The 72,089-nt window shown below is 34.8% G+C and overlaps 3 protein-coding genes, 3 long non-coding RNA genes and 2 pseudogenes across 32 annotated transcripts; 3 read left to right on the top strand and 5 right to left on the bottom strand.

The window, feature by feature from the left end:
• The first annotated feature begins 15,413 nt into the window (after positions 1-15,413).
• LOC131632711 (uncharacterized) lies at positions 15,414-16,423 on the top strand. The gene is made up of 2 exons (XM_058903441.1): positions 15,414-15,983; positions 16,112-16,423. The coding sequence occupies exons 1-2, from the start codon at positions 15,414-15,416 to the stop codon at positions 16,421-16,423; spliced, it is 882 nt and encodes a 293-aa protein (XP_058759424.1).
• A 6,760-nt stretch (positions 16,424-23,183) lies between these two features.
• On the bottom strand, positions 23,184-29,587 carry LOC131632699 (uncharacterized). 27 transcript variants are annotated; one of them, XR_009293101.1, is made up of 11 exons: positions 29,123-29,585; positions 28,745-28,841; positions 28,579-28,677; positions 27,874-28,204; positions 27,575-27,709; positions 26,753-27,476; positions 26,480-26,671; positions 24,548-26,384; positions 24,403-24,464; positions 23,846-23,965; positions 23,184-23,526 (listed from the first exon to the last, which is right to left on the bottom strand). It is a non-coding gene; the product is annotated as an uncharacterized LOC131632699 (long non-coding RNA). The 27 variants fall into 27 exon arrangements; XR_009293088.1 differs by having other exon boundaries at positions 24,309-24,464; positions 29,123-29,584; XR_009293103.1 differs by lacking the exon at positions 23,184-23,526 and adding an exon at positions 23,552-23,702 and having other exon boundaries at positions 24,309-24,464; positions 29,123-29,586.
• Positions 29,588-40,834: 11,247 nt separating this feature from the next.
• LOC131632697 (1-aminocyclopropane-1-carboxylate oxidase homolog 12-like) lies at positions 40,835-42,694 on the bottom strand. The gene is made up of 3 exons (XM_058903433.1): positions 42,062-42,694; positions 41,591-41,912; positions 40,835-41,202 (listed from the first exon to the last, which is right to left on the bottom strand). The coding sequence occupies exons 1-3, from the start codon at positions 42,598-42,600 to the stop codon at positions 40,942-40,944; spliced, it is 1,122 nt and encodes a 373-aa protein (XP_058759416.1). The 5' UTR covers positions 42,601-42,694; the 3' UTR covers positions 40,835-40,941.
• A 3,493-nt stretch (positions 42,695-46,187) lies between these two features.
• On the top strand, positions 46,188-48,023 carry LOC131632710 (1-aminocyclopropane-1-carboxylate oxidase homolog 11-like). Its single transcript, XM_058903440.1, has 4 exons — positions 46,188-46,234; positions 46,324-46,467; positions 47,137-47,338; positions 47,609-48,023. The coding sequence occupies exons 1-4, from the start codon at positions 46,188-46,190 to the stop codon at positions 47,864-47,866; spliced, it is 651 nt and encodes a 216-aa protein (XP_058759423.1). The 3' UTR covers positions 47,867-48,023.
• Positions 48,024-52,062: 4,039 nt separating this feature from the next.
• Positions 52,063-53,957, bottom strand: LOC131632702 (1-aminocyclopropane-1-carboxylate oxidase homolog 12-like; annotated as a pseudogene).
• A 2,325-nt stretch (positions 53,958-56,282) lies between these two features.
• On the bottom strand, positions 56,283-60,693 carry LOC131632706 (uncharacterized). The gene is made up of 2 exons (XR_009293111.1): positions 60,579-60,693; positions 56,283-59,713 (listed from the first exon to the last, which is right to left on the bottom strand). It is a non-coding gene; the product is annotated as an uncharacterized LOC131632706 (long non-coding RNA).
• LOC131632704 (uncharacterized) lies at positions 60,519-62,413 on the top strand. Its single transcript, XR_009293110.1, has 3 exons — positions 60,519-60,938; positions 61,032-61,859; positions 62,084-62,413. It is a non-coding gene; the product is annotated as an uncharacterized LOC131632704 (long non-coding RNA).
• Positions 62,414-63,545: 1,132 nt separating this feature from the next.
• LOC131632703 (1-aminocyclopropane-1-carboxylate oxidase homolog 12-like) lies at positions 63,546-65,437 on the bottom strand (annotated as a pseudogene).
• Positions 65,438-72,089: the final 6,652 nt, after the last annotated feature.

Raw genomic sequence — 72,089 nt, 5'->3', positions numbered from 1 at the left:
TAGCTTAACTTCCAAGCATGACTCACCCCTAAGGAATCTTCATCTTCTGCAGAGAATTGAAGGGCAAGGCAGGTGCATTGAAGGAGGGCAAGACTTGGTCAAGTTTTCAAAGGTTTTTAATATTAAAAAACCAAAGTTTCAACAAAGGCAACTAGCTGCAAGTTAGCTTCAATTCTAAGCACACATAGCTTATAAATAAGCTATCTTAGTTCAGTAACACAAGAGACACGAATTCAGAGCTATGCTTATGCTTGTACCATGCTTGTAACACTTTAAAAATTTCAAGGAAATTCAAAATTCGAATTCTGAGTTTAATCCATTTTCAATACAAACTAAACACTTAAACACTTTCCTCAAGCATTACTGAACATATCTCAATCATTTCCAAGTCTTGAAACCTCATAAATCGAGCTACCTAGGCCACGGTTTGTTCAAACTAAAATCAACTTATATCTCATAACTCACACATATTTAACAAGATGTAGATGCATAATTATGTTTGGTTTGAAGCTCTGGTCGTTTCTGGAGTTTCAATTGGATTTTAATGGTTGTTTGTAGCATATACCATTTTAGGATTCTTCAACTCAAAATTAGGGCTTTCTGAAATAGGCAAAATTAGAGGTTCTAAATAGTACCATTAGGTTCGTATGGATCAGACGAGTTGAATGGTACCATCGCGCCAAATTTCTTTACACGTTTACCCCTGTTCGCTATTTTGCAGGTTTGAAGCTCATCAATTACAGCGCTCTTTCATAAAAGCGCTGTAAAAGGCCCTAGCGAGAGGTTGAAGATGATGAGGTGTCCCCACCTCATTGGTTCAGAAGCGCGCGCGTACCCTTTTAAATTCTCTCTGATTCTGTGCCTTGCAGGTGTATCTTCTACCACGTGCCTCAATTTCTGGACCCTCTGATTTCATTTAATGAATCATCCAATGATCCAGATCACGCGTGCACACCATGCTCCCTCACAAATTACCACACAGGATCAGTATCCTTTTATTTTCTATTTTATTTTCTATTTTATTTTACTTTCTTTGTTAAATTAATTAAAAATAGTTTTAAAAATCCAAAAAATACACAAAAAATATTTTAGACTTCTAAAATAATATATTATTTTCTGAAATAAAAATATTTTATTTTTCTTCATAATTTCAATATTTTACATAATTAATTAGTATATATTTATATATTTGCTTTTTAATTATTCTAACCAATCAAAAAATCCTAAAAAAAATTGTTCTTTATATTAAAAATTATTTATATATTATAAACTAATTTTGTACATATTTTGAATAATTTTATCTTTAAGTTTTAATTATTTGTATAATTATTTGCATAATTATGTTTTAATTAACTTAAATCAATTTCAAAAATTCCAAAAAAATTAGTTTTGTTTTAAAATTAATTGATAAATATTTTGTACATATTTTAAACTTAATTTCTAGGTTTAAATCAATTTTCATCTTTTTTCTCCATTTTAATTTAATTAATCATACATTAATTATAATTAAAAGAAATCATAAAAAACCAAAAAACATGCCTTTTACTTTTCTTGCAATTTAAATTCCTAGATAAATGTATAGGATGTCAAATACATGTAAATAGGCTAGTTTACATTTCCTGCACAATCGATGTAATAGCGTAGATTTACTTTCCGCACTTTACATTTCCGCACTTTAATTTCCAGCAAATATAAACTGCGTGTATGTCAAAGATAAAACTGAACCGTTAGATCACTAACTTCAAAGATAAATATCTGAATCCAATCACAATCACACTTGCACCTCTTAAGGTAAATCCCTTTTCAATCTTTCAAAATCAAAGTCAAATTCTACTGTTTTGAGTACAAAATCGAACCTTGCTTTTATATCCGGTGAAAGGATAGATTTTTAAAGGAAATAGGATAAAGACCTTACAACTCAGGGTAGACCTCCTAGTTTGCTTGCTCAAATCAAAACAAACAAAATTCTCATACACTGTTGATTTTTCAAAACTTTCAAAAAAAGACAATACTTTGTATACATCCAAACACGGGTTATTACAAAGTTAACGTTCTTTTCAAAACATCTTTCGAAAGATAAACAAGCATTTTGTATACATCCACACACGGATCATTACAGAATTCAATTTACAAAAGTATTTGAAACCACATATGAGCAATTTCAGAGCAATTGAAAAGTGATCGAAAGACAAGTGAGCTAAGCAAACTTAAGAGCCCATGGATAACCATGGATACAAAGGGTGCTAACACCTTCCCTTTGTATAACCTACCCCCTTACCCAGAATTTCTTAAAGGTCTTTTTTCTGTTTCTTTTATAAACCTTTCCTTAATTGGATAAAATAAAAGGTCGGTGGCGACTCTGTGAATTTTCAAAAAAATGCGAAAGCATTAAGCGACAAAAAAGAGTCAGTTCACGTATCTCTACAGATCAGAGGTATGGCCCGGTATTAAAAAAAATCGGAGGTCCACACCTGAATATAGTATCTTACCCTGATCTCTATACTGCGTAGGGTTTCCTATTCGCCCTTCAGAATAGGTGGCGACTCTAAATTAATTTTTTAGGCAGGTTGCTACAGCTGGCGACTCTGCTGGGGACACACTTAACAGTGAATTACTATGCTCCTAAGGCTTGAGAGGGTTTAGGTTTAGTTTTGTGGCAAACGGTTTAGGTTTTTGGCGAAATTTTTAGGGTTTGGCTAATACGCCAAAAATTAGGGTTTATTTATTTTTATAAATATCTATTTTTTTTATTTTTTGTTATTCATTTATTTGTGAATATATATTTTAAATATTTGCTGCTTTAATACATTGTCTAAACTATAAGCGGCTGGATTTCGAGGTTAGTTTTTAAATATTTAAATTTAAATTTATTTATTTATTTACTTATTCTAAGGTTCATTTATTTATAGCAATTTAATTAAAATATTTACTTAAATGAATATTCTTATTTCCATTGCATCTGTTGGGTATATTATATTGTTGTTAAAACCTAAGCGTGGGAGTTAACTTTGAGACCAAAAGGGGACATGAATCGCCTTACGAGTCTCACTGATAACTCCACTCGGAGTGGGTTGGGTATTTGGAAAGGTCCGAAACGAAGCTTGACTTTGTGGAGGGCCGGACTGGATACTTAGCTGATCTCTCCGAGAACCTACCCCTAAAACTCGAACCTCATGGATAAAATGAGTTGTTCTAAAATCCAAAGAGACAAAAAGTCTCGGCGGCTACGAACGACCCCATGAGACCTTCTAGAACACTCCCAAAAAAGGGTAGGCTCCCTAGAGCCGCTACGTCGAACCTATGAACCTAGGACTTTTGTGCTGCTGTGCTCTTTATATGTTTGCAATTTATTTGCTTTGGATATCTATGCGTTTCAATTTTGCAGGTATCCCTACGTGGTCCCTAGCCTGTAGGGACTCTAATTTCTAAAGACCATGTCTTTCCCACAAAGGACATCACCATCTATGCATCCCTAGGCCTGTAGGGATTTTATTTTTATATCCTCGTATTCTTGCAAATACGTGTCCTTCCCACGAAGGACATCTTCGCTTACGCACGTCGATTGGCTTCTCGATAGCCATGAGACTAAGTGACTGTCATGAACAGTCACTCCGCGCCCGCATCTACGCACTCCCTAACCTGTAGGGATTTTACTTTTATATCCTTGTATCTACAACTGCGTGTCCTTCCCCGAAGGACATTTCCATTAACACACGTCAATTGGCCTCTCGATGGCCATGCGATTCAGTGACTGTCTTGAACGGTCACCCCGTGCTTACTCCTACGTACTCCCTAGCCTATAGGGATTTTCTTTCACACTCGTGCGTTTTCACGACGACGCGTCCTTCCCAGAAGGACAACTTCATTAGCATGCGTTCGATTGGCCTCTCGATGGCTATGAAATCTAGTGACTGTCCTGAACGGTCACTCCATGCTTATTCCCGCGCACCCTCTAACTTGTAGGGTTTGGATCTCCATTTACACATCACATCCCTAGCCTGTAGGGATTTCTCTTCGTCCATATCGTCCTTAGATAGGTTGTGTTCCGCATAGAGAACCTTCCCACGAGGGACAAATTCATTGGTACACGTCAATTGACTTCTCGATGGCCATGAGATTTAGTGACTGTCTTGAACGGTCACTAGCCGCTATCTTCTGCATACTCTCGAATCCAAAGGATTTCCCTTAGCGTGTCATAACATTTATCCTGCAAAGATTCCAAGAGGGTCTAATGTCGCCTCTAAGGCTATCCCTAGGATCATATGTTACACGTCTGCATTGCATACATGGAGTTATAATACTAGGAGTCTCTCGCATACGCATGCATTTGCATTGACATACATTTGCACCTACATTTACATTTGCATCTTCACCCGCATCCACACTTACCGCGCTAGCCGATTTCCTGAGACTCGCAAAAAAAAAAATCAAAGGATCGTAGACTATGGAGAAAGGAGGATAAATTGAGAATGACCTTAGTCTTACTAAGAAAAAAAAAAGATGATGTCTTTCACCATGCCAACCGCATGCCCATGCCTTGTCATAACAGGATTATGAATACAATAAAGGTTGTCATCGAGCAAGGACCAGTTCAACAAAGAGTTCCCTCATAGATACACTCAAGAGGTATCTAGTCATAAAGGGGTTCATCTTAGAACATATCAAACTTTCGAGGACGCTCTACGATAACCTGGGGGCAAGGATTAGTCCAACTGGGGCAATATCCTGAACAAAGAGGCATAACTACGATGGAGGGAATTCGACATATGTCAGCCCCACACCAAGAAAAAAGGGTCATAGGTGATACTATCCTTAGGAAAAGCAAAAGAGGTTCAGTCAAAGGAAACTCATGAAGTTCCGATACGACGAAAATCCACCGCTAATGATTTATTCCCGCCAGGTTTGACATGTCCAAAGAAAATTCGAGGTTGCCCTCACTTCTATAAGCTTGAGAATCTAAGGAGTGAAACAATATCAGTGGATCTACAAAGGAGATTATCCCTAGGATCAATAGGTGTTTACCGTGCTCACAATTTCAACTCTACGACCGCTAAGTGTTTCTCAAGATAAAAGTTGCACCTTCGCATTAGTAATTCTAATGGGACAACCATGCAGGTTTTGGAGTCAATTCATTCACTCACTACCACGACTTTCCAGTCACACACTTCTATTTTTAGGGTTATTAACAAACTTGAGGGAGAATGACGAATACAAAAACTAAGTCCAGCTAAATATATGCTTTCAAGGTAAGACCGAGCCGAGGATGTACAGGCATTGTTTCCATTCCCAAACAGTGGAGATATAAGGATGTTAATCCCTCGTCACCCCCTCGAGCCAGGAGTTGGAGTTTTCTTCTACTTTTTAAATAAACCTTGATTTCAACCAGGGGCAGGGTAGATTTCAATTAATTCAATGGTGTATTTTGGTTGTCAAGAGAATCAGTCAATCCGAGCAAGGATTCAAGCAAAGGTTCAAGCATATCATCTTCCTCATGTTCATCCAAGATTGAGGAAGCAATGGAGATAACATTCACAAAATCTTCTTCCTCAATATATCATTTAAGATCGAGGAAGCATCAAAGGTGAAGCTTACAAATCAAAGTCAACACGGCAGTCACAACATTCGAAATCCAAAGATCAAAAGGAGCATTCAAAAAAGAGGAAAACGCCCGCTAAGTCAAAATGAAAATTTCACAAAAGAAAACAAAAATGACTTAGGCAAAAATTAGGGCATCCCGATGGACCAAACTCAAAAGAGTTGGTTCATGCAAAAATAAGGGATAAAAAACAAAGGTGAAATACAAAGGATAAACTTGTGACTGCTAAATCATCAATGCTTGGATCTCTACTAAGGCTTTTGCTTAAACATAAAAAAAAATGATTCTCTTACAAACAAAGCGCATTCATTGAATTAGGCGAATTTTAGGAGCTGGAGAACATCAAGGAGAAAGGGGTGGGATAAATAAAATTTTGAGCCTTATATCCATTGTTTCTTAAAATATGAACCAGGCCAAGTTACAACATTTAAAAGTCCTAATTGAGGCAAGGTTAACTACGAAAGCATATTAAGCAGGAATTTGTTATACTGACTCCTATGTTTGTTAAAACAACTTCTAATCACTATGCTTCTTCAAGCATTCTTTTCAAAACCATCCAGTCCTAATTCATAACGGACTTCGATTTCAAAACTTGCATACGCATTCCATTGGAGCTACTTCTCAAAAAGTACAACACCATCTACGAGTATACACTTAGCATCGAGGAAATCTCGAAATGGGTTAATCAAAGGTGATCATTTCTAATAAAGACCCTGGAGTCGGGGGAACCACATCTAGGGGGTTCTCCTAAACAGGGGCAAAAATTTCAAGGAGCACAGGGGCATACAATCGAACATCCTATTAACTAGGGGCAGTCTTCCTAGGGTTCAATCGACTTGGGGCACATCTCAAAGCAATCTCAAACAGGGGCATGTCAGACATGGGAAGAATTCAAATTCAAAGGATAGAACACTATGGATAACCTTCCATGACCTGGAAATCAGGGGCACACCCTTCAATCTAAACATCGAAGCATATGACAAGGCTATTCCCTGGGGCACTTCCTTCATAAGCATCTTTCTCCATGAAAATACTGGGGCAGTGGATATCAAATCCGCAAGACACACAACAAAAAGAAAATGCGTTCCCGCACCATACAACATTGAACAAATCTTTTTCTCCTAACTACGATCTTCAAAGTTCGAACAAAACAGGTATTGGGAAATCGCGCTAGCATCACACCCCATCTTATCAAACAAACCCGCAACTCCAACGAACTATATACGCTTTGGTTATTAATAACCTATCATTGGAGCATCATGCAAATACATAAATCATGCATTACATACATGGGTGGATACATTACACCTTTTCAGGTAATCTTCTTTAAGATGGCCTTTTTCCAGAAACCTCTTCAGGTAGTCTTCTTTAAGACATTACTTTTCTAAGTTCCTCTTCAGGTAGTCTTCTTTAAGACAGTCTTTTTCTAAGAACCTTTTCAGGAAGTTTTCTTTAAGACAAATCTCACGATCCTTCCTAGGAGTCTCCTCAGGCAGTCTTATTCAAGACGAACTGTCATCCTTTCCAGGAACCTTTCTAGGTAGTCATTTAAGACATTATTTTCTAAAAACCTTTTTAGGTAGTCTTCTCTAAGACAATCACCGCTATTTCCAAGGGCCTTTTTAGGTAGTCTTATTCAAGACGAATTGTCATCCTTTTAAGGAACTCCTTTCCAGGTGGTCTTCTTTAAGATATTCTACGAACCTTTCTAGGCGGTCTTCTTTAAGATATTCTACGAACTTTTTTAGGTAGTCTCTTTAGACATCTTTCAACTTCCTCAGGTGGTCTTCTTTAAAGACATTCTATGAACCTTTCTAGGTAATCTTTTCTAAAACATTCATTATCATCCCAAGAACCTTTTTCAGGTAGCCCTTTTAAGACATCTCTCAGCCTTTACAGGTGGTCTTCTCTAAGACAAACTGCTATCATTTCTAAAAAAATCATTTCAGATAGTCTTCTTTAAGACAAACATTCACATCCATTCAAAAGACCTTTTCAGGTAGTCTTACAGAAGACATTACTTCGTTCCACTCATTACGTCAACCAAACATACGCATAAGCATAAGCATACATAAACATTACAAAGCCATCATAAGCATAGTCAGGGTGTAGGTGCAAGCATGGAATCAACAAGTTCAATGGGTTGGAGGAGATAAAACCGTGGGATTGCATCAGCATTAGCATACCTGCATACGCATTAGCATTAGCATATACATATCACAAAAGCCCAATTTTTATTGGCAATCCAAACCAGTTCAAAGTCCAGTTCTCGTCCTGGAAAATCATTAAATCCAGTTCCCGTCTGGTAGTCAGTTCCCGTCTGACTATTACATCAAAATCCAAATCACACTACAAAAGCCTAGTCTCCAACCCTCGTGTTGTGAAAGGTGTATTTTCTCCGACCCTATAGTCGTGAGTCTCCAAAACAGGTGAATCTTTTTCATGCAGGTAAGTTTGCTAGAACTATAGCAAATGATTACTCTTATGCAGGTACGCTTGTCCGAACCAGGGCAAATGATCCAAATGGTGCAGGTGAATTGTCCAAACTAGGACAAATGATCCAAATGGTGCAGGAAATTTGTCCGAACCAGGGCAAATGATCCAAATGGTGCAGGTGAATTGTCCAAACTAGGACAAATGATCCGAATGGTGCAGGTGAGCTTGTCAGAGCTATGACAAGTAATCCTATTGGTGCAGGGGAACTTGCTAGAACTATAGCAAGCAATCCTATTGGGGTCCAAACTACGATTAGCTTACCAGCACTATGGTAAGTGAGAGGTTCACAAACTGCGAGTAGCTTCCCAGCGCTATGGTAAGTGAGAGGTTCACAAACTGCGAGTAGCTTGCCAGAACTATGGTAAGTGAGAGGTTCACAAACTGCGAGTAGCTTGCCAGAACTATGGTAAGTGAGAGGTTCACAAACTGCGAGTAGCTTGCCAGCACTATGGTAAGTGAGAAGTTCACAAACTGCGAGTAGCTTACCAGCACTATGGTAAGTGAGAGGTTCACAAACTGCGAGTAGCTTGCCAGAACTATGGTAAGTGAGGGGTTCACAAACTGCGAGTAGCTTACCAGCACTATGGTAAGTGAGAGGTTCACAAACTGCGAGTAGCTTGCCAGAACTATGGTAAGTGAGGGGTTCACAAACTGCGATTAGCTTGCCAGAACTATGGTAAGTGAGGGGTTCACAAACTACGAAGACTTACTAGAACTATAGTAAGTAGGGGTTCACAAACTGCGGAGGCTTGCTGACCATAGCAAGCCAATTACACAACCAACAGAAGGTCCTTGCTATTCCTTTTCAGGAACCTTTCCAGGAAGTCTTCTTCAAGACGTATTCCATCCTTTCTAGGAGCTTTTCCAGGCATACAAGATTTTTCAAACGATTCCTCAATTGGGTTTATCACGTTAGTCCCTCGGCAGTGATATTCTCCAAAACCTCAATAACAATCAAAGGTGTCTTCTTTCTTTTCAGAATTACTAACACACTTCGATTTACATAAACTAACAGTCATGCATCATTTCAACTAACATATCTCATTCATACATAATGCATATACATACATCGCTCTCATTTATTTTGAGTGGCTTACTCTTTCATACATCGCATGCATCATAAGCATTGCATAAAGTCAAAATTGCCTTTTCAGGCCACGCTACGATCAAAATGCGTAGCTCCGCAAAAAAAAAAAAGGAGCATCTGCTTCGCAAAAAAAAAAGAGAGAAAAAAAAAGAGAAGAAGGAATGATATTTACCCTAGGTGGCATCTGTAAGCCCATCTCCCTCAGAAGTCCTTCTCGACAAATGCAAATTTTAGGGCATTTCAGTGTCCAATCATCTTCTACCTTTAGATCACGATAGGCAGACGTGCCTATCTGATTCTTCAGGTTTAAGAAGATTGAACAGGGGCAGCTGTCATACCCCAAAATTTGCCCTCCTCTTTTCACCTCCCATATTCCATTCACAATGATGCAAAGCTCAAGGTTCAGTTCCAAAGATCACTCACTCAAAGGTCCAGATGATCCATAGTCAACTGGTTTGACCTAAAAAGTCAACCATCATCAGAGCATGGTCAAAGCCTCCCAATTTTGGTCAACACCTAGTATGTGAAGTACAACCATCATTTTATCAAAGATTGATCATGATTCCATTAATAGAAACTCAGAAATGAACGAATGCAAAAGGTTCAAATTAGGGTTTCTTTAGGAGAAAGTCAACGCAACTTTGACTGGTCATAACTTCCACACGGAGTATCAGAAATTTCTCAACCAAAGCTTGCCCTTAAGGAAATTTCATCCTCTACAACTTTGATGTTGGGCCCAAAGTCAAGAAATGCACCAGTCGGGAGATATGGATGAAAACATTATAGGTCCTCCAGAAAGTCAACAAAAACACCTTTTGGGTCAAAGCTCATAACTTGAGCATGGAAGTTTCAAATGAGATGAAACCAAAAGGGACATTTAGAGGACTCTGTAAGCTTCCTAAAATGTCCTAGAGCATAGTCATATGAAAAATATTGAAGGAGATACAAGGCTTAGAAGTTGGTCGATTTTCAAGAGATACATGAAACCCTAAAGGATGAACTTTGGATTTCTTGATTAGTAGGCCTAATATTTCCACTTCAAACATGGTCATGACCTTGTAGGAGACCTCTAAATCCATATTCACCCTTTTATAATTTTATTTACTATTTATTTGAATTTTATTCATTTAAATATCAAATAAACTTAGAAAAATATCAAAACAAAGGGATTAAATTGTATGGATCTTGATTTAATCACCTAAGGGCCCAAACAAAACCATAAGGGAGACCAAATTTCGTTCATAGGTGAGGGGAGGTGTTTAGCCAAAATTAGAAGGAAAAACCTCATGTATATTTATGCAAAAATCCAAGGGGTTAAAACTCAAGGCCAAGCCCATATCTTGCCCTAATTGCAAGACATATATATTCTGAACCAAGTCAAAGGGAGGGGGTTGGAGTTAGGGACGGAGGAAAGCTGCAAGGGTTAGGGTTTGGAGTTGAAAAAAATTCAAGAACACTAGGGCATGAAGCAACTTGATTTCCAACGAGTTTAGAACCTCTCCAACCATACACTCAATATCCTGGGGTCCTCAGCAACAAGTGTCAGTTGTTGATGGATCTCAGAGCGCTTCTGAATCATTCAACCAAGCAACTCGTGAGGTAACATCAAGGTTGAATCGATTTCACTTATCCCTGTGTTGCTAACGATTTTTGTTTGTTCAAACGTGATCAGTAGGTTATTTAGAGCAGGTGTAACGTATTTCATGGAAGTTTCGACGTGAAACTCGATCTCCACCATTGTTGGCCGTGATAACGCCATCTTCGTCGTTCTCGAAGTTACAAGCATTTTTAGCCAAAACTGACACCGTCATTGAAATCGCAGCATCAAGTTTAGGGGGTCTGGGTATTGTTTTGTCGTTTTGGTTTTTGTTTTCGCAGGTTGAGGAAGGTCCATTGCCGGAGAAAACGAAGAAGCGGCGGTCGGCGGTGGAGAGATAGTTGCAGGGGGATGGTCGTCGCTTGCATGGCGTGTCTGGGCAGCCTGATTGGAGGGTCAACAAGACTCAGTTCTCTCTCTACTTCTGATTCGGCCATTTAGTCTATACTGGGTCCCACCTTGATTCAGTTTGAATTTCCCATTAGCTTTTTATTTGTATATACATATATATTCGTGATGAAGGAATTAACACTTGAAACGTGCAGCCTGACTGGTAAGCTTGCTTTAGTGATAAGCGTGAGGGCCTGGGTTCGAACCCTACCCTCCACGCTGAAATTTTAACAATAAGTTTGTTTATGCCATCCTCAAGATTCTGTGTGCGCAACCCACTGAGGTTCACAATGCATCCTCATATCTCAACCATAAGATCTCCCATGATTCACATCTGACGCTCAAAAAGATGCAAGTCTACCATGGAGCATTAAGAGGCCACAATACAGAATCACTGCCAGGTTTTTTTTATATGTTAATATTTTTAATTCTTTTAATATTTATTCATTTAATAATAATTATTTTCCAATAATAAATTAATATGTAATATTTATATTAAATTATAATTTGTTGTTCGTTCCGATTATATCAATTAATCGCTATGGTCAACAATATTTTTAATTAAAATATTATTTAAATAAATTACAAATCAAATTATATTCGATTAAATGGTTGCAATCATCTTATTGATTGTGATGATTAATCCTCCCTTGTTCTAAATTTAATTTGTTATTATTTGTAATCGAATCAATCGGTTATGAGGGGTAACAATACAAAACAAAATTCACAAAAATAATAAAATACAATAATCCGTTATTAGTGATAATCGAATCAATCGATTTGAATTGGTAATGGTGCAAAACCCCAATCTTTTAACTATGGTGATCAAACCTATTGATCATTGCGGTTAATTGTGCCAAATCAGGGTTGTACGCCCGAAACACCTAAAATACACTAAACCACAATACTACAGGATTTTTATCCTGGGCAACTCAAAATGCCCTTTCAAACCAAATTCAAACTGCGATAGGCAATTCAAAGAGCCTCCAAACAATTTCAAAACAACTTCACACAATCTCTATAATCAATTCTAAGGGGCGTACAACCTTTCCCGAACTACGTTGACTCTGATTCTCCATAAGGAGATACGTAGGCACTTGGCAACAAGGCGAGTCCCCCTCCCTAAAATCTCAATTGTTCCCCTATTCAATTCCTTAGCCACAAACCTTTACCTTAGATTCAAAGCCAATAGGAAAGGGTTGAGGGTGCCTAACACCTTCCCTCGACCTGAATATAGTATCTTACCCTGATCTCTATACTGCGTAGGGTTTCCTATTCGCCCTTCAGAATAGGTGGCGACTCTAAATTAATTTTTTAGGCAGGTTGCTACATGTATCTATATATATGTGAGCATGTGCATAATTTTTTTTACGATGTAATTGTGACGCCTTAATTGCGATGAATGCTTTGAGATCTTTACACTCTGATTTTTCCTATATATTTGCGGGGTAGATTTGGGGTGTTATAAGCACTCTATGGTATCGGCGAGACATTGAAAGGATGAGGAGATTTCAGAGGTTTCCTCTTGTCCGATGGAATTTAATTCTTTTGGGGAGGATGGAGGAGATGATAGTGATGCCTCAAAGGATTCTCTGTCTTCAATGGATGCGATGGTGGGGAAAGACGTTAGGGTTGAAGGGAAGCGGGAGCAACGACAGGACAAGGACAAGTGGCGACATTGGGTTGGAGAATCAGAAGTATGGTGGTTTTAAGGAGAATGTTTCACCAAAGGTTAACACTGCTAACACATTTTTTCTGATGAAGCAGCCCTATTGCCTATTAATGTATCCCTCTCTCCCCATGCATTTAATACATTAAATGCTTCTCACTTTTCTGGGGGAATATCGAGGGAAATGGTCATAATTCTAATGGTCAAAGTAAATAATACTCCTTGGGTAAAAGCGATGATGGAGGGCCCCACAGTTGTAACAAAATATCCAAAGGTTCTTAGAGTGTTAGTGGGCCGATGGAGTCTACGAAGCCCATAAGTCCAATTTCTGTTGACACTGCCCGTAGGAATGTATCGTTGTCCAAGCTCAAGAGGTGTGCCACAAAATCCAAAAAGAAAAAGAAAAGAGTATTCAGGATTTAGGAATGATAATAGATTATGTTCCTTCTTTTTTCGATGCAATAGCGCCCAGGAAGAGTAGCAGCTCGTCACAGAGGTCTATAGCGGCGACAATTCCGGAGGATGAAGAAGACTTTGTTTCTAACGATACGTTTTTTCCTTTCCCGTCTCACACTGATTCTGAAGTTATGCGTTGCAATAATAGAATCTTGAATTCTTCGAAAACGGAGGTGGGGAGGAAGATTTGGAAATCAATTGCAAGGCTATGAGTGGTTAGTGGCGTGGATGAGAGCACCAATATCAAATTGGTTGAATATATGGAGAAGAGAGAAAAATTGGGATTGAAGGGAAAGGTGGCATTTTGCATCAGTTATAATGAATTTACTTTCATATAACATCAGGGGGAGGAACTGCTTCTAAGAGAATAAGAATAAGTTTCATTTTTAAGTCAAATAAGGTGGATGCGTGTTTCATTCAAGAAACAAAACTGTCTTGTTTCAATGATAATTTAGCAAGTTCTTTCTTGAGAGGTATGGATGTCGATTGGGCAGCTAGTAATTCAGAAGGAGCGGCGGGAGGCATGATACTTCTTTATAAGAAATACTCTTTGGTGGTTAATTATAGCTTCATAGGTCAAGGGTTTGTATGCATTAATATTCTTTGGCATGGTTCTTGTGTGGACTTAGTTAATATTTATGCTTCTTGTAGTGTAAACTTAAGGAGAGAGCTGTGGAAAAGGTTGATTGTTAGAAGATCTAACTATGCGAACGAGGAATGGTGCCTTGGTGAAGACTTCAATTAAATCTCAAGTAGGGATGAAAGATTAAGGGATGGTGCTTTCCATAACCGGAAAGGGGTGGAGAAATTTCGGGAATTCATTGAGAGGATGGGGGTGGTTGATCTTCCGTGTGTAGGAGGTAAATTCTCGTGGTACAAAGACAACGGGAAGGCTATGAGTAGAATTGATAGATTCTTGGTTTCTAACAACTTGGTTGATATTTGGGGTGTCATTGACCAAAGGATTGGTGTTAGAGATTTATCGAATCATGCTCCTATTCGTCTAAATTATGGAGTCATTGATTGGGGTCCTAATCCTTTTAGGTTTAATAATGCTTGGCTTAAACATGAATATTTCAAAGACTTCATTTGTAATGAATGGGATAAGTTGAATTTTGTGGGAAACGGCGATTTTCTGTTGTTTGAGAAACTTAAACATTTGAAGAACCAGATTAGAATTTGGAATCGTGAGGTGTTTGGTTGGATCAATCTAAGAGTTAGTGAAGAGGTGGAGAAAATCAACGTGTTGGACAGTATGATGGTGGAAATTTTCGGTGGTAATATTGACGATATGGTGAATGATAGAAGGGAGGCGACTAAAGATTTTTGGAAATATCTCCTTATGAAAGAAAGCATGCTAAGACTAAAATCTAGATAACTTTGGTTGAAGGACGGTGACAAGAATTTGCGCTTTTTTGATAACTCCATCAAGGAGAGACGTAGAAGGAACGCTATTTCGGTATTGGAAGGAGAGGAGGGACGGTTTGAAGGTGTAGAGGAGGTGAAAAAAGAGGTGAAGAACCATTTCAAAAACTATTTCAAAGAGACAGATCATAGTATGGCTGTCTCGGATGGTTTGAGTTTCGCCTCCTTGAGTGATATCGATAAAGTGTGGTTGGAAAGACCTTTTTCGGAGGAGGAAATAAATTTAGCGGTTTGGGATTGTGATGGTAGCAAGAGTCGCGGTCCGGATGGTTTCACCCTTGAGTTTTTTCAATTCTTTTGGGAGTAGGTCAAGGTTGATGTTATCAAGTTTATGATGGATTTTCATGAGAAAGCGAGGCTTACGAAAGGATGTACGTCGTCCCTCATTGCTTTTATCCCAAAAGTCAAAAACCCTCAATCTTTGTCTGAATATAGACCTATTTGCCTAGTGGGTAGTTTGTATAAGATTCTCGCTAAAATTTTGGCGGGAAGGTAGAGAGACATTATAGGAAATTTGGCGTCACCTAATCAAACTGCTTTTGTTCCGGGTAGACACATTTTGGATGGAGTTTTGGTTGTGAATGAAGTCTTGGACTTAGCTAAGAGATAGAAGAGAAGTTATGCTGCTTTGAAAGTTTATTTTGAAAGAGCTTACGATCGAGTAAGTTGGAACTTTTTGAGATTTGTGTTAGCTAAAATGGGGTTTGGCGCTAAATCGTTGTCGTGGATGGAAGGTTTCACTTTTTCTAGTAGTATGTCCGTTATTACCAACGGTAGCACTACAAAGGATTTCAAAGTCAAGAAAGGTCTTCATCAAGGCGATCCTTTGTTCCATTTTTTGTTTGTTTTGGAAACGGATGTTCTTACGGCGTTAATGCGAAAGGCTATTTCAAACAATGATTTTAGGGGTTTCAAGATCAATGAAGTGGAGAATGTGAACATGTTACAATTTGCGGATGATACCGTCATCTTAGAGGAAGGAGATACCGCAAATTTGTGGAGAATGAAGGAAATTCTTAGGGGCTTTGAGATGATGTCGGGATTGCGGGTAAATTTCAATAAAAGTAATATTTATGGTGTTAACGTTTGTGATGGTTTTATTGAGGCGACTTCTACCTTTGTCTCTTGTAAAGTAGACATACTTCCCTTTATATTCCTCGGTGTTAAAGTGGGCGGTAACCCGCAGACGCTTGCCATGTGGAAGGATTTGATCATAATGTTGAAATGGAGATTGGCCGTTTGGAAGGGTATTAATCTCAACACAGTGGTTCGTGTGTGTCTAATCAATTCCGTGTTAAATGTCATCCCCGTATATTCCCTCTCTTTTTACAAAGCGCCAACTAAAATTATTAAGGAAATTCGAGCTATTCAATCCAACTTCCTTTGGAATGGTAGCGACGTCAAAAGGCCTATCATTGGGTGAGTTGGGATATCGTGTGCAAATCACGGGAAGAAGGTGGTTTGGGAGTAAATAATGTGGAGGTTATGAACGTGGCGTTGTTGAGTAAATGGAAGTGGAAGATTCTTGTAGAAGAAGAGGCAGTGTGGAGGGGAATTCTTGTTTCTAGATACGGAAACATTAAATTGAAGATTCTTGTTGGTGACATCTCCATAGCTGAAAAAAGTGACTATATTTGGTGGAGGGATATTCTTATCTTTGATAATTATGCTGCTTTGTTGAACCAAAAATTTTCAGGTGCTATCTGAAGGATAGAAAAACACTTAGAAAGGGGGGGTTTGAATAAGTGTAGTCTAAAAACTTGAACGATAAAAACAATTTGCACAGTTATTTTTATCCTGGTTCGTTGTTAACTAAACTACTCCAGTCCACCCCCACGGAGTGATTTACCTCACCTGAGGATTTAATCCACTAATCTCAACAAATTACAATGGTTTTCCACTTAGCCCACGACTAAGTCTTCTAGAGTATCCTGATCACAACCTGATCACTCTAGGAACAAATTCTTAGACACAAGCTAAGACTTTCTTAGAGTATCCTGACCACCACGTGATCACTCTAATTACAACTGCTTAGACACAAGCTAAGACTTCCTAGAGTATCCTGATCAACACTTGATCACTCTAGTTACTTACAAATTAATGTAATCAAATAAGAGTATTACAATTGCTTATGAAAAGCTATAATCACAACAGTGATATTTCTCTTAAAGTTTAAGCTTAATCTCAATAATATATTACAACAACAATGTAGTGAGCTTTGATGAAGATGAAGTTTCTGAGCTTTGAGTTGAACAACATTTCATCAAGTTTTTCAGAATAAGTTCGTTCAGAATTGGTGACCTTGCTTCTCATCAGAACTTCATACTTATAGGCACTTGAGAAGATGACCGTTGGGAGAATTTAATGCTTTGCGTATTCCGTACAGCATTGCATTTAATGTTTCACGCTTTTGTCAACTACCTCGAGCCTTGTTCACGCTGTGTCTACTGACGTTGCCTGTAATAGCTTCTAACGTTCCTTTTGTCAGTCAGCGTAGCCTGCCATCTTGTACTTGCTTCTGATTTGATGTTTGTGTTTACAACGTTTGAATATCATCAGAGTCAAACAGCTTGGTGCAGAGCATCTTCTTGTCTTCTGACCTTGAAGTGCTTCTGAGCGTGATACCATGAGGACCTTAGTGCTTCTGCTTCTGAACTCAAGTTCTTCTGATGCTTCCATAGACCCATGTTCTGATTCTGCCTTGACCATCTTCTGATGTCTTGCCAGACCATGTTCTGATGTTGCATGCTGAACCTTCTGAGTCAAAGCTTCTGAGCGCTGATTTGTGCATACTCTTTATATATTTCCTGAAAGGGAAATTGCAGTGTATTAGAGTACCACATTATCTCACACAAAATTCATATCCTTGTTATCATCAAAACTAAGAATATTGATCAGAACAAATCTTGTTCTAACAATATCCCCCTTTTTGATGATGACAAAAACATATATAAATGATATGAATTTGCGATCAGAAAGAGCAGACGGCTAAAGACAATTACACAACTATAGCATAAGCATGTGAATATGTCTCCTCCTGAGATTAACAATCTCCCCCTGAGATGAATAATCTCCCCCTGAAATTAATACTAGAAGAGTTTTATAAATAAAAGACTTCCCTGAGTATTTCAGTAGAGACGTTCACACATGCTTGATCTTCAGAACATTCATGACTTCTGATTTCTGCTTCCATAGGACAGCTTCAGAATTTTGAATTTCTTTAGATCCTCAGAACATTCACAGCTTCTGATTCCTGCTTCCATCGGACAGCTTCAGAACTTGAATTTCTTTAGATCCTCAGAACATTCACAGCTTCTGATTTCTGCTTCCATCGGACAGCTTCAGAACTTGCATTTCTTTGATCTTCAGAACATTCACAGCTTCTGACTTCTGCTTCCATTAGGAAAACTTCAGAGCTTGAATTTCTTCTTACATCACTTCATGCTAGATTGTATCAGAACATTGTTGAATGTACCAGAGCGTCATCAGAGCATCTCTACATCCTGAAATGTTACAGAACAAAACTAAACTACAAAAGTCAACATGAAAGATTCAGAACATAGAGTATGTTTCAGAACATATAAAATGTGTCAGAGCCACATAATAGGTATCAGAATACATAGACATAATGTTTCAGAGCATATTCTATCATCAGAATATCTGAACACTTTTCCTTCTTGCTTCTTGCTTCTAATTCTGAAGCTTCATAGCACTCAGCTTGCTTCAAGAATCCAAGAGCTTGATTCTTTATAGAATTGCTTTTCCTCATCTTGTTGCTTCTTATGTTGATCTTCAGTTCCTACAACAACACAACTTAAAGCATAGAACTTTGCAAGTTCCGTTAGTGATTGCAACTGATTAAATCAAATCATTTATCACATATTTCTCCCCCTTTTTGTCACATAAAAAAAACATATTTCTCCAATTTCAAACCAAATCGTAACCTTCGCGTTACGTCTTATCACGGCAGTGATAATGGCACCTTCAATTTCAAACCAAAACGTAACCTTCGCGTTACGTCTTACCACGGCAGTGATAATGACACCTCCAATTTCAAACCAAAATCGTAACCTTCGCGTTACATCTTATCACGGCAGTGATAATGGCACCTTCAATTTCAAACCAAATCGTAACCTTCGCGTTACGTCTTATCACGGCAATGATAATGGCACCTCCAATTTTAAACCAAATCGTAACCTTCGCGTTACGTCTTATCACGGCAGTGATAATGGCACCTTCAATTTCAAACCAAATTGTAACCTTCGCGTTACGTCTTATCACGGCAGTGATAATGGCACCTTCAATTTCAATCCAAATCGTAACCTTCGCGTTACGTCTTATCACGGCAGTGATAATTGCACCTTCAATTTCAATCCAAATCGTAACCTTCGCGTTACGTCTTATCACGGCAGTGATAATGGCACCTTCAATTTCAATCCAAATCGTAACCATCGCGTTACGTCTTATCACGGCAGTGATAATGGCACCTTCAATTTCAATCCAAATCGTAACCATCGCGTTACGTCTTATCACGGCAGTGATATGGCACCGAGCTCTTTGGCAATAGCCAAAACTCATTTCAATTTCAATTTCAATTTCAACTTCAATCCAAATCGTAACCTTCGCGTTACGTCTTATCACGTTAGTTTTTAGCGATGATATGGCACCGAGTTCTTTGGTACGTAAGTAGTCAAGACTCATTTCAATTTCAATTCCAACCCAAATCGTAACCTTCGCGTTACGTCTTATCACGTTAGTTTTTAGCGATGATATGGCACCGAGTTCTTTGGTACGTCAGTACCAAAACTCATTTCTATTTCAACTTCAATTTCAATCCCAATCATCACTTATTACGGTAGTCCTCGAGCAACAATAAGTTATGGTTTATCACGCTAGCCCCTCGGCGGTGATCTTCTTCAATAACAAACAAGGTTCTATTTTTCTTTTCCAAAGTTACTTCAACTAACATGCTGACAATCATGCATCATTTAATTAACATACCTCATTCATACATAATGCATATACATACATTACTCTCATTTATTTTTGAGAAGCTCACTGCATCATACATTACATGCATCATAACAGTGCACAAAATTCAGGTTGCCTTTTTAGGCCGTGTTACAACCAAAACACAGGGGTCCCTTTCAAAAGTATCTGCTTCACATCCAAGAAAAAGAGGGGTATTTACCTCGGATGGCATCTCTAAGCCCATCTCCTACAGAAAATCCTTCCCGACAAATGCAAATTTTAGGGTATTCTCAGTGTTCAATCATCTTTTACCTTTAGATCACGATAGGCAGACGTGCCTATCTGAATCTTCAGGTTTAAGAAGATTGAACAGGGGCAGCTGTCATATCCCAAAATTTGCCCGATCAAATCTACGTCTATTAATTCATCAGGGATATTAAAATAAGGGTCACGAGGTTTAACATCACTATTGTTAAACTCATTCTCTTATAAATTGGTGGAATCAAAATAGAGGTGTGGATAGCAAACATTTTGGGGCCCAAGCACTTGGCCCATTTATCTTACTGGTTTTACCATTTTTTGTTCTATTACAATTCATATTTATTATCATTTACATTGGATTATTATTATTGTAATTTTACTAACTAATATTATTATTAATTATTATTTGGATTAGTAGGATTATTATTAGCTTTTTTTCATTATTTTATTAAGTTAATTAGGGGTCAATATATTATTATTAGAACTATTAAAATGATTAATTGGACAATAGGCCTATTGGGTGTAAGAAAACCCTAATTTGATACTATAAAAGGAGGCCACAATTCAATCGATGGGGGGATTTTTGACACGTACATATAACCCTTATTTTCTAACACTCTAACGGGATTCACAGACACAATTTTCTCTCAATTTCACATGTACCTATTTAACCATTGTTCATATATTTTTTCTTTTTCGACCCTGATCTAACCACTATAGCAACACCAAAACCTTTGAAGAGGCAGTACTAGCCCCTGCGTAAATTCCTCACATAAATTCTTTCAGCTTTTTTCGGTGCAAACAAATAATAATACTCACCCTCCATATCTATATTTACATCCCAATATTCCAGTAAAGAGATATCTTTTTCCAATGCATTCAAACCAAAATCCTAACAAAATTTAAGCACATGAATCCAGTCATTCTTAGCACACACAATCTCGTCTCTGTATATTGTTGATCATCAAGGATCTATTGCGTTTTTTTCTTTTGTTTGTTACGCAGGAAAAAGGAGAAGAAGAATTCACGGCGGCTCCGATAGACATCGTCATCTCCGCAAAACAACACCGCTGATGATGCCTCCATAACCGACGACATCATCCATCTCCACCCGCCGAGCCGCCGTCAAAAAAATCATGGCCGGAAAACAGCCTCAGGCCACCGCGGTTCAGCCAACTTCTTCTTTCTCCGATTTAGTTTCTTCATCATGTTTCATTTTTGATGCAGGTTTCACTATAAAATCAGTAGCAAAATCGGACAAAAAGAAAGAGGAAGAAGCTTCGACAAAGACCGACGAACATCACTCCGGCCCAGATCGTGTCTCCTCACCGCTCCAAAGACCACCGCGAATACAAGCTATCCACGCCGGAAAATCCTTCTGCTGCAGAACTAAGGGCGACACGCAGCCCAAAACATCGCCGACGAATCTCTCCGACGAACCAAGTCTGCCGCCACCCGTTCACAACCGCACAAGATACGACATATCACCATCACCTTCTGCGAGAGACATCATGATCCTATGAGGTGAAGTTCTTCTTTTTTCCTTTTATTCTATGTTGGATTGTGTGGGTTTTTATTTTTGGAAAAAAGGAAAGGAAAAGTGAAGAAGATGAATTGAAGGGTAAAGAGTGGAAGAGCAAAATGTTTGTATCTGCAAACATCTTCACGCTACAGGTTACATATATCTTTATTTTGTTTATTTTACCTAATTTCTTGCCAAGTGTCAATACGTCATAGGCTGTAAGTTAGTTGTTGAAAGTCAATATAATGCAATAAGGGGGTAGAGCGCCCCATTTGGCTACTGTAGCGGTAGTCATTATTATTTATTTATTTATTTATTTTTTTTGTTTTCTTTTCTTCTATTTCTTTATGATACATAGAATCAGGTTTTAATTGAGAATGGGATTTGCTTGGGTTTAGGTACAAAGTTATTCATAACTACTGTCTTACCCGTGCGTTCGCACGGGTACCCGTCGTGTCCGCGCATTGTGGTTGAGAGAAATAAAAAATGATAGGTAAAAAAGTTTTGTGGGAAGGTTAAAATAATAATAAAAGATGTTTTTAAAAGAAAAATATTTTGTTAACAGTTTGGGCTCAGGGGTTGGTTAAAGTAAGTAAGTTAATAGTATGATATAATAGTTTGGGCCTTAGATGGTAACTCTAAAAAGAAGCTAGTAACCTAATTTTGTTCCTTGAGTTAATAGAGTAGGATTAATAGACCAAAAGATATACTATTATTAGTATTATGTAACAATATAACATAATGTGTAATGTGTTATGAAGCTATTAAAGAGAAATGAAACATCGTTGGTTCAAAAATACGAATAAAAATTGATACGCTCATTTGTTCAAAAAATATAATAAAAATAAAATGAGATATTTTTAAAAAAATATACTAAAATTCTGCTAATGTAAACCATCTCATCCTTTACCTATTTTTGTTTTAATTTCCTCATACCCATTTTTTCTCATTTATAAAAATTCCCAACATACTAAAAAAATAGTGGTGGACTAAATTAATCAAACAAAAAATGGTGGACTTGTTAAATAGGAGATAAAAGATACTGACTTTAATTTTATAATAGGAAGCTGAAATCTTATTGAAACTAAAATACACCTCCTACAACTTTTATAAAACAAAAAAAAAATATGTTTTAAATTTTGACCACTATTATAAATAAAAATTAATTATTTTTAAATTATTTAACATTAGTACTCATAATATATCATTTATTTAGTTTTAAAATATTTAATTTAGATAGCTGAGATGCTTTTTAGTAAGCATCAATAAAGATAAATTGGTATATTTAATTTATAATAGTGATGGAAGGAGTACATATAGATTCCAATTGAGATTGAGAAACGTTGACATTTATCAACTATTAATACAATATTTATACCTGGTTTGCATTTATAGTGGGTGTATAATGCCATAGTATAGTACAATGTTTAACATCAATCCTGTATTATGTCTAATGTCATATATTATATATACAGTTAGACATTTATCATGTATTACGTCTAATTTCATACTTGATACATAGTTTAAACCATTATAGTAGACGCCTTCTCTTTTAATTCATTTTATTATGTGTTTAGTCCTTTACTTTAATGCATACTGCGGAACAACTTAAAGAATATACTCCGATTAAATTAAGAAACCAATTACACTTTTCAACTAAGCATACATACATACATAGAATAAAGACCCAATAATGACAACATGCCACACAAGTCCAGAAATCTAAATGCATATAATAATAGCTGGGGGAGCGACTGCGAGAATATTAAAACCAATATATATATACACAACCACAATTTAAGGACCATTTTGAATGCAAAGTTATACAAAATATTATCGAATAACTGTTGCCAAATAATACTGAGGTTGTTCTTTCCCTTGATATTTTTTGTTCCATTTTACTGATTTTTGAAGAGAAAAATAGGGCTAGCAAATAAAGGATGCATTCTGCGAGAGGTATGAGCAGATTCTCTATGCTGCTTCGGCAAATCCAACTCTGAGTTTACCATAATCAAAGACGGTATGATAGCGTCCCATGAAGATATCTCCAAGGATCCTGCATTTATGCAGATTCCATTAAGTGATTATTATCAAATCAAATGCATCAAAATCAAAAGGTAAATGTCATTGCATATTAATATATCAGAGTGGGCCACATGGAGGAGGAACATCAATAGCAGTAAAGCCACTAATGCGTTAGGCTTGAGGACCTTCACCCACCTTAAGTATGTACTAAAGAAAACAAATGGAAAATTGGATCAGGGAAAAAGAAAACATGGATCCATTTTGTGCATAAAAAATTAACCCAATTCATAAAACAACAAATCCAAGGCATTAAACCTTGCAAACGAAAATATTTAAATTTGATATTATACCTCTTGTGGGGCAAGGTCAAACGTTTTTCCACCAATGGTGAAGGAAACATTAGGCATGGAAGGGATCTTCGCACAATCAACAGATGATTGTCCCATGGGTTAGGCATTTTAATCACAAAGCTGCAATATCATTCATGAGATTATAGTTCAGAAGGGAAAGTAGGATTTTAGAACACATAATAAAATAAAAACTAAATTATCGAGTTGGCGTAGTTTATTATCCGCTCTTCTGTTTGATTCTGCCTCAGTTGGCTTTGCATTCAAAATACGCATGTGGTGGTGAGATTTAAGGCCTGATCTTCCTCTAAGTTAACTTTTACAGCCAATGGATCGGAAGAAATATATGTCTTAATTATTGTCCAAAGCAACAGGATCACATCAAAACTAATAGGAAGGGTTTGCTTTCGCTCTATCAAACTTGTTCATATGAGTTTGGAATATAGATTCACTTTACATAATTCACCTGATTTAGAATATAGATTCACTTGACATGTTTGTATCAATTTACATAGAAGTTAAGAGCTTGTCTCATTCAGGTTCCCTTCTATCCAGCTTACCAACATCTGAAGTGCAGCTTTTTTGGTTGATCCATAGGAACCATATGTCCAGCAGCATTCACCTGTTACACAACACATAAATATAACTAACCAAAATTGAAATCAACAATGTCAAGGCCAAGTAAAATATAAACTATAAACTAACCTTTAGAAAATATAGAGGTCCATGTCCATAGCTATTCAACAATCCTGCTTTTGTACCATCAACCAAAAACTGAACTGTTTTCGATGGCACAGACTGTTTTTGACCTGACCACTTCATGCTATGAACCCAATTTGAATTCCCTGTCATATGATTTCAAATAAGCATAACATGATAAAAGTTTGAAATGTCCTATAGTGCTAGAATATATCATTGACCAACCAATTGCAAATACAATCAAATTCTCTGGCATATATAAGAACCTTGATTCCATCTGCAAGAAGTGAAGGAATATCCACTTCGAGGTTTGTCATCCAATCTTGCAGCATAGCATTATATACTACTTTTCTGCATGAAACAAATTCTATATTCCCAACACCTAAATCATCTCTAACTGTCTTCTTATTTAGAAGAGTCTCGATATTTGAGAAGTCTTAACACAATGTTTCGTCGCATGTCTTTCTGATGTCATAATACTGCAATAGTTCCCAATGTGTTGCTAATTTATATGGATCAGGCCGCTAAACTAAAGTTTGTTATAATTGTTACATGTCATAAGACCAAGCCTTTCATCCAAACATATCATTTCTCAATTACCGAATTCATGATAATGTACTCCAAGAAGCAATCTTGCACCATCAATTAATAGCAAGTGAAATAGAATTAGAAAAGACAGAAATCAACTTACACATCTGAATGACGACCAGTTAGCATGTGTCGAAACTGACAAAATTTTTATCACCACTTAGAACTTTCTGTAACAACGAATTTGCATAAGCAAGTCCATGACAATAGAGATAACAAAATTCAACAGTCTAAAAGCAGCAGATTAAATCAGCTAAGCTATATGAAATGAGACACTTATCTGATTTTAAACACCGACGTCGGAGACTCTCAAACAATACTCATTGGATCGCTTCGACTTCAATCAATTGGATTGAATTCTCGACTCTTCTTCGGACAACAGACCGCGTAGAATGACTAAGTTGAGATGACTAAGTTGAACTGGCAGGGTATATCATCAAACAAATAGAAACAAACTATTTGTTGAAATGTAAAAATGCAGAGCAACTAAACTGACCTGATGAAGGCATGGCAAGCTACGAAGTACATCTCCGACATTAACCTTCTCCAAGCATACACTGCAGGCGAGATCATCATATGAGACTTTTGTGTTTCCAACTGAATTTGAATTATCATGTGTTTTCTGTCATAAACACAAAGAAATTAAACATGCAAACCTGCCTTCACTCCAAATGAAAATATAGTAATTTTATAGTAGGGAAAATAGTCGATGTTGTAAGAATCGGGGTATTAACAACAAATTTGTTACTACAATTTAAAAAGGATTATTGACATAAGGAACATGCAATTGTTGTTACTGATAGTACCGGCATAATAGCGAAATAAACGCACAAACATAGGTACTTTAATCTTGGCAGCCTGATCATAAAGCTTTCCATTGTTCAATTTCTTCAGACCTAACAGTTATTATCTAACTGTACATGACTTCTTTCCCTTGCCATATCCATAGAAAATAAAACTCAATTCAAAGAAACTAAAAAAACAGAAAACACTAATACTTAAATGAGATTTTAATGGAGAAACTGAAGCAGAAAGTTAGGTATATATACATAGAAATAGAATATTACTCACAGATTCATGGACGAACACAGAAGAGTCACAACCCTTCCACTTAGGATCATTAACGGGAAAAACTTGTCCTATATTAGAAAGACCTAAAGTTCCTAAAATTGCTTCAGCCACACCCTTGTTATTGCATTTCTTACCATCAACATTTCCCTAAGAAATTTTTCATATGTTTTCCACGCCGATTTATCTGCTATACCAACATATATATAAGATACATGAACAAAATATAAGGGTGTATAATAGACATAAATTGGGTGTTGTTCTTTCGATCTCAGACATCACCTCTATTTTATCCCTGCCAGAGAGTTTCCTATCTTTTATTGGCCTGCTGAGTTGATCAAAGTCACAAACCGGACCCGGTGTTGAGCTATCAGTATCCTTAGGATATGATATGGTTGGAAGGCTAATCTGCTCTAGTTCACACTTCTCGTTTATCTCCTGCTTTTGCCCAAACATCTGCTCAATCTGTGCCTCCTGTAACAATACTAAAAACATTGGCTATCTATGCATTATATACATGAAAGTACACTGGCAAATAAATTTTTCTTATCGAACCTTTGAGCTTATCTGACAATTCAGTTAGGATAAGTTTGTAGTGGCTGCAGAATTTTTCTTCTTCCATTCATGGATTTCCTTTTCATAATCCTCTGACTTTGATTTCCACTCTAAAACAGCAGAAGAACATAGAATCATAAAACTCCCACGACAGAAACAAAAAACAACAATGATGGCGAGTCCGCTTCAGCCAAGATCAACAAACTTTTTAACCTCAACAACAAATACCAAAGTTCATTTAAATAAGAATGCATGAAGGAGAGATACTTACATTAGCCATAATATGGTATGAGTGATCATTAGCCATGAGTGATAATAAGTGACAGAGAAGCAAGAAATTATATAGATGAGAAACAAATGACAGAAAATACAGTGCCTACTATGTTCGCTGTTGGACTGACTGAGCAATATCAAACAACTCCACATTTGTTAGATTACGCTTAATGTCATCTGTGAAAAGTTTGGTGTAGTCTTCCAAATCCTGTTCATCAAAAGCGAAACCCATCTCCAGATTAATCTCCTTCAACGCTTTCCTCCCCTTCTCCATGACAGGTATATAAAAAAACTCCTCTGGAACTACACTGGTCTCAAAGGAAGTTAGCTTCTTAGTATTAACAGATTCAGTCATCCTATCATGCACCATAGTTGCAATACAACATTTATACCGCTAAGGATGTACTCATATTTGTACCGCGAAGCATATGAGCCAAAGTAGAGACACCGGCTGCAACAGACAGAATCAATGGCAAGCCACAAGAGTAAAGTAGCCAAAAAATATGGAGAAGGCAAGAGAGCAATATAAGAACAGGTATGGTACCATACCAGCTGCAGTACCAAGTAGAGTGGATGATCGGCTGAAGACCATATTCCGATAAATGTGATCAAAATCAACATTTCGCCGATTAAAAACTTCTAAATATGCAGCTAGCTAAGTGACAATTCACAAAGCACATTAACCTACAAAATAAAATTGTTGATGATATTAATCACCACATTTTGAATAACTTGCCAGGAGAAGAAAAATCCTATTTATCATCAGATTCAATTTGTAAATAACAGATACAATATTGTAGGTACAATATAAAGAAGAAAGTAAAGATAAAATGAATTTAAGATAGTACCTGTAAGAGTGATAAATCACGCAAAATATCGTTGCCTGATTCATTCAGAATTCCCAGAACAGAGGTTCAGACCGTAAAATGACTTATCGGAATCAGGCTGATCGGAGATCAAAGAGATATCCGGTTTGAAAGTCAGGGAATGGGAAGAGTGTGAATCAGTGATGGGAAGGTCGATATTCTTCATATTTTTGTGCGCACGCTAATAATATGGTATTCATATTACTGACATGATCATCTGGTATTCATGACTACAGGTCCACCAAAAAATGAGAATCGCCATCTGAGAACCGTTAGCTTAATCAGAGAAACCCAAATTGAAACGAATCGCCATCTGAAATTCAAAGCATAAACAAAATCAAAATTATGTACATGTTGCTTTTCTTATCTTCTTTTCTGCCAAGAGAAGTTTGCTCATATCACCAGACAGAGCTGCAAATACAATGTAACAAATTTCACAAAGATAGTAATTTAGAGACTAATCAACCCTTATAAACGACAATACTCGTTCACACATGTTTATCTTAACCGAAAGATCGTAAATTCACTTCTAAATCGTCTAAAAGACAGCATTGAAGGCTAGTTGTGTAGCACATAGTAAAGAATAGGTGGAAAGTGAAAGATATAGAAGTCCATAGGAATACATCAAATTGCTTTTAAATATCAATTTTATTGCTTTCTAATTTCTACCTCATCCAAACAACAAACCTTATAGATGCCATCAGAAGGAATCCCAAATGCTCTCCATCAGATTGAATATAGATGCCACCGTTGCCCGAGATGTCCTCCAACTCAATAGAAAGTACACTACGATACAAACATCATTCCAAATGAGTATAAATGTCTAAATATGAACCATTTATAAATGTCTAACCTGTTTTTCAATGTCTCAACCATCAGAGCAATACTCTCTGATCCCATATCAATAAAACCAGTTATCCCAGTCTCCAATTCTTGCAGCAACAATCTTCCTGAAGTAGAAAAACAAAACTACTTCAACAAACACTCATTTGAACTCAGAATTCTCATTCAGTTCAAATCAAAGAACCACAAACAAATCACTGATCAATCAATGATGGTCACAATTAAGATAAGGAATCAATCTAAATGCACAACAATCAACCACAATCTTAAAAACCAAATCTTTAAAAATACAAAAGAAGAGCAAAATCGATCATAAAATGCACATGAAAAGAATCTATCTAATCTGCATCAAACAACAAACCTTATCTGAAAATTTCAAAAAACAAACCTTATCTGAAAATTCAAACAAAACCCAATAATTGCTTCGATCAGGGTGTGAATGGAAGCTTGTTGGCGGATCCGCAAATTGTTGTTCGTGAATCTGATGTCGCAACCGTGATTTTCTGATGATGTCGTTGTATATCAGATTACAATCGTTGCTGCTGAAGATTTGTTACCGATGACGGTGCTCCGCACGTTATGAATCTGTTGCGGTCCAATGATGAATTTGTGGTGATGGTTGTGATGAGGGTTGATGAAAGGTTGTGTGAAATACTGAGTATTTGATTTAGGGTTAGAATTTGGGGAAGATGAATGTGGAGAGTAGTAACCGCTGGAAGTTTGTAACGTGAAATGAATTGATGAAGAGAATTTGGAGGAAGTTTGTAACGTGAAATGAATAGGAGAAAGAGGATACGTAACTGCAATTTGAGAAGTGTAAATGAGCATAAAATTGAGAAAAGTGACGTGGAAAATTGAGAGAAGAGTTGCTGATGTGGATAGCTTAAGAAAGTCCCAAATGGTAGACTTTTCTTATATGATAGATATCTAATCTTGCTGACTCCTCACGTCACTTTCATCTTGTAGTTTATTTTTAAATTTAATTCAATTTATAGGTTACATAATTCTAGATAGGGATTAACATACATATTTTAATTAAGTTAACCTAAGCTTTTTTTTTAGTTTAAGTTATCATCAAGAAAAATACAAAACTAATAATGTACGTTCATCTTAGTAGTATTTAGTTTAGTATTACTTTAGTTTTAATATATTTGGTTTGTTATAAAAACTATAAAAATAATAAATTTTCAAAATCAACTAATAATAAAATTGATGTTAGGATTTTATTTATTATTTGTTTCGACCGTATTAATCGGTCGCGATGGGTAATAATCAACCATATAATTAATTAATTTGCTAAATGGTTTTAACCAAATCTATTGGTTACGATGATTAGCATTCCTTTATCAATTCGTTATTATTTGTAATCAAAGCTATTGATTATGAGGGATAACGATAAAATTAAATAATTAAAACACATCAATTTGCTAACGGTGATAATCGAATCAATCGATTAGAATAATTAGCAATGCTTTTATTAATCTGTTAATTATGGTGATCAAACCTATTGATCATCGCGATTAATAGTACAAATTAAAATCAGGGTTGTACGCCAAACTCAAACGCATTCAAAACACTTCAAATCAAACTACGGATTTTCATCACTACGATAAGGTAACTCAAAATACCTTCAAACCATTCATATCTAATTCTAAGGCGTACAACCCTGTCCCCGAACTACGTAGACTCTGATCCTCCATAAGGAGGTACGTAGGCACTTGGCAACAAGGCGAGTCCCCTTCCTTCAAACCCTAATCATGTTCAATATAGTTAGCCTTCAACTCTATTTACTGTCTGTCACCTTTCTTTTGCCACAAACCTTTATCTTTGGGATGTTAGCCTTTAGGAAAGGGTTGAGGGTGCCTAACACCTTCCCTCGACCTGAATATAGTATCTTACCCTGATCTCTAAACTGCGTAGGGTTTCCTATTCGCCCTTCAGAATAGGAAGCGACTCTAAAGCTATAATTTTTAGGGCAGGTTGCTACAGCTGGAAGGTTCAACAAAAGAAGCTTCACAGCTTCTATCCAAAGGGATGGCATTGTGATCTGTAGCTTCCATTGAGAGATCATTTGCACGGATTTCCTCAACAGGAACAGATTCAGCAACATGATCTTCTACATCTGTTTCTTGCATTGAAGCATCTCCATATTCTGCAGCTGGAATCTCAGAATCTCCATTCTCAAGTGCCTGAAGAATGGCAGCTAGATTCTTGGGGGCAGAAGGACCTTCAACTTCTGGCGGGTCAACAACTTCTGGAATGACCAAGCTTGGGTCTTCCTTAGAAGGGTTTTCCCGCAGAAAGTTAAAGAGAGTCTTGAAATCCCCGAGCAGGACAGGATATTGAGGTCTCTAGACCATAATTTCCCTGCAAGGATTAGCTTCCAATGCAGCAGCCAGTCTTGCTTCTTCCAATTCATCCACAAAGGGCTTTTCTTCCAAGGTGTATCTTCCTCCGAGACGGGCAAACCAGAAGTCTTCATAGCTTCTCAGAATTCCACGAGGCCGTGGAGCAGCTTCTACACAGGCTTCCTGAAGTTCTATAAAGAGAGCATATGATTCTCTGCGTAAGATTCGCCAGAGCTTCCGCATAGCGACGCCATTCAAGCCAGAACTTTCAGCAATTCTGAGAGTATCAAAGATACTTCTGAGATTCCTCTTTACCTTTTCAAAAATTACACCAATAGGGTACACACGGCGGGATTTTATATTGGTTTTAGAAAAGGCAGGATTAGGGATGGAATAAGGTTGAGGCTCTCTATCCAACCTATAAGAAGATTATGCTTCAGTATCAGAATCTAACACTACCAATTCAGCTTCAGGACGAGGCTTGGGAGTGTAGTTGCAATCACGGAGCAGTTGCTCATGTGATGCAGAATCCGGAAAATCAGAACCACTTTGGTTGTTTTGAGAGGTAGAAGGAATGGGTTCAAAGTTGGCATGGGGAGGAGGTTGAGAGATGGAGATATTTGTGTGAGGTGGAAAGAGAGTTTGAATGGGTGGTATATCCAGAACAGGATTGATGGTGGGTGGAGAAAAAGGAATGGTTACAGGAGAAGATGGAGGTGTAAGAACATGGACAGTTATAGGTGATTCTGATGTGGCTTTTCATGGTTCAGGGATAGGGGCATTCGCTATTGGTGCAACTTCTGAAAAACCAGCAGGAGTAGAATCAGGTTCAGAAATACATATACCTTTGGATGCTTTCTGAAGAGCTTTGACCACAACCTCAATCTTCTTCTGCTTCTTACTTTTAGGCTCTTCAACAATCTTTGTTTTGCCGCTAGAGATCTCTTTCCTTCTGATGGTCGCCAAAACTTCCTGCTGATTCACAGTCTCTTGAACAACATTTTCTTCATCCGAGTCTTGGACTATCAGCTTCCTTTTTCTGGTTTTCTCCTTCTCAACAACTTCAACAATCTCAGCATTGTTATTTGACTTCTTCTTCTTTTTCTCAGCTTCCTTCTTTTTCTTCTCAAAATCAACAGAAACAGCCTTAACAACCTTTGCAACGACTTCTTCTGGAACCACTTCTTTCTCATTGGTAGCAGCAACTTTCTGAACTACCTTCACCTGATTAACAGAAAGATGATCAAACTTTCTTTTGGTCCTTCCTTCCTTCTTGCGATTTATTTTAATAGGAGCACCTTTCTCTTGATCTTTAAGACTTTTATCCTCTTTTTGTGACTTCAGAAACCTAGTTCTGACTTCTGGTACCTCACTATTGAAGAAGGTTTCAAATTCAGCTAGAACGGGTTCTCTTCTGATTCTTGTTCCAACAAGAGGTTGGGGAGTCTTTGTGATAGTCTTAATCACCTTCATCTTCTTTAAAGTGAAAGCATTCAGGCAGCTCCCAAAGGTGACAACAAGGTCTTTGATAATACCTTCAGATTCCAGGTTCTCAACAATCTTGGAATGAACCAGAAGATTTGTGATAATTCTACCAAAAGGAATGGTTGTATAACTTTTTTCTCTGAAGGCGTTTCTGGAATTCTTCACAGCCTTCCACATATGGTTGAAGATAATGTAGATAGCATCAACCTTCTTCTTAGTGGCAATGCAATACATAATGTATTTTTGCTCATTGCTGACGAAGTCAGAAGCATGTGTCCCTTTCCTGTGATAAAAACACCCAAGAAGAATCTTGGTCCAAATTTTGTAGAGGTGTCTCATGTCCTTGACATTCTTTGTTTCATTTACGTCCGTGTAGAGAGTGGATAAAACATCTTTCCAATTAGCCCTTTGATCGATTTCAAAAGCTCCCTCAGGGTTTTTCAGATCAAACATCATCCTTAGGATGTTCTCAGTCACTACCACAAACTTTCCATGGACGAAAGACAAGATGGATTTAGGGGCGACAACTGCATGTACCCAGAATTCCTTGACAAGATCTGGGTAGACTGGTCCACAGAACTCTGCGAACAACGAAGTCCATCCTTGAAAAATTATATCTTCTTTGAGATGAAATTGGTGTTCTTCAATGTTATCAAAATCAACCATGAGTTCATATAGAACTTCCAATTCATCCTTAGGAATGGAGCACGTAACAACCAGAGTAAGTTCCTGATTTACTTCATCTTGAATATGGAGAGGAGCAGATGAACCAACATTTTGAGATGAAGAAGCATCCATATTGAAGCAGAATGAACAAATAAGAAGAACAAATTCTGGGTTTACGTTTAGGGTTTTAGAAGAGACTAAGAAGTTTTCAAATGAAAGAATGCAAGAAGAAAGAGAGAATGAGAGCGAAAAAGATAAATGATATGATTTGAAAGGAATATATAGAGACGGATTTGAGAAAAAAAATGCAATAAAGTTTTGAGAATGAATAGTTACAGAATCAAAAGAAATCAATTATATTAAATGATAAGTGACGTTAGGTGAGAGATCGTGGTAAATGAAATGATGTAACACAGTTACCTAGGTCGGCGTCTTTTCAACTGCACGCTTTGTACTAACCGTACATACACGTGTTCATCATCAGAAAGTAGATGACAGCTGTATTTTTCTGAAAGGACTTTACGCCTTCTGATTTTGATCACTGCTTCTGATTGTTATTCTTTAGAAATGATCTTGTTCTGATAGGATCATCTTTCTTCCCAAGGATCACATCTTCTGAATAAGCTGAAGCAAGTCTAGGTGATCTTCTGACTGTTGGTTCTTCAGAAATCCTGAGATTCTCTAAAGATGCAGCAACTTGATCTTCTGATTCATTGCTTCTTAGACTTTCAGCTTCTGCACCTTTGCTTCTTGGTTCTACAGCTTCTGATATATCAATATCTATATCTGCAAAATTCTCAAGCTGCTTTGGTTTTTCAAGACCAAGCTTATCATCAAACCTGATATTGATTGATTCTTCTACAATCAATGTTTCAGTATTGTATACTCTGTAGCCTTTAGAGCGTTCAGAATATCCAAGAAGGAAACACTTTTGTGCTTTAGAATCAAACTTACCAAGATAATATTTAGTATTCAGAATAAAACACACACATCCAAAAGTATGAAAATATGAAATGTTGGGCTTTCTGTTCTTCCACAATTCATAAGGAGTCTTATTTAGAATAGGTCTTATAGAGATTCTATTCTGAATATAGCATGCAGTGTTTATTGCTTCTGCCCAGAAATGCTTAGCCATATTTGTTTCATTGATCATGGTTCTGGCCATTTCTTGTAGAGTCCTATTCTTTCGCTCTACAACTCCATTTTGCTGTGGAGTTCTAGGGCAAGAGAAATCATGGGCAATACCATTTTCTTTGAAGAACTCCTCAAAGAATCTGTTCTCAAATTTGCCACCATGATCACTTCTGACCTTTATGATCTTGCACTCCTTCTCAGATTGGATCTGAGTGCAGAATTCAAAGAACACTGAATGAGACTCATCCTTGTGTTTCAAGAACTTTACCCATGTCCAGCGGCTATAATCATCTACGATGACTAATCCATATTTCTTCCCTCTGACAGATGCTGTTTTGACTGGGCCAAACAGATCAATGTGCAAGAGTTCTAACGACCTTGAGGAAGAGACAACATTCTTAGACTTGAATGCAGGTTTGGAGAACTTGCCCTTATGACATGCTTCACAAAGAGCATCTGATTTGTATTTCAGATTAGGGAGTCCTCTGACCAGATTTAGTTTGTTAATCTGAGAGATCTTTCTCAAACTAGCATGACCTAATCTTCTGTGCCAGACCCATTTCTCTTCAGATACAGACATAAGGAAAGTCACCTTCTGCTTCTCAAGATCTGAAAGATCAATCTTATAAATGTTGTTCTTTCTCTTGCCTGTAAATAGGATTGAGCCATCCTTCTGACTTACAGCCTTGCAAGACTTTTGATTGAAGATCATATCATAACCACTGTCACTTAATTGACTTATGGACAATAAGTTATGCGTTAATCCTTCTACAAGAAGTACATTAGTTATGGAAGGAGAGTTACCAAGAATTATGGTTCCAGAGCCAATGATTTTTCCCTTCTGATCTCCTCCAAACTTGACTTCTCCACCTGGTTTAAGCACCGGGTCTTGGAATGTAGACCTTCTTCCCGTCATGTGTCGCGAGCACCCAGAGTCCAGGTACCATGACATTTTGCTTCTTGTCCTCTTTGCAGCCAAGGATATCTCCAACAGAAATTATCTTCTCCATAGGTACCCATAATTTCTTGGGTCCTTTCTTGTTAGTTCTCCTCAAGTTCTGATTGAACTTGGGTTTAGCAAAATATTTAACAGGAGGAACAACATGATATTCTTTAGGTTTGTCAGCATGATATTTCTTAGGATGTGTCACATGCTTCTTGGTGTGAACAGTGTTAAACTTCTATGCATGTGAAGTGAGCCTAATATCATGTGCATGTCCATATTTGAACTGATCATACAATGACTTGTATGTGATCTTCAGATCATCAACAGGTTCAAATTTATGTGAGGTATCGCCCTCATAGCCAAAACCAAACCCTCTGTTTCCAGAAACACCATATATCATAGAAGCAAGATGGCTTCTGCCAATACTTCTAGATAAGAACTTTCTGAAGCTCGAATCATATTCTTTCAGAATGTGATTCATGCTAGGAATGGATTTTTCTGTTTCAGAAGGAGATCCACTATCTTTGGATAGATTTAAAACTTTTTCCTTCAGTTCAGAATTTTCCAATTCCAGCTTCTTAGTTTCAAATTCAAACTGCTTCTTCAGCTTTTTGTATTTGATACTAAGATGAGCCTTGAGTTCCAGAAGTTTTGTTAGACTGGAAACTAACTCTTCTCTAGATAGTTCAGAAAATACCTCTTCAGAATCTGATTCTGATGTAGATTCTGATCCATCATCTTCTATAGCCATCAGCGCGAAGTTGGCTTGTTCTCATTCAGAGTCTGATTCTAATTCTGATTCAGAATCATCCCATGTTGCCATAAGACCTTTCTTCTTATGAAACTTCTTCTTGGGATTCTCCTTCTGAAGTTTTGGACACTCGTTCTTATAATGTCCAGGCTCATTGCATTCATAGCAGACAACCTTCTTCTTGTCAGATCTTCTATCACCAGAAGATTCTCCACGTTCAAATCTCTTTGAACTTCTAAAGCCTCTAAACTTCCTTTGCTTGCTCTTCCAGAGTTGGTTTACCCTTCTGGAGATCATGGACAATTCATCTTCTTCTTCAGATTCTGATTCTTCAGGATCTTCTTCTCTAGCCTGAAAAGCGTTAGTGTATTTTTTAACATTAGATTTTAATGCAATAGACATACCTTTCTTTTTAGGCTCGTTTGCGTCCAGCTCTATTTCATGGCTTCTCAAGGCACTGATAAGCTCTTCCATAGAAACTTCATTCAGATTCTTGGCAATCTTGAATGCAGTCACCATTGGACCCCATCTTCTGGGTAAGCTTCTGATGATCTTCTTTACATGATCAGCCTTGGTGTAGCCTTTATCCAGAACTCTCAATCCAGCAGTTAGAGTTTGAAATTTTGAGAACATCTTCTCAATATCTTCATCATCCTCCATCTTGAAGGCTTCATATTTCTGGATTAGAGCAAGAGCTTTAGTCTCTTTGACTTGAGCATTTCCCTCATGGGTCATTTTCAATGACTCATATATATCATAGGCAGTTTCCCTGTTAGATATCTTCTCATACTCAGCATGAGAGATAGCATTCAGCAAAAGAGTCCTACATTTATGATGATTTCTGAAAAGCTTCTTCTGATCATCATCCATTTCTTGCCTTGTAAGCCTTACGCCACTAGCTTTTACTGGATGTTTGTAACCATCCATCAGAAGATCCCATAGTTCACCATCTAGACCAAGAAAGTAACTTTCAAGTTTATCTTTCCAGTATTCAAAGTTTTCACCATCAAATACTGGTGGTCTAGTATAACCATTGTTACCATTATATTGCTCAGCAGAGCCAGATGTAGATGCAGATGGATTTGTTGGAATTTCACCAGCCATCTTCTACTGAAGCGTTTTTCTCTTCCTGAATCTTTTCTAAACACGGTTAAGTGCTTGCACCTTAGAACCGGAGCTCTGATACCAATTGAAGGATAGAAAAACACTAAGAAAGGGGGGGTTTGAATAAGTGTAGTCTAAAAACTTGAACGATAAAAACAATTTGTGCAGTTATTTTTATCTTGGTTCGTTGTTAACTAAATTACTCTAGTCCACCCCCACTGAGTGATTTACCTCACCTGAGGATTTAATCCACTAATCTCAACAGATTACAATGGTTTTCCACTTAGCCCACGACTAAGTCTTCTAGAGTATCCTGATCACAACCTGATCACTCTAGGAACAAATGCTTAGACACAAGCTAAGACTTTCTTAGAGTATCCTGACCACCACGTGATCACTCTAATTACAACTGCTTAGACACAAGCTAAGACTTCCTAGAGTATCCTGATCAACACTTGATCACTCTAGTTACTTACAAATTAATGTAATTAAATAAGAGTATTACAATTGCTTCTGAAAAGCTATAATCACAACAGTGATATTTCTCTTAAAGTTTAAGCTTAATCTCACTAATATATTACAACAGCAATGTAGTGAGCTTTGATGAAGATGAAGTTTCTGAGCTTTGAGTTGAACATCGTTTCAGCAAGTTTTTCAGAATAAGTTCGTTAAGAATTGGTAACCTTGCTTCTCATCAGAACTTCATACTTATAGGCACTTGAGAAGATGACCGTTGGGAGCATTTAATGCTTTGCGTATTCCGTACAGCATTGCATTTAATGTTTCACGCTTTTGTCAACTACCTCGAGCCTTGTTCACGCTGTGTCTACTGACGTTGCCTTTAATAGCTTCTAACGTTCCTTTTGTCAATCAGCGTAGCCTGCCACCTGTACTTGCTTCTGATCTGATGTTTGTGTATACAACGTTTGAATATCATCAGAGTCAAACAGCTCGGTGCATAGCATCTTCTTGTCTTCTAACCTTGAAGTGCTTCTGAGCGTGATACCATGAGAACTTCAGTGCTTCTGCTTCTGATCTCAAGTTCTTCTGATGCTTCCATAGACCCATGTTCTGATTCTGCCTTGACCATCTTCTGATGTCTTGCCAGACCATGTTCTGATGTTGCATGCTGAACCTTCTGAGTCAAAGCTTCTGAGCGCTGATTTGTGCATACTCTTTATATATTTCCTGAAAGGGAAATTGCAATGTATTAGAGTACCACATTATCCCACACAAAATTCATATCCTTGTTATCATCAAAACTAAGAATATTGATCAGAACAAATCTTGTTCTAACACTACCTCGTGCAAGGTGGGTAACGATTCAGAAGTTCCGTTTTGGTATGGTTCTTGGGTCGGAAATCATCCCTTGTCTCTAGCTTACACTGAGCTGTTTGTTAAAGCCCATAATGATGCTGTTACGGTATATCAGGCTGGGAGTTTTTTGGAGGCAGGTTGGGTCTGAAACGATGTTGTTTTCTTTGGAGAGTTCAACAATAGTTTCATTTTTCTGTGGCAGGAATTACGCGATCAGATTGAGCTCTGTGTTTCGAAGGAGTTTGCTTCAGATGAGTTTGTTTGGAACAACAACGCGGATGGCGTTTTCATGGTAAAATCCTGCTATGAGATGTTTATACGCTTGTTGTCCGGTCCTCCCCTTAGTGCTCTTATCGTGAAGGCTGCAGCGTGCTTATAGAAGATAAAAGCTCCACCTAAAATTCTTTTCTTCAGGTGGAGGATTATACACAACAGACTCGCTACAAAGGATCAATTAAAAAAGAGGGGCATTTTGCTAGATGCTAGTGATCATATATGTGTTTTCTATTTGTTGGAGGATGAATGCCTAACGCTTCTTTTAGGGGGCTGCACTATTATTTCGAGCATCTGGAAGAAGGTTTTCGAGTGGATATGTCTGTTTGGCAACTTATCCTTGGAGGACTTCGAGGGGTTCAATTGTATCTCGGAGAAGTTGAAGGATAACGCCAAGACATCTATCATTTCAATCATTTGAATGACAACGACGTGGAGCATTTGGAATAGGCGTAACGCGACCATTTTTAGGAAGGAGACATTCAGTTTTACCGAATGCATGACGGATGTTGTCTTTAATTCGTGGTCGTGGCTTCTATCTTATTATAATTTAGTGGATCATTGTAATTTTCACGTTTGGAATATTCTACCCCTCTCTTGTTTTGAGATGTAGAAGTTTTCCACTTTGTTTTCGGCCGAAGTACCTCTTATACTCCCTATTTTAATCTCATTGCTTATTTAAAAAAAAAAACCAGGTCAATACAATTACAAAGTTATTTTATCTAAATTCAAACTTTTCACTAGAAACATTTCATTTCACAATGGATATGGAAATGATCAAATAGCCAAACTTCAATAGAACTAACTAGATAATAAATCAAAAGCTACGTGAAAGTAAGATGATCAAATAAAAGATAAAATTGTTCAATTCCAAATTTATGTACATGAGTTACAAACCACAAATTTGAAAAACAAAACATAAAATGAATATCAAAATTGAAGTTTTTGTTTAAATTGATCATCAATATCCTAAAGACCAAACATATCACTCTTGAATTTCGTAACCGGCAATTCTGTGTATTGGGATTTAGTCTGAAAAATGTATTACAATGGTGATACCGCTAAGGATGTCATCCAATATAATTTTATTGGATATCTAGACTGACGAGGAATTACAATCATTTTTTCATATTATATATTTTTTGATTTTATTTATAAGAAAAAATTTGTTTTTTAAATTTATTGAATAATTCAATATATCTAGTCAGTATATAAATCAGATACATTAATTGTTTAATAAATTTACAAAAATAATTTTAGTTTTTTTATATATAGAAAGAGAGGAAGTACTCTTTAATTCATTGATCTTGATCTCGATTGATGTGGTTTCTTTAGTTATTTCATTCTTTGTGAATAAAGTTTCTCAACTTTTTTTTGGGTCCATACCGTTAAGAAGTGTGGTTAACACATACTCCATAAGTTCTTGTTTGACTTTGTTGAGAAAATCATAATATTCCTTAATTGTTTGACCAATTTTAAGTTTGGCATTTTAAGAGGGATTCAGTTCGAGGGACTCATGTTTAAAGAAAAAAAAAATCGTTAACTCATGAGTTTGTAGTTTGACTTTAAATGAAGAAACATTTGTGTAATATGAAAGATTCGTTGAGGTATAAATTTTCTTTATGGCTTTTTCTTTTGCTAATCAATTAAAGACCCTAAACATCTAGAGTTGTCATTTTAAATAGTGTTCAAAGCTGTCTGTCTGGTACGTATTTTTTTCAAAGACGATGGTGTGTCATATAATGATCCATAGTGTTGAAGAATGTCAATTAACTCCCTTATATTATCAATACCAAATTATTTTTCACAAACAATTTTCGATTATTTTTCACAAACAAGTTTCAATTCAACAATGGAATAGAATATAACAATGATCATATTTACTGTATTATTTATAGTTAATAAGTGCATCCAATTCGTCTCCATGGAACTGCTACTCTACATTTTTCCTGTGTTAAAATATAGTCACATGCTACCTCTTATTTAAAAATTCTTGATTAAAATTTTGTAGTTCTAGCTACTGAATTACTTTGAAAAATGTCAACAATTAGGCATAGATAAATCAATTATTTCAATCTCAAAAAGTTTGATACATATAAAGATGCTTAAAGCAGAAAATGAGACTTGTTATTCAAATAGATTATGGCCAGCTCCATGAAAATAAAAAATATTTTCTGTTGTACTCACAACTTGAATGGCTCCAAGGAAGAATTTCCATCCAGGCCTTTTGCATAATAATGGTTCAAAAATTCTTTTATAGTAATATCTTTGTAGATTGGTGGGTTTTCTTTTGAAGTCAATTCCTTAAGAGGACCATAAACCTTTGATTCACCTTTAATTGGGTCAGGGGAATTCACAAAGAAGCTTGCAACAGAAATTCTTGGGCCTATGTCCTTTGCTAAAACTCGATGATAAACACTTACAAACCTGCCATTTGTAATAAGCTGCAACAATATAAAAGTTTTAGATAGATATTCAACCACATAATAGTAGTGGCGTGCAACAGTCTATGGAAATAAATAAGATATAGAAAACTAAAAAAAGAGTTTTCCCTTTGAGGCAACACCACAGGGAGATAAGCACCACTAGATCCCAGTAAGTACACATGGTAAACTCTTCAGTATTTTAATTAAAATAATGAATTTATAGGTTTTAAATTGACTAACTTATTTTGCATTATAACAACACAAACAACCCTAAAAGGATTTAAAAAAAAAAACATTTGAGAGTTTGTTCTTGTTAAACATATAATAATATCATTTTCAAAATATATAATATGTAAAATTTATACGAAGCTAATGATAAAACATAACAACAACTTATAATACGTACTTGTAGAAGATCCCCTATGTTTACAACAAGAGCACCATGAACTGGAGGAACATTGAGCCATTTATCCTCATGAAGAACTTGAAGACCACCAATATGGTCTTGTAGAAGTAATGTGATGAAGTCAGCATCAGTGTGACTGGAAGCGCCCAAAGTTAGTTTAGGTTCAGGACATGGTGGATAGTAATGACCCAAAATATAGTGTCCTTCAGCACAATTAAACTCTTTGAGGTAAGAAGGGTTGAGTCCTAGTCCCTCTGACAACAACTCAAAGATAGTGAAACCCAAATCATTAATTTTTTGGGAATATTCAATCACAATATCTCTGCAAAGTATGAAATCAACTCATCAATGGTTAAAATGATATATATAACATTAAAAACATACATAACCCATAACTCAGTATCTAGGTATAAATTGAAATTTGATTATGATTTGGAAAGTAAGAGTTCAAATGAGTATTTAGTTCATTACCTGCATAATAATGGTATTTCTTCTGGTTTGAATGGATCAGGAGCAACACCAAAACCAAATGAATCTCTCCAATTTGTAGGTTGGCCACTAAAAGGGGAGAGGTTTGAGAAATACGTAACATTTTTATTTGAATCACGTGTGTAAAACTCTTTCCTTACATCAGGATCTTGTTCGTGAAACCTACGGACTCCCTCAATCATTTCATCTAAGACAATAACGGGAATCCCATGATTAATCACTTGAAAAAATCCCCATTCCTGGCATGCACTTTGAATTTCACCAATTACCTCTACCCGCCTAGCTGGATTGTTGTATATGTCTTTGAGATCTATAATGGGAACACTCAACTTGACGTCTCTAACCGAGTTTTCATTGATGTCCAGCTTCCCTGTATGAAAAATGCGTGGGATCTTTGACACCCCAGACTCCACCAAACCTCTAACACCTTCTTTTGAATCATCAAAAGCTTTCGCTTCAACTACTTTCTCCGAACTAAAATTAGTGAACTCTTCTAATTGGTTTGATTTTTTTTCCACCATATTGGGAGGGGATGAATAACACACTCTTTTGCCTGTAATGTAAAATGTGGAAGAGGAGTAGAGATATCTCGTTGAAAGGGAACTTTAAAATAGAATTGAAATGAGGGAGCTTTAATAGAAGAGAAAAGCTAAAGCAACGCCATAATTTATTTATTCTATTTTCAAACCAAAAAAGTAAAATATATTTTTTCCCTTAACTTTTCTCATATAAATGTTTTAAAAGTGTGTGGTCTGCTATTAAAAAATATTTTAATTAAAATAAATAAAATTTTATAACATATATTTATTCTGACTTTTGAAAAAACCTTCTATTTTCTTATCTATAAAAAATTTCTCATTTTCTCAATTCATTGTACACATAAAATACTATCTATTTTCTTTTCCTTAACTTCTCATTTTCTCATGTCGTTTTAGACTTCTCACATAATTTAAGAAAAATAATAATTGTTGTATGAAAATAAAAAATTATGAAGGTTTTTACAAAATTATCCTTCATTAATGACACATGGAAGATAAATTTATATAATTGAAAGGAGAGAGAATAATAAATATTTAAGGATATAATAGAAAAAGTAGCATTAATTATTCATTGGAATTGTAAAGCGACTTATATTTAAATACAATTTTTTTTACAAAGCGACTTTTAATAAAAAATGAAGGGAGTATAAAAGTGTATATTATACTATTAAAAAATATTTTAATTAAAATAAGTAAAAAAATTTTAACATATATTTTAACATCCTACACATTTTCCAAAGTCGCAATGTCAAAAACACATTTTTATGTTTGAAAAATATTTTAAAGAAATTAAAAATATAAAATAATATAAAATAATTAAAGAACTCAAGAGAGTACGATGAATATGAATGCTCTAAGTTCTTTTACAAAATTAAAACCTTTTATTTAAAATTAATTATATTATCGGGAATGTTAATGAGTGTCCCAGGGGCACTGGTTAAGGATCATTAAATGTATCATTTGAACCCACTAATATTATTTAAAATAGAGAAGTTATTAAAAGTGTTATTTAATACCAAAATAATTCAAAACTTTTAAATCATAAAGAGTTCAATTGAAACGTTACAATCATTACTTTCCATTTTTATTTTTTTGTTGCTTACAGAAATCCTTTGCTGCTTCTAGAGATATGATTTTTCTTGCTTGCTATTATTTTTTTATTTAAAATTTGTGTTATTTGTTTTATTCTTCCTTACTTAAAATAAAATTTTATAAATTTTTTTTATATTATTTTTATTTTTATATAATAATCATCCACAATGGATTTTGTTAATATAATTTTTTTTAATTTAAATGAATGTCCGATAGAAAAAGTTTGTTTAGAGAATGATTATTCAAAAAATATTGTTGATAATAATATTTTATTGTTAATTTGTTATGAGTTTTATAATTTTTTATTTAATTTGTTTTATTTATAAGTAAAATACGTGTATATTGAAATGATAATAAATGAGTTTTTATATTTGAATCTCATACTAGTATTTACTTTCAATAAATGAATCAATTAATTTTAGTGGCTTAGTAATTTGATATATTTAATTACTATTTGTTTGAAATGAATAAAGTGTGATTAAAGGCCATTTATTACTTCTTATCTAGTGTTCCGGGGGCACTCTTTAGCAGCACCCTTATATTATTATCTTAAAATTAGTTTTATTAAAATTTAATGTTGGAAAAGTTGTACCTAGGTCCAATTTAGATGCAGCTAAAAGCTTACACAAAAAATAAAGATGCAGCTACAAAAAAGTTGTACCATAACGTCTCTTTCTCTCACCTATAACTCTCTCATATATTTATTTCTGCTTCATTTTTTATTTAATTTTTTACAAAAATTGCAAAAAAAGCTCCCTTAAATCACAAAAAGCAGGGAAGCCAAAGTTACCCAATTCCTCTTCCCTAAAATTGTCTAAACAGATGTCCTTTCTCTTTTCTTGCAATAAAAAAGTTAATTTCCTTTTCAATCATCCTTGCAACACCGCACCATCACTTCTCCACCGTGCTAATCCCAAATCTATTTCTGCCACCGCCGCTCACCGCCGGAAATTACGTTGGTTACCGAAACATGATTTAATTTGTGAACTTTATTATGATAATTCTGTGTGCTTTACAATTTTGATTCTCCTTTTGTTTACCTTCTGTTATGATAGTGCTTACTTTTTGTTTTTGTTTTTTTCTTAGAATAATTGAAAGAATTGAGACAAGTTAATTAAGGACATGTATGTATGTTTTGATTTTAGGTTTCCATAGGGAATATTTCTCTATATTGAAAAATGGTTTTTTCTTATAATTATTTTCTTTTGTTGTTTCTTAGGGATTTGAAAGATGATAGTGGATCATGTTGCTTTGTTATAAAGGATGCAGGTACGTTTACTTTTGTTTCATTTTACATTGAATGTAGTCAGTTCCAAACAATGCACTGGTCCATTCCACTCTCATCAATTCAAACTTGTGGGTCAGCCTGTATTGGGATAGGGTTCGGTGGCTGTCCTTGGAAATTTTTTAAAAAATTTATAGGATTAAGAGGTATTATTAGGAAGGATTTCAAAAGTTAATATGGGAGTTAATTGAAATTTAAGAGGAGAATTAAATGGGGGCAGAGTATAGCAAAAGTAAAAAATGAGCAGAAACGGTAGAAACTACATAAACCGCAAAAACACAGCGTTTATGTGTTTTGACGGGCTTAGAAGAGTCGCCAGGCTTAGCAAAATCGTAGAATCGGACGATCCTATGAGCCGGATTGCAATTCTGACTACCATGTGTACAAGATTTGGAGGCTAGATGTGCAATTGAAGTTCCTGTAGGGTGTTGTGCACCGCCTAGGAGACATGTCTCAGTGTTGGACACGGACGAATGTCCGACATCTACAGAATAGTTGGACAGGGACGAGTGTGCGACACCCAAAACACGTGTCTATTGTCGCTAAATCACTCTTTCAACTGATGGAGACGCTTATTGTCGATTGTCTTGCATCAAATAGGCTCCAAAGTCCATGTATAAAAATAAAGCAAAATAAGGTTTTACTTTCTTTGTGCCAAAAGAGCGGAGAAGGAAGGAAAATAAAAGCCAAATAACTACCATATCCAATAATGAGAGATGCTTCATATTCACAAATGCAATGACAGATTCTGACGTATACATTGTACTACAATACTACTTCAAAATTGATTTATCTCAACCCACTGATTGGTTTAGGAGATAATTAGGAAAGAGAGAAGAAAAAGAGTGAGACCCACTATTTTTCCCAATATCTTCAAAAGAGCAAAGAAAGAGATTAGAAGTGTTATTTGCACAAGCTCAAGCATACACCTAATATATTCATACATTATATATAAACCCACCATCTTCCATATCACTTTAGAAGTGTTATTTGCACAAGCTCAAGCTCAAGCAGACACCTAATATATTCATACATTATATATACACCCACCATCTTCCATTTCACGAACAGGAGGTTGATGTAAGAAAATAATTTTACACTCGTGATTTGGAAAAATAAAGTTCTCTATTATTCCAATACCAGTTTATTCAAAGGCAAATGTGCTAACTGGAGATACATTGTTGGATGTTCCATGGCTCCTAATCCACCCAAACCAGAAGAGTTGCCTGAAGAATTTAGGTAATCAATTCATTTTTAAATCATTTATATCAATCATTGGACAATTTTGCTCAGAATTTTAGGGATTAATTGTTTGTTTACATGTGTAGAGATGTTGTAATAGAGTACTCCAAGAATATAATGGCACTGGGAACTGCAACTTTAGAGCTACTGTCAGAGGCTCTTGGTTTGGATCCATCATACCTCAAGGAATTAGATTGTGTTGAATATTTCGGGAAATCTAGCAACATGGAGTATCTCCTCTGACATACCAATGTTGGAAAGGCAAAGGGAAAGAGTGAATTTGCAACAAGTGTAAGATCAGCAAGATTACTTTTCTGTGCTGTAACAAGTTCAGAATTCACAAGGTTGTTCAAATTCAAGGTAAAGGTTATTGAGTTGTTTTAATACGACCACTGTAGACGTTGAAGCAACAGCCATAGAATCAACAAACTACAGCAAGAGATAAAACATTAGTTATCTCATTAAAATAAAAATTAAGATAAACTACAACAATAAACACAAAATTAGACAAAAACAGAATATGAACACATGAACAAAAATACAAACTACCACAAGAAACCGAGTTAATTTAAAAAATCATTACAAACACTTATAATTATAAATCCATAGAAAGCTTGAAAAGTAGTCTACCTTATAGCAATAACTACTAAGTATTACACTGCAACTTATGATAACACACTATGATAACACTATTACACTCCATGTCCTTATTGATAGATAACCTTACCATACAAGGTTTAAAAAGCACACTTATGATAACACACTATTACTTCCATCTCCATAAAAATCTAGAATGCAGATTCTATCAAATCTGATTATTTCAAAACTTAAAACGCTCCAAAACAGAATTTCTATCGAGCCCCTTCTCGTAACGGTGTGCTGTGAATTCTGCTATGCTTGTGTCCCGGTAGATTGGGTCATTACTATCCTCCATGCCCTGAACCAAAATTGACCATGGGCACTTCTAAGCATACTGACCGCAACTTCATGACATTACTCCTCCAAGACCAACTCGGGGGACTTCAAATTCTTCATGAGAATCAGTGGCTTAATGTTCCTCCTATGCATGGAGCTCTTGTCAACATAGGTGATCTTCTACATGTAAGTATTTAAAAGTCTATATATACTTTATTTAAATTTATATGTATAGTTTTTTATTTTTCAGAGAGTATGTTCATACTATAATAATATATGGATACTAATTTTTTTATGCTCATGCAATGTCCGCTTAACCACAATTATAAATGTAATTAATCGGGTGTTGCATAGATGTAGAAAAAATTGGGTGTCATGTGAAATATTTTTGCATATGAATGAATATATTTTTGTTTAGTAGAGACTATATTATCAGTTTATCTGTTACTGTTGCAGCTTATAACAAATGACAACTTTGTGAATGTTTTCCACCGTGTCTTGTCAAATCATAAAGCGCCAAGAATTTCAATTGCATGTTTCTTTGTAAATTCCAAGGACCCATGCGAGGCCTCGTCAAAGATATACGGTCCTATTAAAGAACTGTCAGAAGAGAATTCACCAATCTACCGGGACACAAGCATAGCAGAATTCACGGCACACCATTACAAGAAGGGGCTCGATGGAAATTCTGTTTTGGAGCGTTTTAAGTTTTGAAATAATCAGATTCGATAGAATCTGCATTCTGGATTTTTATGGAGATGGGAGTAATAGTGTGTTATCATAAGTGTGCATTTTAGACTTTGTATGTTAAAGTTATCTATCAATAAGGACATGGAATGTAATAGTGTTATCATAGTTTGTTATCATAAGTTGTAGGGTAATATTTAGTAGTTATTGCTATAAGGTAGACTACTTTTCAAGCTTTCTATGGATTTATAATTATGAGTGTTTGTAATGATTTTTTAAATCAACTCAGTTTCTTGTGGTAGTTTGTATTTTTGTTCATGTGTTTATATTCTGTTTTTGTCTAATTTTGTGTTTATTGTTGTAGTTTATCTTAATTTTTATTTTAATGAGATAACTAATGTTTTATCTCTTGCTGTAGTTTGTATTTTAACTAATGCTGATCATAAAAAAATGTTGATGTGAATGATAAAAATTGCTATTTTTAAAAATGTTGATCATTTACCGATTTAAAAAACTATTTTAAATGCTGATCATAAAATAAATTGTCATTTCAATATCAAAAATGCCTTGAATATCATTCTTTCATAAATATGCATTTAAAATGATTATTTTTATTTATTTTTCTCACAAATATAGCTTAACATATTATTATTATTATTATTATTATTATTATTATTATTATTATTATTATTATTATTATTTTATTTATTTTTCTCACAAATATAGCTTAACATATTATTATTATTATTATTATTATTATTATTATTATTATTATTATTATTATTATTAGAAAAATTTTGTATCTTAATTTGAAAACACTGTCAATAAATGTAGAAAATCATTTCAAATGTTAATTAACAATAATTATAAATCATTAACCTTTATCATAAAAAAAATACTGATTTGAATGATAAAAATATTGCTATTTATAAAAATGCTGATAATTTATAAATTTAGAAAATTATTTTAAATGTTGATCATAAAAAAATTTTAGTTCAATATCGAAAATACTTTGAATATCATTCATTCATAAATATACATTTAAAATGATAAATTTTCTTTATTCTTCTCACAAATATAGCTTAATTACACTTTAAAACATTCTCATTTTTTAAATGTGAAATTATTGCATATTTAACACTTTTTTTTTTGCAATATATAAATATTGATTATAAATATGCAATAACAACTATAATTTTTTATAGTTTCTATATAGTTCGTAGTAATAAAAGTAACATTTTAAATTATTAATTATACAGTTTAATATATAATACATACAAAATTTAAAAATATTTAAATACTAATAGATAAAATACAATTAATAAATATTCAAAAAAATTCAAAATTATATAATTTTGACATTGCATTGTAGGAGTAATAATATCTATTGGTGGTTGAAATTACAAGTATTAGACTTTCACAGGTATTAGACTTTCACAACTATAATCCAAACAATGCAGGACATGGGAAACATAACAATGAATGGAAAACATAAAACATTGACGTGAAATCAACCTTTTACTTAACCTTTTACTTAAGAAAATTTGAAATCAACCCTCTACTTTGTTCCTGATTCAAAGAAAATAGTTTTTAATTAAAAAACAATAAAACATTGAATGATCACATGTTATGTGGGAAAAACAAAATAATAATAGAGAAATTTTGAGAACAATTAGAATGTGGTGCCTTCCAACAAAATCAACAAAACATAGCAATATGATAAATAATAAAAAAAAATTGAGAACAATTAAAATGTGGTGCCTTGCAACAAAATCAACAAAGCATAACAAGACATACCACTTGAAAGACTGAAAAGGCAGGGCGTTTTGGTAATTTCCAGAACATAAAATTTTCTTATATGATAAATGAGAATTATGTATCAGAAATAGGTACTAGGTAAGTGTGTTGTCTAGCCTTGGCTCTTTGAAATATTGAAAGTACTTTTTGATGGAAATGGAAAGGATTCAAAGGATATTAATTATTGTAGTGTATGGTTTTAATTTCTTTGTTTCACTAATTGTGGCTTCATGAAATATGAGATGAATTATTCGTCATAAATATTTGTTTCATGAACTTTGAAGAAACATCACATTGCAAGAGTACACATTGGTTTATTAATAATTTGCATTTGGAACAGTGGTAATAATGACATATTATGAGTCAAATATCAAGTACTAGACTCAGGACTTCGGTTGGATTCACACTTTTTGCGGCCACTGTCTTGGTTCTTGTTGCAAGAAAACCATTTACAATTCCATAATTTAATTTGCTGCACCATCTGGTATTTTTGAGGCAATGGATCGGGCTGGTTCGGATGTACGGGTTGATGGGTGAGTCAAAAGGATAATGACGGTTTAACTTGGTCGGTTTCGGTTTTCATTTTAAGAATCGTCGGTCACCGCACCCGACCGATCTTGTTTGCTTGTTGCTATATTTTAAAAACTAGGCCCAGTATAACTTCAGCCCAAATCCAATTTTGAGAAAATCTTAACCTAATCTCAGCACAAGCATAAATACCTTATTCCTCTCACTCTCTAGAAGATCTAATTTGTCCACCGTTCTCTACCTCTTTCTATCTTCCCTCCCAACTAGGGATGGCAATGGGCAGGGTTTGGGCAGGGTACTATAGTACCCGTTCCTATACCCGCAGTTTAAAAAAATCCCCGTACCCGAGCCCAAAAATAAATTGAACGTTTATGCAAACCTTAAAATAACATTTTTCCAAATTTAAAAATGGCTTAAAAAATAAGACACTTCCCATTCACATAAAAATTGAAAAATATCGTTAAACAAACTACCATAGGGTTGAGAATTTAATTTATATTTGTTTATAGCAAATTAATTTATATTTATCATATCATCATCATCATATCATTTCAATTAAATTCAAATTATAATTCTATATAAAATAATAACTTACCATTAAATCTAACCTCCACAATGTACATATTTTAGTATTTTAACTATCAATTCTACTTCGCCTCTTCGCCTCTGTCTAGGGATAGACCTTCGGAGACCCTAATCCATTGATAGAAGAGAAACATAAGAAGACCATAAGTTTTATACTCCTAAAAAAAAGAGAAGCAAAGCTCAACGAGAACCAAATTTTTGTTCATGTGTTCATATTCTGTTTTTGTCTAATTTTGTGTTTATTGTTGTAGTTTATCTTAATTTTTATTTTAATGAGATAACTAATGTTTTATATCTTGCTGTAGTTTGTATTTTAACTAACGCTGATCATAAAAAAATGTTGATGTGAATGATAAAAATTACTATTTTTAAAAATGTTGATCATTTACCGATTTAAAAAACTATTTTAAATGCTAATCATAAAATAAATTGTCATTTCAATATCATTTTATTGGATATCTAGCCTGGCGAGGAATTACAATCATTTTTTCATATTATATATTTTAAGATTTTATTTATAAGAAAAAATTTGTTTTTTAAATTTATTGAATAATTCAATATATCTAACCAGTATATAAATCAGATATATTGATTGTTTAATAAATTTACAAAAATAATTTCATTTTTTTTTATATATAGAAAGAGAGGAAGTACTCTTTAATTCATTGATCTTGATCTCCATCGATGTGGTTTCTTTAGTTATTTCATTCTTTGTGAATAAAGTTTCTCAACTTTTTTTGGGTCCATACTCCATAAGTTCTTGTTTGACTTTGTTGAGATAATCATAATATTCCTTAATTGTTTGACCAATTTTAAGTTTGGCATTTTAAGAGGGATTCAGTTCGAGGGACTCATGTTTATAGAAAAAAAAAATCGCTAACTCATGAGTTTGTAGTTTGACTTTAAATGAAGAAACATTTGTGTAATATTAAAGATTCGTTGAGGTATAAATTTTCTTTATGGCTTTTTCTTTTGCTAATCAATTAAAGACCCTAAACATCTAGAGTTGTCATTTTTGTCAATCATTGTCATTCAAATTCATTTTCTCTAATTAATATACGATGTGAGATTCAAGTAGTTTTAAATAGTGTTCAAAGCTGCCTGGTACGTATTTTTTTCAAAGACGATGGTGTGTCATATAATGATCCATAGTGTTGAAGAATGTCAATTAACTCCCTTATATTATCAATACCAAATTATTTTTTACAAACAATTTTCAATTATTTTTCACAAACAAGTTTCAACAATGGAATAGAATATAACAATGATCATATTTACTGTATAAAGATGCTTAAAGCAGAAAATGAGACTTGTTATTCAAATAGATTATGGCCAGCTCCATGAAAATAAAAAATATTTTCTGTTGTACTCACAACTTGAATGGCTCCAAGGAAGAATTTCCAGCCGGGCCTTTTGCATAATAATGGTTTAAAAACTCTTTTATAGTAATATCTTTGTAGATTGGTGGGTTTTCTTTTGAAGTCAATTCCTTAAGAGGACCATAAACCTTTGATTCACCTTTAATTGGGTCAGGGGAATTCACAAAGAAGCTTGCAACAGAAATTCTCGAGCCTATGTCCTTTGCTAAAACTCGATGATAAACACTTACAAACCTGCCATTTGTGATAAGCTGCAACAATAGAAAAGAAATAGATAAAAATTCAACCACATAATAGTAGTGGCGTGCAACAGTCTCTGGAAATAAATTAGATATAGAAAAGTAAAAAAAGAGTTTTCCCTTTGAGGTAACACCATAGGGAGATAAGCACCACTAGATCCCAGTAAGCACACTTCAGTATTTTAATTAAAATAATGAATTTATAGGTTTTAAATTGACTAACTTATTTTGCATTATAACACAAACAACCCTAAAAGGATTAAAAAAAAAACATTTGAGAGTTTGTTCTTGTTAAACATATATCAATATCATTTTCAAAATATATAATATGTAAAATTTATACGAGGCTAATGATAAAACTAACATAACAACAACTTATAATACGTACTTGTAGAAGATCCCCTATGTTTACAACAAGAGCACCATGAACTGGAGGAACATTGAGCCATTTATCCTCATGAAGAACTTGAAGACCACCAATATGGTCTTGCAGAAGTAATGTGATGAAGTCAGCATCAGTGTGACTGGAAGCGCCCAAAGTTAGTTCAGGTTCAGGGCATGGTGGATAGTAATGACCCAAAATATAGTGTCCTTCAGGACAATTAAACTCTTTGAGGTAAGAAGGGTTGAGTCCTAGTCCCTCTGACAACAACTCAAAGATAGTGAAACCCAAATCATTAATTTTTTTGGGAATATTCAATCACAATATCTCTGCAAAGTATGAAATCAACTCATCCATGGTTAAAATGATATATATAACATTAAAAACATACATAACCCATAACTCAGTATCTAGGTATAAATTGAAATTTGATTATGATTTGGAAAGTAAGAGTTCAAATGAGTATTTAGTTCATTACCTGCATAATGATGGTATTTCTTCTGGTTTGAATGGATCAGGAGCAACACCAAAACCAAATGAATCTCTCCAATTTGTAGGTTGGCCACTAAAAGGGGAGAGGTTTGAGAAATACGTAACATTTTTATTTGAATCACGTGTGTAAAACTCTTTCTTTACATCAGGATCTTGTTCGTGAAACCTACAGACTCCCTCAATCATTTCATCTAAGACAATAACGGAAATTCCATGATTAATGACTTGAAAAAATCCCCATTCTTGGCATGCATTTTGAATTTCGCCAATTACCGCTGCCCGCCTAGCTGGATTGTTGTGTATGTCTTTGAGATCTATAATGAGAACACTCAACTTGATGTCTTTAACCGAGTTTTCATCGATGTCCAGCTTCCCAGTATGAAAAATGCGTGGGATCTTTGACACCCCATACTCCACTAAACCTCTAACACCTTCTTTTGAATCATCAAAAGCTTTCACTTCAACTACTTTCTCCGAACTGAAATTAGTGAACTCTTCTAATTGGTTTGATTTTTCCCACCATATTGGGAGGGGATGAATAACACACTCTTTTGCCTGTAAAGTAAAATGTGGAAGAGGAGTAGAGATATCTCGCTGAAAGGGAACATTAAAATAGAATTGAAATGAGGGAGCTTTAATAGAAAGCAACACCATAATTTATTTATTCTATTTTCAAACCAAAAAAGTTAAATACATTTTTTCCCTTAACTTCTCATTTTCTCATATATATTTTAAAAGTGTATGGTATGCTATTAAAAAATAATTTAATTAAAATAAATAAAAAATTTATAACATATATTTATTCTGTCTTTAGAAAAAACCTTATATTTTCTTCTCCATAAAATACATTTTTTAATTTTTTAATTTCTATCTCTTAGGCTTTTTTTTTCTTCATATATTTACTAATTTTTTTATGGTAATTATTATAGTTTAATTTTGAATTTTATTATTTACATAAGATAGTAAGGTGCTTTTGAAAAATTGACGAACATATGAATTTTTGTCTAGATACATTTTGTATTTTTAATTATCTTCAAATTATATATTTTATTTTTTATTTAATTAAAACTATTACATTGATAATTTTTTTATAAAATATATAATCAATAAAAAATACTTAATTGATCTTTTAAAAAATATATTTTATGATATAATTTTAATAAAATTTATCGTTGGAAAGACGGCTAGTTAATATTTAAACAATATAAGAGCATCCACATCCATTATATCCACTTGTATTCTTTAAATGGACTCCATTTAATTTTTTATATTATTTTCATATTTTTCAATTATTTAAACAACATATTTTCAAATATCCATACAACCTACCAAAAAACTTTAAATGGGTTTCACATTTATATTTCTTTTTATGTTGAAAAGTCCATATAGCCATTACCTTTATTCAATTATCCAAGCTGAAAAAAAGTTTCCCCAACTAGATTTCTTTTATGTTGAAAAAGTTTATATAGCCATTACTTTTATTCAATTATCCAAGCTGAAAAAAGTTCCCCAACTAGAGTACGTTGGCACATGTAGAAGCGCTTGTTTAATGTAAATATCCATCATCTCTGACACAAGGCACTCTGACACAAGGCACTTTGTTTATTGTGTAGAAATAGGAAAAAATGATCAATGTTTATGCTCTAAAAGCATGATTATCGGCCAAATTTTACAATTCTCACACATTTTCCAAAGTTATAATACCAGAAACACATGAATATTTATCTCTTAATTTCGTTCTCTATTAAACAAACGTCAGTGCAGTAAACAACATTTTTTGGTCTCACTTTCATTTTTTCTGAAGATTAAAAAATAGAGTTAAATGTGGATACAAATTCTATTGAAATATATTGTAGGGTCTGATGGGACCCATTTCAATTTTTTTATGGATTATATGAATATTTAAAAAATATAATTGAATTCTATAAAGAAATTGAAAGTGTAAAATAATATAAAAAATTGAGTGAAAAAACTCAAAAAGTGTATGATGGATGTGGATGCTCTAAGTTGTTTTACAAAATTAAAACCATTTATTTAAAATTGATTACATTATTATCTTAAAATTAGTTTTATTAAAATTAATTATATTATTATTTTAAAATTAGTTTTATTAAAATTTAATGTTGGAAAAGTTGTACCTAGGTCCAATTTAGATGCAGCTAAAAGTTTACACAAAAAATAAAGATGCACCTAAAAAAAGTTGTATCATAACGTCTCTTTCTCTCACCTATAACTCTCTCATATTTTTTCTGCTTCATTTTTTATTTAATTTTTTACAAAAATTGCAAAAAGACTCCCTATAGTCACAGAAAGCAGGGAAGCCAAAGTTACCCAATCCTCTTCCCTAAAATTGTCTAAACAATGTCCTTTCTCTTTTCTTGCAATGAAAAAGTTAATTTCCTTTTCAATCATCCTTGCAACACCGCACCATCACTTCTCCACCGTATTAATCCCAAATCTATTTCTGCCACCGCCGCTCATTGCCGGAGATTACGTTGGTTACCGAAACATGATTGCCGCCGCCGGACGTGTTGATTACGAAAATCTGTTCGACGAGGACGCCAGTGGTTACGAAAAGAGTGGAAATTTAGGAATCTATATGATATTTTACTGCAAAATAGGGTTAAATAGATGGTTCTTTGCTGCAAAAATTAGGGATAAACAAACTCTGAAGTTATGTTGTTGATATGTACATGGTTTAATTTGTGAACTTTATTATGATAATTCTGTGTGCTTTACAATTTTGATTCTCCTTTTGTTTACCTTCTTTTATGATAGTGCTTACTTTTTGTTTTTGTTTTTTTTGCTTAGAATAATTGAAAGAATTGAGACAAGTTAATTAAGGACATGTATTTATGTTTTGAAGATCTAATTTGTCCGCCGTTCTCTACCTCTTTTTATCTTCCCTCCCAACACCACCAGTCACCACCATCACTTTCTCATTCAGTTCTTCTTCACTTTCTCATATCAGTTCTTCCTCTTTGCTTTTCTCACTATCAACCTGTGTTGGAACTTGGAATGATGATAACTTGGAGGAAGAGTTGGAAATATTTATTGACATTAAATGAACAATAAATGAACATCAGTAAGAGCTAATATAGACATGAATTTGAAAAGATTCATTTATAAGTCCCACATTGGAGGGAACACAAATATTAGTAGTGTATATATATTCCAACTTGGACAATTGTTGTTGGGCCCAAGGGCACCTACAATTTTATAAATGAGTGATGACACACCAATGTGCCAAGAAGACGCGCGCGCGCCGCCTCCGCCGGCGGTCCGGTCCGGTCTACATGAATTAATTTTTTGGAACCCGAATTAATGGAAATCAATTATCATTGAATAATTAATTAATTCGGTAAAACTTAAATAATATTAAATATGGAATTAATTAATATTTAATATTAATTAATACGAATTGGTGACGTGTCCTAGACCAAGTCTTAACCTAGATTTTGACTAGGTTTACTTGTCCTCCAAGTCTGCTGACCAAGTAAATAACGGCTATATTGACTGGGCCGGTTCAACTCTCCGCTATATTTTCGCCCACGTTTTGGTCCACTCCGTTGGATATTTTTTGCCTATAAATACATTCGTTCCATTCATTTGTTCTGCACTCCAGAATTCAATTTTGAATTCTCTCCTCTCTCTCTTACTCTGCTTCATCTAAAAATTATTTTTTCTTTTTCGATTGGATTTATTCTATATACTAAGACTGGTTTTTAACCATCAGAAGGTGTATCATTTAGAATGATTCATCACACGTGCAAGTGTGAATCGTATTGAAACGAGCTGTTTTATCCTAAGGCGTCGTGGGTATTTACGAGCTGCTTTGCATAAATCTGGCAGTACCGCGAAACGTCTTAAAGAAAGCATACTGATCCGCGACTCAGCCGATATTTTCCTCTGTGGCATTATTTTCTTAAACCGAAAAACAACAATCTGTATTCACCTTCTCTTTGTCTCCATACTCTTATTAATAATTTTTGTTTTATCATTTTTCATCATCTTAGGTTTGTTATTAAAGTTAGAGTTTTTTTTAAATGATTTAGGGTTTATAACAAATTTTGTGATTAGGGTTTTTATCTTTTGATATTCTTTTGATATTCCTTTAGTACTTTATCTTTTTTGCAGGGAAAAATTAATTTGAAGGAATAGTTGTGTGGATGTTCTACACACTAGACAGTAAGTATATCAGATAAAACTGTTATTTACTCCTTAGTTCCTTTTAAAACTTTACTTATCAATTTATTCATTTATATTTAGTTTTCATTTTATGTTTTTCTTTTTTATTTTGTTATCTCCTATTTTTTTTTTAAGTTTTATATTCTCCTTGGTGTAGATTCAGGACAGTTGATTTTATATGCATGTTTCGGTACCATTTATTCTTCTGAGGTAAGAGTTAAGATTTTTGGTTTGGTATTTTTTTATTGATCTATTTTTTACTAACAAATTAATTATTATTTTTTATTTTAGTTGTATTTCTCAGTACTACTGTTTCTAACATTATATATTATTTTTGTGAATTTTTGTTTCTTGAAATGTATGATAGTTGGTTATGTAGTTGTAGCTGAAAAATTGGATCTGTGGTTGGATCTAGTAAGTTAAAAAAATATTCTGTTTATAATTTTTACCACAATATTTTGACTCTATTTCTTTGGATCTGTGGTTGGATCTAGTAAGTTAAAAAAATATTCTGTTTATAATTTTTACCACAATATTTTGACTTTATTTCTTTGGATCTGTGGTTGGATCTAGTAAGTTAAAAAAATATTCTGTTTATAATTTTTACCACAATATTTTGACTCTATTTCTTTGGATCTGTGGTTGGATCTAGTAAGTTAAAAAAAATATTCTGTTTATAATTTTTACCACAATATTTTGACTCTGTTTCTTTGGATCTGTGGTTGGATCTAGTAAGTTAAAAAAATATTCTGTTTATAATTTTTACCACAATATTTTGACTCTATTTCTTTAAAAGCAGGTTCTATGTTCTAATATAAAGTTCTGGTGAGAAGTTTTGTTGTGGAATTGTAATTGTGTTGGAAAACTGTTAAAATGTTTTTTTTATATATATTTTGGAGTAAAATATTTTACCTGGTGTCGCTACCGCGAAAATTAACAGAGTCGCCACTAACATATTTATCCTGAAAAGGAAGGGAATGCCAGCAAACCACAAAACAAAACAATGGTCTCACAACCAGAGAAAAAGGGTAAGGGAGTCGGTTACGCGAGGGGAAGGTGTTAGCACCCCTCGCGCCCATCGTACTCGATGATATCCACGTCTGTGTCTAAAACTATGGGTGTGTAAGCAAACTACGCTAATCTGGACTAAAATGAATGCAGAATGTAGGGAAAAGAAAGTATTGTGCTCGCACGGGCCCTACCCCGCTGCCTACGTATCTGTTTTGCAGAATCAGAGCTACCATAGCTCGGCTAACTAATTTCTGTTTGTTTTGTGTTTTTTAGGTGAACGAGTTACATTCACACTCCGCTGCTCGACCTTTGGAGACTTATGCTGGGAATGGAGCGGAAATAACAAGCTCTTAAGAAAAGAAAATCAAAGAGTGTGGTTTGTGTTTTAAAAGATGCATGAGGTAAACCTAAGCTAAGGGGGGAAAGCTTGCTACCTAATGTTATCATACAAAGGGTACAAGTCTAAACTAAACTAATCAACCTACAGGGAGAAGCGAAAGCAAACAAATAGCACACAAACGAGCATCCGCTCGTAAAGCAAACAAACCAACGACACTGGCCGAATGGTAGAAAGGCGGTCCCGCCATAGCCAAGGGGAGCAGCTCAACCCAAGTCAACCAAGCATTAGACCTCGCGAAAATGATCAGACCATAGACAAGAGGAGCGGATCCCTCTCAGCAACCAAGCCGTCACGGATCCTAAAGGAAAACGGTGCGTGCGTACACCGAGCATCAACGTCGAGCGACGCGAGCTATAGGAAAGGCGTGGGTCCGGCTACATGAACCCTTTTCCTGACATACTCGATAACAAGATCTTGTGCAGGTTCAGAAGCGAGCGACGCGTAGCGTGCGCATACTGAACGGACTCGATGAGACTAGGCGGGGGTTGATTGCTAACCCTTTCCGCATGCCTTCCATGAGGACTTAACGGAGTGCCATATAGGACTTATTACACCGTGACTCCCTGCCGCAAAGCACAAATGTAAACACACCAACAAAAACAGAGCCTCTTTCGAGGGCTTGGCCAGATGCATGTCTAGGTCCTTCTTCTCATGTTAAAGGATGATGCGAGAAAGCGGTAAAAGGGACCAGGAGACAATACCAAACGGATAGCAAATCCGCAATGAGCTAGCAAGCGTAAGCAGAGAAGTCCGAAATACTTTGCGTAAGCCATCATCAAGCACAGCGAGTCGGAAAGCGTCGTCGTGAAAGCCATCATCAAGCAAAGTTACAAGCGACATGTGGCACGCGTCGAGCATAACCACACGAGCAACCTGCAAGAGAACACAAGCCAGACAATACAGGGATATACATCTCAATGAATGAGAGATCAGATGAATCACATCAGGCGTAAGTTAGTGTCCCACAAATAAAGTGGAACACAACATAAGTCAAGTCGCATCGGGAGCGAATTCGTGTCCCATAAATAAAGTGGAACACGAAGCAAGTCGAATCGCAATCAAAGGCTCTCTCGAAGTACCTCGCACATCTCAACAACCAAATCAGTAATAACAAGGCAAACGCGCACCGCCATAGAAAATAATAGAAATTAAATTCTAAGTAAATTCTAAAATAAAATCTAACAAGATTAAATTGTTTCTATGACATTTTCATCTAAGAATAAAAGAACAAAACTATGTGACAAAGCATTTAAATCTAATAAAGAAAATACATGTTTTTGGTTATTTTTATAAGGCTAAAAATCTAATAAAAATTGTTTTTGTACTACATTTTTATCATGAAAGAAAAATGCAAAGAAACTAAATCTAACAATAAAGAAATGTGAGAATCGGGGGGGGGGGGGGGTTTGAAAGCTGAAAATAGGTGCAGTAGTGATAAGGGCGCATGGCCCAGCCAGAACCAGGCCCAGAGCTGTTTTTGTTACAGTTTCAGTCAAAAAAAGGTGTAACGGGCCAAGGGATGGTGTGCTAACAGCAATTCGGTGTGGGCCTAATACATTTTCAGTTGCTCCAGTTTCATGATTCAAATAAAGGTCCATTAACAGCTTATTCAGATTTATTAATTTCCACTAATCACACTTTATATTTTAATTAATGTCCACTTAATCATGATTAACAGCAATTAAATCTAATTAAACAAATTAAAAAGTAACATGAACTAAGAAAGGGATTAGGTTACGCTGAAAGTGATTGGAATGTCTTCTTCTCCCTCTCTTCTCAACTCGGTACGGCGGACGGCGGCCGGACTCTCCCTCTCATTTCGCGACCAGCGGCAAACGCCTCTCTCCTTCTTGTGAACGGCGGTGACGGTGGCTATTCCCTTCTCTTCTCCGATCAAAAGTCAACACCGCCGTACGTGGCCTCTCTCCCTCACGAGTACAAACGGCGCGACGGAGTTCTTCTCCGATCCAAATCCCAGGCAGCACCGCAACCATACCTCCCGACGGCGGTGACTCTCTCTCAGTTTTCCATCTCAGATCCTTGTTCGGCTCAAGCATCTTATCACAAATGAAGAATAAAAAGTGTCTTAGATCTTCAGGTATTTTCACTGCGATCCTCTTTCACTTTTACGCTCTTCTTCTCATTATCTTTCTGAGTCGCGCTTTCTCTATGCGTTGAACATTGTTTGCAGATTATTGATGTTGCAATGAAGACGAAGTATGAAGATGATTGATGATGTTGTTTACCGATTGAAGATTATCGGAAGTTGAGGATGAACATGATGCTGTTATAAAATTCCTGAAGATGCAGCGTTGCTGAAGATGATGAACGTTGAGTGTTCTTGCCTCGATGTGGTGAATCTGAGAGGAGTGTTTGATGCAGAAATTGTTACGATAATGAAATGAAGATTCTGCAGAAAGAGATCAAGAATTTTTCTCAGTGAATATTTTTCTGTTCTCTTTTTCTTTGTGAATTTTGGTATGGTGAAGATGATTATGGCGGTTATTCACGGTTGAGGAATCAAGAGAGAAGGTTGAGGAATCATTGATGAAGATTGTTGATTGTGTTGAAGATGATCGAGAAAAGTTTGTTGAAGATTCCAGAGTTTGTGAAGAATTCTGAAGGTGATTGATGAAGAGGTTCGGTTGAGAGAGCATGAAGGTCGATGATGAGAAACGGTTATCGCTGCTATGTGAATCTGTTGTTGTTTTCCGATGAATCAGTGGTGATGAGTGAAGAGAGTTTTTGGCGGTGATGAGTGAAGAGAGTTTTTGGCGGTGATGAGTGAAGAGAGTTGGTGATACACGTTGCTGTTGATTGATGCAGGTTGCTGTTGAAGGATTGATGATTCTGAATTTCGTTTTTTCTGCAGATTTTCGGATGAAGAAAATCGGTGATGAAGTGATGATGTTATACGTATGAAGAAGATGAATTCTCAAGATTGGAGAAGATGAAGTTTTGGTGATGGATGAACACGGTTCAACGGGAGAACCAAGAGTTTGTTATGATTCCGTTATCGGTGAGTCTCTGATTCTTTCTTCTTTTTTCTGAATTTCTCTCGTGAACTGTTATTGATCTCCCCTTTTTCTCTTTTTTGTGAAGCTTTCTGTTATCTCTTTTTTCTGAGTTTTTGTTCTCTTCCGATGTCAAGCTTCTGAATTCCCCTTTTGTTGTGTTATGGAAATTCTATTTCTATTGTATGATTCTGTTAGTCCTCTTCTGAACCGGTTCATTATGATGCAGGGTACCTCACTTGTGACTTGGCTCGTGGAACTTTGGCGCAACGCAGTTTCGAACTTGGATTGGTTTCCTAGTGTCGGTCCTTTAGTGCAAGGCGGTTTGTTGTGCTTCCAGTGGTCATTTGTGGGAGCTTTGCGGGCTTACGGTGCGGTTTCACGAAGAAGGAATGAAAGGGAATTGTCTTGAAGAATTGAAGAAAGAAGTTAGGATCCATTTGACTTTAGTCAAATGTGTAGTTTTATTTGATTTTCAATTTTGTTGCTCGAATATAATATACCCTGCCTTCTTGTAATGGACTCTGGATCAATGGAAACGTTGTTGGTTTCTTTGTTTTATGCATATCCAGTATTTTAAGCAACATGAACTGAATCTTGAAATTTTGCACACTTGAATGAATTTCCCTTAATAATGAATCCTAATCTCCAATTCTCACATTCATGTCAACTAGTATTGTAAAAACAGAGCATTTTGAAACGATGATGATACTTTGAACACAATGAATCCACATTTTCATATCTCTTGTATCATGTATTGGCAAAATATTTCTTCAATAGGCTACCTTAACATAATCATAATGCTTTGAGGATTCCTTTGATGAAGATAAGGATAGGAGCATGGAAGAGCATTTTATCATGAAATCCAAATAACCTCAGTCGAATTAACTATTGCAAACACCGTGTATAAGAAACTCTTTATTATTTTCCTTAATTTTCGAACGACGAAATAAACGACATTCATAACTTATAGCATGTATAAAGAGGGCAAATTTTGGGGTGCAACAGCTGCCCCTATTCAAACTTCTTGAACCTGACGAGAGAGAAACGAAAGTTTCGAACCGTTGAGAAAAAACTTCAATTGATCTGGATAATAAATAAGCTCCAACTTGCGATAAGAAGGAACAGGCAACCCCACAGGCAGGGGAAAAGACTTCAATTGATCTGGGCATCAAAAGAAGTAACATCTCGACTGATCTTGGCATCAGGCGTAGCAGATGTCTTCCGAACAGGAATCGGGGATAGATGTCTAAGTCGATCTGGGAATCGAAAGGAGATATTCTGGTTGATCTGGGCATCAACGGGTAGTAAGTATCTCTGGTCTGGGTACCAAGGCGACATCTCCATCTGATGCAATTAAATCATCAGGCAGATATTCCAACTGATCTGGTTGAAGAATGTCAATTAACTCCCTTATATTATCAATACCAAATTATTTTTCACAAACAATTTTCGATTATTTTTCACAAACAAGTTTCAACAATGGAATAGAATATAAAAATGATCATATTTACTGTATTATTTATAGTTAATAAGTGCATCCAATTCGTCTCCATGGAACTGCTACTCTACATTTTTTCTGTGTTAAAATATAGTCACATACTACCTCTTATTTAAAAATTCTTGATTAAAATTTTGTAGTTCTAGCTACTGAATTACTTTGAAAAATGTCAACAAGCATAGATAAATCATTTATTTCAATCTCAAAAAGTTTGATACATATAAAGATGCTTAAAGCAGAAAATGAGACTTGTTATTCAAATAGATTATGGCCAGCTCCATGAAAATAAAAAATATTTTCTGTTGTACTCACAACTTGAATGGCTCCAAGGAAGAATTTTCATCCAGGCCTTTTGCATAATAATGGTTTAAAAACTCTTTTATAGTAATATCTTTGTAGATTGGTGGGTTTTCTTTTGAAGTCAATTCCTTAAGAGGACCATAAACCTTTGATTTACCTTTAATTGGGTCAGGGGAATTCACAAAGAAGCTTGCAACAGAAATTCTCGGGCCTATGTCCTTTTCTAAAACTCGATGATAAACACTTACAAACCTGCCATTTGTGATAAGCTGCAACAATAGAAAAGAAATAGATAAAAATTCAACCACATAATAGTAGTGGCGTGCAACAGTCTCTGGAAATAAATTAGATATAGAAAAGTAAAAAAAGAGTTTTCCCTTTGAGGTAACACCATAGGGAGATAAGCACCACTAGATCCCAGTAAGCACACATGGTAAACTCTTCAGTATTTTAATTAAAATAATGAATTTATAGGTTTTAAATTGACTAACTTATTTTGCATTATAACACAAACAACCCTAACAGGATTTAAAAAAAAACATTTGAGAGTTTGTTCTTGTTAAACATATATCAATATCATTTTCAAAATATATAATATGTAAAATTTATACGAGGCTAATGATAAAAGTAACATAACAACAACTTATAATACGTACTTGTAGAAGATCCCCTATGTTTACAACAAGAGCACCATGAACTGGAGGAACATTGAGCCATTTATCCTCATGAAGAACTTGAAGACCACCAATATGGTCTTGCAGAAGTAATGTGATGAAGTCAGCATCAGTGTGACTGGAAGCGCCCAAAGTTAGTTCAGGTTCAGGGCATGGTGGATAGTAATGACCCAAAATATAGTGTCCTTCAGGACAATTAAACCCTTTGAGGTAAGAAGGGTTGAGTCCTAGTCCCTCTGACAACAACTCAAAGATAGTGAAACCCAAATCATTATTTTTTTTTGGGAATATTCAATCACAATATCTCTGCAAAGTATGAAATCAACTCATCAATGGTTAAAATGATATATATAACATTAAAAACATACATAACCCATAACTCAGTATCTAGGTATAAATTGAAATTTGATTATGATTTGGAAAGTAAGAGTTCAAATGAGTATTTAGTTCATAACCTGCATAATGATGGTATTTCTTCTGGTTTGAATGGATCAGGAGCAACACCAAAACCAAATGAATCTCTCCAATTTGTAGGTTGGCCACTAAAAGGGGAGAGGTTTGAGAAATACTTAACATTTTTATTTGAATCACGTGTGTAAAACTCTTTCCTTACATCAGGATCTTGTTCGTGAAACCTACGGACTCCCTCAATCATTTCATCTAAGACAATAACGGAAATTCCATGATTAATGACTTGAAAAAATCCCCATTCTTGGCATGCATTTTGAATTTCGCCAATTACCGCTGCCCGCCTAGCTGGATTGTTGTGTATGTCTTTGAGATCTATAATGGGAACACTCAACTTGATGTCTTTAACCGAGTTTTCATCGATGTCCAGCTTCCCAGTATGAAAAATGCGTGGGATCTTTGACACCCCAGACTCCACTAAACCTCTAACACCTTCTTTTGAATCATCAAAAGCTTTCACTTCAACTACTTTCTCCGAACTGAAATTAGTGAACTCTTCTAATTGGTTTGATTTTTTTCCCACCATATTGGGAGGGGATGAATAACACACTCTTTTGCCTGTAAAGTAAAATGTGGAAGAGGAGTAGAGATATCTCGCTGAAAGGGAACATTAAAATAGAATTGAAATGAGGGAGCTTTAATAGAAAGCAACACCATAATTTATTTATTCTATTTTCAAACCAAAAAAGTAAAATACATTTTTTCCCTTAACTTCTCATTTTCTCATATATATTTTAAAAGTGTATGGTATGCTATTAAAAAATAATTTAATTAAAATAAATAAAAAATTTATAACATATATTTATTCTGTCTTTAGAAAAAACCTTATATTTTCTTCTCCATAAAATACATTTTTTAATTTTTTAATTTCTATCTCTTAGGCTTTTTTTTTCTTCATATATTTACTAATTTTTTTATGGTAATTATTATAGTTTAATTTTGAATTTTATTATTTACATAAGATAGTAAGGTGCTTTTGAAAAATTGACGAACATATGAATTTTTGTCTAGATACATTTTGTATTTTTAATTATCTTCAAATTATATATTTTATTTTTTATTTAATTAAAACTATTACATTGATAAATTTTTTTATAAAATATATAATCAATAAAAAATACTTAATTGATCTTTTAAAAAATATATTTTATGATATAATTTTAATAAAATTTATCGTTGGAAAGACGGCTAGTTAATATTTAAACAATATAAGAGCATCCACATCCATTATATCCACTTGTATTCTTTAAATGGACTCCATTTAATTTTTTATATTATTTTCATATTTTTCAATTATTTAAACAACATATTTTCAAATATCCATACAACCTACCAAAAACTTTAAATGGGTTTCACATTTATATTTCATTTTATGTTGAAAAGTCCATATAGCCATTACCTTTATTCAATTATCCAAGTTGAAAAAAAGTTTCCCCAACTAGATTTCTTTTATGTTGAAAAAGTTTATATAGCCATTACTTTTATTCAATTATCCAAGCTGAAAAAAGTTCCCCAACTAGAGTACGTTGGCACATGTAGAAGCGCTTGTTTAATGTAAATATCCATCATCTCTGACACAAGGCACTTTGTTTATTGTGTAGAACTAGGAAAAAATGATCAATGTTTATGCTCTAAAAGCATGATTATCGGCCAAATTTTACAATTCTCACACATTTTCCAAAGTTATAATACCAGAAACACATGAATATTTATCTCTTAATTTCGTTCTCTATTAAACAAACGTCAGTGCAGTAAACAACATTTTTTTGTCTCATTTTCATTCTTTCTGAAGATTAAAAAATAGAGTTAAATGTGGATACAAATTCTATTGAAATATATTGTAGGGTCTGATGGGACCCATTTCAATTTATTTTATGGATTATATGAATATTTAATAAATAGAATTGAATTCTTTAAAGAAACTGAAAGTGTAAAATAATATAAAAAATTGAGTGAAAAAACTCAAAAAGTGTATGACGGATGTGGATGCTCTAAGTTGTTTTACAAAATTAAAACCATTTATTTAAAATTGATTAAATTATTATCTTAAAATTAGTTTTATTAAAATTAATTATATTATTATTTTAAAATTAGTTTTATTAAAATTTAATGTTGGAAAATTTCTACCTAGGTCCAATTTAGATGCAGCTAAAAGTTTACACAAAAAATAAAGATGCACCTAAAAAAAGTTGTATCATAACGTCTCTTTCTCTCACCTATAACTCTCTCATATTTTTTCTGCTTCATTTTTTATTTAATTTTTTACAAAAATTGCAAAAAGACTCCCTATAGTCACAGAAAGCAGGGAAGCCAAAGTTACCCAATCCTCTTCCCTAAAATTGTCTAAACAATGTCCTTTCTCTTTTCTTGCAAATGAAAAAGTTAATTTCCTTTTCAATCATCCTTGCAACACCGCACCATCACTTCTCCACCGTGCTAATCCCAAATCTATTTCTGCCACCGCCACTCATTGCCGGAGATTACGTTGGTTACCGAAACATGATTGCCGCCGCCGGACGTGTTGATTACGAAAATCTGTTCGACGAGGATGCTAGTGGTTACGAAAAGAGTGGAAATTTAGGAATCTATATGATATTTTATTGCAAAATAGGGTTAAATAGATGGTTCTTTGCTGCAAAAATTAGGGATAAACAAACTCTGAAGTTATGTTGTTGATATGTACATGGTTTAATTTGTGAACTTTATTATGATAATTCTGTGTGCTTTACAATTTTGATTCTCCTTTTGTTTACCTTCTTTTATGATAGTGCTTACTTTTTGTTTTTGTTTTTTTTGCTTAGAATAAATGAAAGAATTGAGACAAGTTAATTAAGGACATGTATTTATGTTTTGAAGATCTAATTTGTCCGCCGTTCTCTACCTCTTTCTATCTTCCCTCCCAACACCACCAGTCACCACCATCACTTTCTCATTCAGTTCTTCCTCATTTTCTCATATCAGTTCTTCCTCATTGCTTTTCTCACTATCAACCTGTGTTGGAACTTGGAATGATGATAACTTAGAGGAAGAGTTGGAAATATTTATTGACATTAAATGAGCAATAAATGAACACAAGTAAGAGCTAATATAGAGATGAATTTGAAAAGATTCATTTATAAGTCTCACATTGGAGGGAACACAAATATTAGTAGTGTATATATATTACAACTTGGACAATTGTTGTTGGGCCCAAGGACACCTACAATTTTATAAAGGAGTGATGACACACCAATGTGCCAAGAAGACGCGCGCGCGCGCCGCCTCCGCCGGCCGGTCCGGTCCGGTCCGGTCTACATGAATTAATTTTTTGGAACCCGAATTAATGGAAATCAATTATCATTGAATAATTAATTAATTCGGTAAAAATTAAATAATATTAAATATGGAATTAATTAATATTTAATATTAATTAATACGAATTGGTGACGTGTCCTAGACCAAGTCTTAACCTAGATTTTGACTAAATTTACTTGTTCTCCAAGTCTGCTGATCAAGTAAATAACGGCTATATTCACTGGGCCGGTTCAACTCTCCGCTATATTTTCGCCCACGTTTTGGTCCACTCGGTTGGATATTTTTTGCCTATAAATACATTCGTTCCATTCATTTGTTCTGCACTCCAGAATTCAATTTCGAATTCTCTCCTCTCTCTCTTACTCTGCTTCATCTAAAAATTATTCTTTTCTTTTTCGACTGGATTTATTCCATATACTAAGACTGGTTTTTAACCATCAGAAGGTGTATCATTTAGAACGATTCATCACACGTGCAAGTGTGAATCGTATTGAAACGAGTTGTTTTATCCTAGAGGCGTCGTGGGTATTTACGAGCTGCTTTGCATAAATCTGGCAGTACCGCGAAACGTCTTAAAGAAAGCGTACCGATCCGCGACTCAACCGATAATTTCCTCTGTGGCATTATTTTCTTAAACCGAAAAACAACAATCTGTATTCACCTTCTCTTTGTCTCCATACTCTTATTAATAATTTTTGTTTTATCATTTTTCATCATCATAGGTTTGTTATTAAAGTTAGAGTTTTTTTTAAATGATTTAAGGTTTATAACAAATTTTGTGATTAGGATTTTTATCTTTTGATATTCTTTTGATATTCCTTTAATACTTTATCTTTTTTGCAGGGTAAAATTAATTTGAAGGAATAGTTGTGTGGATGTTCTACACACTGAGACAGTAAGTATATCAGATAAAACTGTTATTTACTCCTTAGTTCCTTTTAAAACTTTACTTATCAATTTATTCATTTATATTTAGTTATAATTTTATGTTTTACTTTTTTATTTGGTTATCTCCTATTTTTTATTAAAGTTTTATATTCTCCTCGGTGTAGATTCAGGACAGTTGATTTTATATGCATGTTTCGGTACCATTTATTCTTCTGAGGTAAGAGTTAAGATTTTTGGTTTGGTATTTTTTTATTGATCTATTTTTTACTAACAAATTAATTATTATTTTCTAACATTATATATTATTTTTGTGAATTTTTGTTTCTTGAAATGTATGATAGTTGGTTATGTAGTTGTAGTTGAAAAATTGGATCTGTGGTTGGATCTAGTAAGTTAAAAAAATATTCTGTTTATAATTTTTACCACAATATTTTGACTCTATTTCTTTGGATCTATGGTTGGATCTAGTAAGTTAAAAAAATATTCTGTTTATAATTTTTACCACAATATTTTGACTCTATTTCTTTGGATCTGTGGTTGGATCTAGTAAGTTAAAAAAATATTCTGTTTATAATTTTTACCACAATATTTTGACTCTATTTCTTTAAATGCAGGTTCTATGTTCTAATCTAAAGTTCTGGTGAGAAGTTTTGGTGTGGAATTGTAATTGTGTTGGAAAATTGTTAAAATGTTTTTTTTTTATATATTTTGGAGTAAAATATTTTACCTGGATGTGGAATATTTTGAAGTAAAATTTTGTGGTTTATTTATAAAAACTATGAAATATATTTCAATTTGTTATATATTTTTTAACTAAAAAAATATAATAAATCTGGATAATTAAAATGTCCTAATAATAGAAAGTTTTTTATTTGCACATAAATTTCTAAGAATCAACAGTAAATAAAATATTGGAATTTAAAATATTGACTTAGAATTAAGCAGTAATATTGGAATTTAAAATATTGGACTTAGAATCAAGCAGTAAAAATGGTTAAAATATTGGACTTAAAAATATTGGACTTAGAATCAACCAGTAAAAATATTGGGCTTAAAATATTGTACATAAGTTGGGCTTTAGCAAATCTGTTTGACCCAATTATATGGTTAACCGAAAAAAATCGACATAAAAAACCGAACCGACTTGAACTGAACCCGACACAGTAAACGGTCGGAAATTGTGCCCATTGTTCTCACCCGTGGGTTGACTCGGTTTGGTGGTTTGGGCCCGAATCCGAACCGAAGTCCACCCCTAGTATATATGACCGATTTCCATAACTTGTTGTAACTGTTGTATCTTACAACATCGGGCTAAGGTGGAGCTGGGCCTTACATTGATGTATGTTTGCTATATGCTTGTTTTGCAGCTGTATACATGATATCTTTATAGGGAGTACTATTATAAATTCACAAACAAAAGAGTTGCTTTTAAAAAGTTAAAATACAATATTCGTACTCTATTAGGCAGGTATATTTTAGAACACTGTAGCAATAAATAGTACGTGCTGTTTTTTTTTGTTCAACAAGTTTATTATTGTTGGATTTTTTTTATTAGTGTTTGTTCCAAAATAAACAAAATTTAACTTTTTGAACAACTCTTTTTTTTTTTTAAATTCTCTTCTATCTCCTTTGTCTTTTTTCGTTTTAGACAGCACGACATTAAAAAAACCTTGCTCTTTGGTGCAAAAATAGCATTCCATTATTTAACTTCTAATTTTTAGAAGAAAAAAAGAGGAATAAATTAGTTTATTTTTGTAATACCCGGTATTATAATTGTCCAATTACTAATTCTAAATTAAATTGATATGAGTAATGGACAAGTATGATACACATTTTACTAATAGGTTCATCATATAGAATCATGCTAATTAGTAAAAATAGGGGCAACATGGTACTTTCACCCTTAAATAGAATTAGGATGTGTTTGGTTACTTATTCCATTCCTTCTAAAAACCAGAATTTTGGAGAATAGAGAGTAGAGGAAGAAAACGTGAAAGAAGAGGAAGAGAAGAGAAGAGTCTCCAAACTTGTTCCAAGCCCTATTCTTGCATGCAACAAAATTTGCCCAAGCTTTGATCCTGCCATAATCTTCATCTTACTCTCAGCTCCATCATCATCATCATCATCTTCATCTCTAAGGTGAGTCCTTAGTTAGAGACCTTGGGGGAATCATGGGAAATTTGCATGTTGGGGTTTGGGGTTTGAGTGAAAATTCATGATGATTAACATGCTTATATGATAAATTGTTAGTTGATGATGTTATGGGATATTGTATTGCTTTAATCCTTGCTTGCTGATGATTCTGTATGTATACATGTTAGAATTTCGTTTGGGATCAATTGTGATACTTAGAAGTAATTGGATAGGTTAGAGTCTGGTTTAGAACCCTTAAGATGCAGATTTTTGGGACTGTCAGTCATGTAACCGGTTACATGGTTGATGTATCCGGTTACATGTGTGAAAAAGGGTGAAAAACGCAGTTTTACAGTGATGTAACCGGTTACATGATTCATGTAACCCGTTACATCGCTGTTGGGGATATTTTTTAAAACTTCGGAAATTCATAACTTTTGCGTCGTAAGTCCGTTTCGCGCAAACTTTATATCGTTGGAAAGCTAATTAAATATACTATCTAGGAAAACTAGCCTCGGTGTTTGAATATTATTTTTCGGCATATCAGACGTACCTTTAGTAAAGAGCGACATGAATAATATTTGGATAATATGCTGTTATAATGAATTTTTCTCTTCAAATACTATCCTATATTATTGTATGCTATGCTGGAAGTATGAAAACTCCATCGTTTTGGTTGAACGATCGGATTGCTTGTCTTGTTTGTGACCTTGACTTTATGTCATATTTTTGTATGCTTGAATCGAAGTGGCCGGCAGGCTAGATTGGGACGTTGCTCTGACCGTGTAGTCTATGAGCCCTCCCGGACCGTGTAGTCCAATGGAATAACCCGTTCATGTGTATTGTTCGATATGGTGTTCATCTGAGCTACCGTTGCAGTGTGCTCGTGAGTTTCCGTACGGGGTTTTACTCACCTGGCATTAACACACGTGCGTGCTCGGTATGGTGGGGTTATGCGGCTATGTAGGCTAATGCAT

This window comes from Vicia villosa, unplaced genomic scaffold, assembly GCF_029867415.1.
Source record: "Vicia villosa cultivar HV-30 ecotype Madison, WI unplaced genomic scaffold, Vvil1.0 ctg.000987F_1_1, whole genome shotgun sequence".
Taxonomy (NCBI): Eukaryota; Viridiplantae; Streptophyta; class Magnoliopsida; order Fabales; family Fabaceae; genus Vicia; species Vicia villosa.
The sequence above is the reverse complement of the archived record's forward strand: the minus strand, read 5'-3'. Positions and strand labels throughout refer to the sequence as shown.

Excerpts from the sequence above, each read along its gene's own strand:
- LOC131632711 (XM_058903441.1), top strand. The coding sequence starts at position 15,414 with ATGGGGTTTGGCGCTAAATCGTTGTCGTGGATGGAAGGTTTCACTTTT. Across the intron at positions 15,984-16,111 it reads GTATTAATCTCAACACAGTG|CGACGTCAAAAGGCCTATCA; the intron begins GTTCGTGTGTGT and ends TTGGAATGGTAG.
- LOC131632697 (XM_058903433.1), bottom strand. The coding sequence starts at position 42,600 with ATGGTGGAAAAAAAATCAAACCAATTAGAAGAGTTCACTAATTTTAGT. Across the intron at positions 41,913-42,061 it reads GAAATACCATTATTATGCAG|AGATATTGTGATTGAATATT; the intron begins GTAATGAACTAA and ends CATACTTTGCAG. Across the intron at positions 41,203-41,590 it reads ACATAGGGGATCTTCTACAA|CTTATTACAAATGGCAGGTT; the intron begins GTACGTATTATA and ends ATATTGTTGCAG.
- LOC131632710 (XM_058903440.1), top strand. The coding sequence starts at position 46,188 with ATGGCTCCTAATCCACCCAAACCAGAAGAGTTGCCTGAAGAATTTAG. Across the intron at positions 46,468-47,136 it reads GGGAAATCTAGCAACATGGA|GTGTCCCGGTAGATTGGGTC; the intron begins GTATCTCCTCTG and ends TCTGCTATGCTT. Across the intron at positions 47,339-47,608 it reads ACATAGGTGATCTTCTACAT|CTTATAACAAATGACAACTT; the intron begins GTAAGTATTTAA and ends TTACTGTTGCAG.